The following is a 72089-nucleotide window of genomic DNA, read 5'->3' as shown; positions in this document are numbered from 1 at the left end:
GAATGTGGTATAATGTCTTTTTTAATTGGATAAAAACAAAGAATGTCTAATTTTAATAGCAAAGTAAATAAAATATTAAATACAAAATTCCAGTCATCTTAAGAATGACTTAGAAAAGAGTATTTTATTTTTTATTTTATATATTTATTTTATATAATGAGAAAAAGAAAATCAATTATAAATAACACTATATAATTCAAGAACACACAGTATATAAACAAAATTAACTTTTTAATATTCAAAATAATAACTCAGAATGCTTTTATTTTGTGTTATAGGCGCTAGGGTACCATATTGGTAAAAACTACATGTTAAAATAAATTAACTCTTAATATTGAAGCTGACTATCCTAATCTCAAAAATACAAGTAAATATAAGTATATTACTTATTCAACCTATATTTTCCATACCTACAAAGGCATAATTTTGCATGTGTATATATAGCTAGATACAACCACACAAACATGAGCATTAGATCACAATTTTTTTTTTTATGGTACTGAGGGGTGAAACCCAGGGGCTTTCTATCTCTGGGCTACACCCCCAGCCCTAGTTTTATTTTTTATAATATATTTGGAAACATGGTCTCACTAAATTGCTGAGAGCCTCACTAAGTAACTGAGGCTGGCTTTGAACCTGTGCAATCCTCCTGTCTCAGCCTCCCAAGCACTGGGATTACAAGCTTGTGCCACCATGCCCGGCTTAGATCATGAATATAAAGATAGACTTTAGTTCTAACTCAAGGATAATACTGGTTTAAGTTTCAGCTTTTGTCTAACTAGTAGAATGATATGTATATCAGGCAATTGAGGACTTGAGTTATATTTATTTATTTATTTATTTATTTATTTATTTATTTATTACAGTTACCAAAACTAAGAAAAGAGTCACAAGGGGTACTATTCCAACCATGACCACCAAGGCCAGCCCCCACCAACTATGAGGAACTGAATCCCACTGTTCCCAGAACCAGGCTCTACTCTCTTTCTTCTTCTACCTGATATAAAACTTTTTTTTTTTGTTTACCCCTAGTGCTGCTGCTCTCCTACAAGACACAGCCCAGCAGCTAACCTAACCTGCAATAAACTTTCCCTAAGTGGACCAGCCTCCAAGGTCTCTTGTCTCTTGGGTTGCATCTATCACCTTACACTAGAGCTTGAGCCAAGGGGCATTCTACCTCTAGGCTACACCCACAGCCCTTTTTATATTTCTCTTTTTAAACAGCGTTTTGCTAAGTCACTGAGGGTCTTCCTGTATAACTGTCTCAACCACCGTAGTACTGGTATTACAGGTGTGTGCCACTATACATGAGTTATGCTTTTGCCAAAAAGAATACATTGCACTTGCACTATATGGTATCTAATTTAAAGCCCCATGATGCAGGGTTTTTTTTGGGGGGGTGATGCTTAGATACTTGGTAGACTTAACTTTATGGTCATATTTTATATATTTTATTAGTAAATAATCCTGAGAAACTGCATTTTTCTCAGTTGCAAAATGGAGATTGTTTTTGGTACTAAGGATTAAACTAAGGAGCTACACCCCCAGACCTATTTTACTTTTTATTTTAAAAAGAGGGTCTCATTACAATACCACATGCTGGCCTCAAATCAACAATTCTGTCTCAGCCTTTCAAGTATAAAATCACAGGTGTGTGCATATGTTTGGTTAAGATGTGATCATTTTTAACCCATAAAATAATTGTGAAGATCATGTGAGATCAGAATAAATGAGAAATTTCATTCTTGTTTAGAAACTACTATGGAAACTACTCATTGGATAATACACTTGTCTGTATCCTCCAGCTTATCCTAAATTATACTGCAACAACAGAAACTCCCAAATCCCATGATTTAAAGGAACGAATGTTCCTTTCTTGCTCACATTACTTACCACTTTGGGTTGTTCTACAGCCCTCATAATATTCTCTTCCTTGTTAAACCCAAACCCATGCTGAAGGAAGAACTGCTAATAGACCTGTGGCCTCATGGTCTCCTGGCTAAGAGTGATGCGGGACATGATGCTTTTAAAGCTTCAGTTGGGAAGTGATGTTCACCATTTCCACCATCTAACATTGACCAGAGTGTCATGCTAAATCTGATGTCAATGAGGTGAAAAATATAATTCCCTGGCAAAGAGAAGCCAACAGAAAACAAGGCATCAAGTAAGTATTACAATTATACAATCTACCATAATATCTTTCAGCCTTGTTTGCATATCACCATCATCAGGCCATTATCCCTAAAAAAATACATGTAACGCATCTGTGTTTCTACTCATACATACAGAACACTATGCAATGGATAATTGTACATTTATGGGTATTAAATCATATCTTTCTTGTGTCCATAACCATAAAAAATTAAATAAGTTGTTATATTTAAGGGCCCGAAACAAGCAAGAATTTTAAAAATTGATTATTAAACATCCATCAGTGTTGTAGATATCTGATATTTATTTGCTTTGCAACTTTTTTGAATGGGGAAAAACAAAAGTATATACAATAAAATCTTGAAAAATAAAATCTGATTTTTACCCCTAATTAAATATTTACATATATACTTATTTGTATGCTACTACTCACTTATGTTTCCCTATAGTATCCTGTATAGCTTTGAATTTCAGAAAAAAGAAAAGAAAACCAACAACCAGAGCTGGGCGTGGTGGCGCATGCTTGTAAACCCCGCACTTGGGAGGCGGAGACAGGAGGATCACCCAGATTCGAAGCCAGTCGTGCTGGCTTAAGAGACCCTGTTTCCAAATAAAATATAAAATAGGTCTGGGAGTGTAGCCCGGAGGTAGAAGGGCTTCCAGCAACCCTAGTACCAAAAAAAAAAAAAAAAAAAAAAAACAGAGATGTTTCTTAAATTGTATTGCTGAATATCTTATCTTAATGCTCTTTTTAAGCCATTTAATGGACCTTCATTCTGCTGAACTACTGTTGAGGGAAAGTAGTTTAACTATTGGAAGAGTGAGAAAACTAATAGTATAAGACATTTTACAGTTCACCCCATATTTTTAATATCTGGGACTATCAGATGAATAGCATTATAGTTTGCATATTGAGTGTCTTCCAAAAATCCATGGGTTGAAGACTTGCTTCTCTAATGCAGCAATGTCAGAGGTGAGGATTCGGGGAAGTGACTGGATCATGAGTTCTGACCTCATCAGTGGACTGATCAATTGATACCTGAATGTATTATAGGAGGTGGTGTAAATTACAGGCAAGGAAGGATATATTTGAAGAAGCCCATGCCTTGGGATGAGCTCTGGAGAGATATCGCTTACCCCAGACTCTCTTTTTCCTTCTTCCCTCCCTCTCCAGCGACCATGGACTGACACCTCTGAAATTGTGAGTCAAATTTGAGCTTTTCCTCTTAAGTCATCTATGTCAAGTGTTCTGGTCATAGCAACAAAAAGCTGACTAACACAGGTAGGAACTAAAAATAATGAGTAAATAAGTAATGAAATATATAAGGAGAAAGAGTATAGGGACTTCTATGGGTTACTTATTATTATAAATCATTTCCTAAAAGAATCTTTAGTTATACTGCAGTACAAAGGAAATATCATTTAAAAATAAAAAATGCTTATTTCATAGAGTATGCTATAATTTGAATCTTAAATGTCCCCAAAAGGACCATTTTCTGAAGACTTGTTGTCATTTTGTGGTGTTATGGAGATGTGATTCAACTTTAAGAGGTTGGGCTGACTGGGAGGAAGTAGGTCACCAGGGGTGTGCATCTGAAGGGATCAGCCCTTTCTTCTCTTTTTCATTGTTTTCTGGCCACCATGAGGTAAACAGGCCTCTTCTGCCACCACTCCCGCATCATGTGCTGTGCCACCACAGGCTCAAAGCAATAGGACCAAGCAACTATGGACTAGCTCCTCTGAAACCATGAGCCAAAAAAATCCTTCCTCCTTACAATCTGATTATTTCAAATATTTTGTCACAATGATGGAAAGCCTGGTCAGACTCGAGTAAAAATCAAGTTTTGGGCTTCTCATAAAATGCAACATATAAAATGTATGTATTCATTTTTAAAAAAAGAATCATCAGAATTTTCTATTGTACTATCCAGTATAAAAGAGAAAGAGAACAGTATTCAAAAAGAATGTTAATTTTAGATGACTATTGGAAATGGTATGATCCAGCTATACCATTCCTATTTTTCCAAAGGGACAGAAATCAGAATATTATAGTAACATACGCATATCATTGTTTATAGCAGCACAGTTATTAGGAAACCAACCTAGGTGCCCGTCAACTGATGAATGGATTACAAAATCATGGGATAGAAACATAATGGAATTATACTCAGCAATCAAGAGAAACAAAATTAGGTCATTTGCAGAAAAATGGATAGACCTGGAGGACATTAGGTTAAATAAGCCACAGAAAGTAAAGGGTCATATGTTTTATTTTATATGCCGAAGCTAAGGAGTAATGGGGTTACTGAAAAGACTTCAGATTATGGAGGAGAAATTTCAGTGAAGCCAGGAAGGTCATATATTGGAGGGTGTTGGAGGGAGAGACAGAGAGCAATAAGTTATTTTCATTGACATTTTATATGTGTGTGTGTGTGTGTGTGTGTGTGTGTGTGTGTGTGTGAATACCATTGCCAACCTCAATACCTATATGGGGAAAGAAGAGACTAAAAAGGGAGCCAGAAAAAAGCTCACCAAGTGCTGTGTGTGTGTGTGTGTGTGTGTGTGTGTGTGTGTGTCACTACCAATATGAACTGAATTATAATGTGAGACTTTAATGCACATTATACAAATAAAATATTAAAAATAAGTAGATATTGTAATAGTTTCAAACAAGACTTGGGTACTCTTTTCCTCTGAATTCATAATTTTGATTTTCACAAGGTAAAGTTGCCTGAACAAATATTACTGTATTTCATTTATTTTTTAATTTAAAATCCAATCTTTTGCATGATAACACTGTCTTTTATTATATTATATGCCAATGATAAAATCTCTTTATCATAAAAATGTTAGTCCTCATGATCAAAAATCATTGTAACTCAGGCATGGTGGTACATGACTATAATTACAGTACTTGGAAAGTTGAGACAGAAAGATTCCAGGTTTAGGATCAGCTTTAGCAACTTAGCAAGACTCTCAACAACCTAGAGAGATCTTGTTTCAAAACAAAAATAAAAAAGTATGTGATAGTTCACAGGTAGAACACTTTAGAGTCCAAGCCTCAGTACCACACACACATACATTATCTCAGGCAATTCTTATAATCCTAAAGTTAAATGGCTTTATTTCCCACTTATAGGCAAAGAAACTAAGGCTCAGAGAGAATACATTTACCAAATAGGTAATAGCATAGCAAGTATTCAAACTCATTGTTTTAGGTACTGATATTAGAGAAGATTTTTATTAATTGGATATATCCCTGGTATGCCTTGGTAAACTCTAGTCCAAGACTATTGATGTTTAAGTTAAAATCTATATTTTTAGATATCAAGGATTCTACCTTAATATTAAATGATGGAGGAATCTATATTTGTTTTATTTGTCATTGCATAATAAACTACCACAAAGAGAGTGGTCTTAAAAATGATCCATCTACTATATCCCAATTTTGGTGGGTTTGAAGTCAGCAATGATTTAAACTTCTATTCAGAGTCTCAGGAGATATTGGCCATGCTGGGTCCTTATCTGGAAGTTGGACTGGCAAAGGATTCACTTCCGTGATCCTGTGGGTTTGGGCAGCAGTCCCTACGTGGTATGGGTCTGAGAGATTCTGGTTTTTACTTGCTGGAAACTGCCTTTAGTTATAAGGGGCTACCTTCAGCTCCTTGATAAGTGAATTTATCAACATGAGTACTAGTTTCCCCACAGCCAGCCAATAGCAGTCCCCAGAAGGTACCTTATATACATTACCATCTTTGTTTAGAACTGGTTGTCTTCACTGACGCAGTGCAATGTACCTTTTTCTTTAGATTACGGCAGATACCACCACTGAGCCTTCAAATGAAGGCTCCAGTGTGCTAGGAGATAATTGCTATGGGTAAAAAAAAAAGAGTTAAAAAATAAATAATTCTTATATAGTTTGTAGGAGTACCTCAAGCTTTTGTGGTGTAGTAAAAAAGGAGTTTGTCTGGAACATTAAATGTTGGTTCCCTTCCTCCACACAGAAGGAAAGTACTGAAAGGTCTATTATTCATGTAGAACCTACTGTGAATCAGACACCATTGAGCACTTTCATAAATGCCATCTCATTTATTTGTGTATGTATATAGTCCTCAAACAGAACAAAGTAAATATTATTAACTGGTAAAGAGAATTGGGAGCATAATTACAGAGGAACTCTCAATTGCAGCAGATATCTGCTGCTACAGAATCAGACATTGTGTTTTATACAATATGCGCCCCTAGATAACTACAGAGAATTTCTAAGAAGCTGTTGATGTCAACTAAAGATATAATACATATAAAATAATTATGATTAACATGTATTTAACATTTGTTGAGCATCAAACAGAAGTGAATTGCCTCGATTATTCTATACAACTACCAAGATATGAATTATTGTTATTGTGCCATTTTATAGATGGGGAAACTAAAGACAGATTAAGTACTTTGCCAAAGTCACATAGGAACTAAATCAAAATTTAAACTGAAGCAATCTGAGTCCTTAACCCTAGAAGTAAGGGTCAAGTAGCATTTTCTTCTCAGAAGAGACTGTCTTCTTTAAATACTATTGATTAAGGTTTTAAAAATGTAATTCACAAACAAATAATTTATACTGAAGACAAATACAAGAAGATCTGCATGATTTATGATAAAATATTTCACATATATCTAGGGTCATTCCAATTTCATTTTCTAATATATCTTTATAATTTAGTTGTAAAGGTTCTTTGAAAGGGTTTCCTTCTACATTTTCAAATCTTTCTTTCTTTACATAAAGCAACTGCTTGGCTTCTAGTAACCTCATAATTCAAGTTTTCTCAGGGCTAAATTCAGTACTCAGCTACAAATATGGAAACAAGTATTATTACTTTAATTAAGTTTCACCTATTATTTTTACTGCTGACTCTAAAGATGCATATAGTATCTTAGGAAATCTGTTTTTAAAGAAACCCTATATTTGTTTTTTTTTTTTCTAATCAATCTTGAGATTAGTTTCATGTTCATTTCTGCTGTCTGCTAGGTGCTCTGTACTCCAGCATCCTTAGATTAATCTGAAGCCATGTTTAAAAATCAAACTTTAGACACACATGGTTTGACAAACATTATACCTAGTTTGAAAAATGTCTCTGGTGCCCTAAATGGAAACTGTGGAAGGGTGCTGGCTGCATTCTCTGGCCCACTACTGTGGTTGAAATTCAACTCCATCTCTCCATTCGCTGTCCCAGAGAGACCACAGACAGGCTGCTGTTCTGCTGTGTCTCTGTAGCAGTTGGCAGCCAACAGCTCTCTATGGGGATCTCTAGAATGGAAGGGCAGCCAATCATGCATGGTGCAATTTACATCTGATTGATGAAGGTCTAAGAATCACAGAAACAATTAATTTGTATCAGGACTCCAGCGGGCCAAAAAGTAAAATATGGAGTCAGTGGTATCTAATTTTAATTTTTTCCTTTATCAATCACCCTCCTTTCTACGTGTACTTTGTTTTCAAAATTAACTTTTTCAGCCACAGATGTTAAAAGATGCAACAGAAAGAGCTTCCAGAAAATGAGAATACGGAGGAAAACACTCATTGATAAAACTTACTTGTAACTGTACTACATTATGCCTTTTTCAATTTGATAATGGCCAGGCATTCTTTCTCCTCCCAATGGCAAGGGAGGACTTTAAAAAAATCTTTTTAAAATAAGCCACTTTGTTTTTATTCATGTAAAAAAGATTACAATGGCCAGGAGAAAGGAAAAAGAATAGTGGCTACTTCCTAGGAGGAGAACAACAGCAGGAGCAATTTAAAATAAAAATAACTACAGATGCCTTAACTTCATAGTTAAAAATGAAATGAAAATTGCAAAAGCAATTTGTGGCAGGAAGCCTTTAAAATGTTCTAAGGATTGCTCATATTTTACATAAGCCATGGCCAATCTTTAAAATAGTTAGTCCATTAAGCCCAGGTATATCTGATTCAACACTTTATTGTGGGTAAAAGCCTCTCAATTATGAAAATGTAGAAGGAAGAGTCTGACAAAGTCTCATCAAATTGCAAGTTTATAAACTTCATAAAGCATTCTAATATCTTTCCTTATTAAGAAATCTCACTGTTCAAATGTGAAATGTATCTAGTATATTCACATTTGTCTACAATTCTTGGCATGCAATTGCCCTTTACTTGTCAGAATACACAAAACAATGGGAAATAGCATTTATCATTATTCATTGATCAAATGTTTAGTTTTATTCATGTTCACATACTTTTAAAGAATGATTTAACATAAATGTAATTATTCATATTTGCTTTTCAGCTATCCACTATTGCTTTTTAATCTTATAGATGTATAAGAATAAAATGGAAAAAAGTGTCTCCAGTTCAAGTATGCAGGAATCTGGAGCCTACATCAGAACCTGCACAGCCTCAGTGGTATTTCTTTGTTCTGGTACCTAAGTAAAACAGAGGAATTAACAACAATATGAAATATGAAATATTGGCTTCTTTACAACTCTGGTGGCTTGGGCACTAAACTCTCTTTAACAATGAAACTACTGCAGATGATTAATTCTGTGATATGTAACACTATTCTACTTTCCACCTAAGCAAAAACTTTACACTATGAAATGAGTGCAATGTATTATGCCAACCCTGTGAGATAGCCCTGAACTCTTATCACCTGGAAAAGATGGTTTATGCCAAGAAAAAAAACGCAAATCTTAATCAGTCATCTATAATACCTCCCAACCTCTGAGGAGAGGATTGCTATTTCCAAGCACAGACTTACTGACCTAAAGTCATCTTAAATTTAATTGGCTTCATAGTATTCTTGGTGTTTCAACACCCCCTGTGGCCCTTCCTCTAGATGCTCTTATACCATTTTGGCCATTCTCATTGTCCTATGGTACATTTCACAACATGCACATTAAAATTTTAAAACAGTAAAAACATTTTAAATTCATCTTAACTCAGTATCTTTGCTCATGAAGCTGAAGTTGGATAACATTTAAGTTACTATCTTATCATTTGTGTTATAAATAATAAGATATAGAATGCTAGCTTCTATTTCCTCCAAGAAATAACAAGGCAGATAGGTTACATACATGAGGGAAAGGGAAGATACAAAGAACGGACCACAAACACAAAGAACCTCTCTTGTTTCTTTGACTCAGGGAGACAGTTATCAACATCCTGTCAGTTTCTGATTAGGATCAACATTAGAAGTAAGAAATGCCAAACTCACCATTGCTGTATCTCCCCTGACACACAGTTCTGTGGTCAGGATGACATAAATTCCTACTAATAAAGATTTTTAACATCCTGCTCTGAGCCCCACCCAACCTCCCCTAAGCATAGAGCTTTGGCAATCTCCACCTTTGAAAGGCAGCAATTTCAAGTCTCACAAGTGCTCAGCTAGGCTTTCTCATTGGGATGCAATCAAACATGGGGGTGATGTTTACATGTAGACCTCTACCATTCTGTATTCCATTAAGATGTATGACTACAATGCATCATAAAAATTAAAAAAAAAAACATGATGGGGTGAGGAAGGCCTCCCCAGAGACCTGGACTACCATGTTAGGTGGTATACTCTGTTAACACTTTGACCTCAAGCGAAGAGTTTGCTGACTAAGATTTGGGAGAGAAAATCAGAAATAAAAGCTACAGGCCTAATTGCTCTATATTGAATAATCAAAACAAAACAACACACAATCCCTAAATGGTAAAAAGAATGCAAATAATGCAACATATATTTCCCGATATTAAAAAGCATTAGGTTCATTAAGTCAAGCTGCATACAAAGTCCACTATAACTAGCTTGCATCAACTTTAAATGACAGAGAAGTGTTCATGCACATTTTCCCAAATCCCACTCAGAGGTCATAACTTGTACCAGAACTAATTAATATGATATTTTGGTATCATATCTGCACTATAAAAGTGATATGTAAAATTGATAGTTTCTGCTTTAATATATAAAATATATATTTGTATACAATTTTCAATAATACTTAAAAAGATACTTAATACAAATAAACAATTTGATATCATACATAGCAATTAAACCTATACACAGTACTTCTATGGTTCAAATTTGTAGAGTATGCAGCAGGAAGCCTTTTTGAGATAATTGGCAGATTAGCTTTATTTTTTATAATCAATTAACAGACAGAACAAATCTAATCAGCGATCTCAGACTAGGCACCTAGCTATAAAATCACTGAATTATTCGATTCTATGAGCCCCCAAAATTCTCCTTGGAGTCTAGGGAAGTTCTCTGCCATAATAGACCGTCGGTTACTGGGTCATGCTAGAGGCCAGTGTCTTATAACATTGACTTTCAGCATCTAAGAACCATTTATTCATGTTTTCATTAATTTGACAAATATTTATTAAGTACCTACTGTGTACTGAGTATGGTAATGAACATATGGAACCAGTAACAGAAAAACCACTGCCTTAAAAAACTATTAATCTAATAAATTAGTTGTTATCAATTTTTACCTGGTCCAGTAATCTTAAGAGCTACGACATAACCACTTGGTAGAAGTATCTTCCTATGCAAGTAATAATTAAGCTAAGGAGGTAGGTAAAGACAGGAAGCCGAATAAGCTGCCTCTTTTTTTTTTATTTTAAACAAATTTTCCTTCTTGCTGTAGTGAATCACTGTAGTAGACATAAACATGTCTACTTTTACTCTCAAAGGAACCCCTGTATGATTAGATTATTAAATCCTCATTACTACATTACTAGACTTAGAATCATCTATTAGAAGACAAAGAGAATAAACAACTCATTGTGATTCCACTGCTTTGTTGGCTGAAATAGAAGCCATGCAAAATAAAAACTTAAGCAGCTATCACTTATTGAATGCTTCCCACATGACTAGTTGTTGATTCTTCACATGAATCCTATACAATAGATAACCGTTATTACTGTGTGACCCTACATTCTAGTTTACCTGCAGGGTTCTAATTTATACCTATTATCTTAATTATCAATAGTCCTTCCTTTCATTCTCAAAAGTTTGACAATTAAGTAATAATCTTGTCATTTAGCCTAGTAGTAGGGCCATGTGGTTTACATAGTTCAACTCAATAGATGATTTTATAATAACTTCATGGCACACTTACAAGGGCTTTCTAAAGCTCTGTCAAAATAACCCCAGTATCCTATTTGGATTTCTGCAGATGAGGCATTCAGCAAAGTACTGAACCCTATGACCTCTAATAACTTCCGCTTCTGTGCAAAGTGCTCACCATAAATATGAGAACTGAGGAGCTAAACGTGTTTCTTCCCTTATTATTCATATATTGTTGGTATTAAAAGCTGTAACCTTTGGGAGACAATGGTGTCATGGAAAATGTGTCCTAATGAATGGTATCAATGCTCTTACAGAAGAGAACCAAGAGAGATTCCCTCATCACTTGCACCATGAGAAGACACAGCTTAAGGGTGCTACCCATGAACCAGATAGTCCTCACCAGACATAAAATCTGCCAAAACCTTGATCTTGAATTTTCTATCTCTTAAACCTATGAGAAATAAAGTTCTACTGTGTATAATACCCAGTTTACTGTGTTTTGTTACAGCAGTGCAAATGAATTAAAACAATCATAAATGAGTGTGTGAGACACAAAAGTGTAGCCCCCCGCCCAGAAACATATGAAAATACTGGTGGTTGGTCAGGAAACCTTATGAGAAGTATTTCTAGATATATACTAATGATATTTATTCTATACCAAACTTAGAATTCACTATAAAGTATTTAAGTGAAAGAATAAGACTATGCCTTCTAAAAGTTTACCATAGCAAGATTTGAAGATTTTCCTTCTATTAAGCATTAGAATGTAGCAACAACTTTGAAAAATGTATATTGGCCAATCAATCTATTTTAGAATTTGGTAAAAGTAACAAAGTTGTGCATTTTATTAAAATTAACATGATAACAGTGAAAAGGCAAATGAGAGAACAAAAACAAAAGGAAACACTGAAGCAGCTTTAAATGGATGGTTTAGTACACAATGAAGGAAACAAGAATTCTTCCTGCTATCAAATTTTACATTTTCATGCAAAAATTGTTATTTTTTCACAATACTTTAAGCATCTATATTTGGTTATTTGGGCTCTACAGATCAATTGCATTCCAGCCTTGCCAGCTCAGCTTGTTTTGCATATGTGCACTTGACCAACAAAATTTCACTCACAGCAGCAATCTCAAAAGCAAGCTTCCCAGGGAATCAGTGAGTCTCCTCTCCCACTATCGAACCAGTAGTGAACTTCTTTACATATAATAATTGTTAGAATTACTTTTTAACTAATTCCTCACTAGATCCAACAGATACTGATTCATAGTCTGGTGAGTAGTTAGTAAGTCCATTTATGGGAACTTTATTTTTTAGGAAATTGTATGACTCATCCAGAATTATCAGAAAAAGCATCTTTAATTTTTTTTTAATTTGTGAATTTTATTTAAGGCCCTGGAAACATGAAGGTAGCTCTACCAGGACAGGGAATCCCCTTTTATAAGAAAAGAAATATAATTTAATTATTTGTACACTTTTAAAAAGAACAACTTTGAGAAAAGACTACTAATTCACTGAATACCTACAGACATCATGTAATAGAATTATAAGCACAGAGACTACAGACTGGCAAAAGCAAATTTTTCTTGAAGGAAATATTACAACTTATAAATTTTTGTTTCTGGCTGAGGATGAATTATTTCAATAAACTATTTAAAATTATGAGGTGAGTTAATGGCCACTATGTTTTGTCTCCACAAATAGTCTCACTCATTACAGGGACTCATTTAATACTTAGCTTAAGGTCCCTCTACTATAAACGACAAAGTCCTCATAAGAGCACCTTGTCTGCCTAAGCTGTACACTTGTGAACCATCCAAGGGCCCTTCAGAATGATGAGTTTTTGATTAGCCCTTTCAATTAGTGTTTATTTTCTTAAGTAGAATACTCACAACAGTTTCAAAGCTTTGAATCTCCTTTAATCACTGCCTTTAAATTAAGAGGAATAGATTTTTTTAAACTGGTCTCTTGCGGGCTTTGGCCAAAAGATCAAGTATGAATACGATTTAAATATGAAAGCTAACATCCAATAAGTGAGAACCTACTTTAAAGGCAAAAAATCACTCTAACTCTTTTAAGTAAAAGAGCCTTGGATGCTATTACCAGGCATCCAAGAGCTTTTGACATATCCTTGATTGATAGCTATACTTTCCTATCACCATAAAGATGAAAATAATTGCTTTCTTAAGAAAACTGCACAAACATGTCCATTCTCTACACTTTTCCAAAGGTATCTTAGAAATCTTACATTTCTACTTTTATTTCTAAATGCCCTATAAAGTTAGATATTTTAAAAGTCACTATAAATATCTATAAAAGACACTACCAAGGTAATTGAAAATTCTGAATATATACTACATATTAGGTAATTTTATTTCATCAATATAAAACTCGTTGGTCATGATAATGGTACCATACATAGAAAAGGTGTTTATAAATGTATAATAAAGAGGATAAAGGATTTAGAAGTGAACAAATCTACAAATAACTTTCAGATTTTTCAACAAACTACACACACTCACACACAGAGATAGTAGAAAATATGATGAAATGTTCATAATTAGTAAGTCTGACAGCTTCAACAAGTAGAGACTCTCAATAACCTAGCAAGATCCTGTTTCAAAAAATTAGAACCGAGAGTTTATCTTAGAGATAAAATATCTCTAGGTTCAATCCTCAGTACCACTAAAATAATAATAATAATAATAATAATAATAATAATAATAAATCTAAAATCAAATGCCATAGTCCCAGCTGAATAGAAGACTGAAGCAGGAAGATTGTTTGAGCATAGGAATTAAGACCAGCCTGAGCAACATAGTGAGAATTCTATCTCAAAATAAATGAAATATTTAAATAATATATTTAATTAAACTGGGGATGGTGGCACACACTTGTAAACCCAGCATTTGGGAGGCTGAGACAGGAGGATTATGGTTCACAGCCAGCCTTAGCTATTTAGTAAGGCTTTTTACTGAGACCCTGTTTCATAATTTAAAAAAAAATAGGGCTGGGGATGTAGTTCAGAGGTAAAATGCCCCTGGGTTCCATCGCCAGTATCACACACACAAAAAAAATCTAGACCAAGGTTGCAAAATTATTCATTGGTTATTCATCGATTGACTTAATTAAAGGCGAGATTATCCTTGGTGTACCTAGGTGTGTGTAGCCTAATAAGAGAAATCTTAAAAGAATGCGAGATATCAGAAAGAGGCATTCTGCAGGACTCAAAGAAAGCTGACAGCCATGTTATCATCCTATGGAAATCATGTGGCAAAGAACTGGAGAGAGATTTGGGAGCTGATAACAGTCCCTTATCAACAGCTATCAAGAAAAAGGGGACCTCAATGGCACATCCTCAAGGAATTTGATCAACATTCAGTGAGCCTACAAAAGGACTCAGTCTCAAATGAGAACAGCAGCCAGGCCAAATCTTTGACTGTAGCATCAGGGAGGAGAGTCAAGCAGAAAATCTGGCTAAGCTGGTACAGACTCCCAACTCGACGAAACCTTATGATCATTAACTTGTATTCTCTTTAGCATATAAATTTGTGGTAATTGGGCTTTTCAGAAATATAAAACTAATAAAAGCACAGACTATAGAACTGACCTAGTAAAGAAAGGCTTTCCTGGGAAAGGAATGTTTGAGCGAGATAGCAGACGACTAAACTGGATTTAACCAAAGAGAAAGAGTTGGAGTTGGAGATGAGCAATCCAGATACTGAAGCTTTAAGTTTAGAACATTTAAAAGGCTTGGGGCTAAAGGTAGTATGGCAAACACAAGCAATATAAAGACATGTACAGCAGTAAGGAAGGTAGGAGTGAAATAGAAAATGAAGCTGAAGAGAGGAGGACACAGACAAAGCAGAACTTAAGACCATGTACAGGAACTTGGATTCTATTCCAGATTTTCAAAATGTTGGTGTGATTTCCCCTTGATATCATGAGATGATATGTCTTTTTACTGGATGTTTCCATCTCAGGAGTCTCCAAGAACAGTTCCATAGTAGCTATCAAGCAGCTGTGACATAAACTCTGCTACTTGAGGAATTATTCCAAACCGTGCAGGTCCTTCACTGGACATACAGGATGAGCCGTCTTCTAGACTTATTTGGAAATCTTATGCGTCTTGGTCATTTCCCTGTATTCAGATTTGAAGTGAGTTAAGAATTACCAGTTGGGGAGAAGGTGACCGTTATGGATAACAAAGAAAAAGAGGAAATTCCCCACATATCAGCAGTGGATAGAATATGGGAGTGAATAGAATAAGTCCTATTCTCTGGCTTTTCCAAGTCTCCTGCTGCAGGAATAGATCTTATTTAAGAGGAACTTAGGATATGATAGAATTTTCCAAAAGTAGACAGGTTTCTATAACTTGGCCCATATGAAACCTTTTCAATTAAGAGTTGCAAAGAAGGTTTTCAGAGATCTTTTTTGACTACGCTTTCACTATATGTGGAAAGATTATGTTTCTCTGGCAACATAAAATATGTTCTTTATTCTCAGACTTTCCTATTCCAATATTTAAATGCCCAAATTCAGTCCATTTTTACATTCTAATTTTTTTTTAAAAAATCCATACCAAACTTAAACAATCTATAAAAGTTAGCATAAAGAAGAAAGGATTCTCAGGTTTCCATTGCCTCCCAAGGAAAGTTTCATTCTTAAACATTTTTAAAAGGTGAATGATAAAGTAAAATACAAATTATATAAGTTATGGTTCACTGGATTCAGCAATTCCATATTATATAGAATTTTAATCAATCTTTCAGGGATTGCAGACATCTCACAGTAGGAGGTACTTTTGACCTTTCATGGAGAGGTAAGCAAGATGAGGAACTGAACAGCATATTTCAGCAGGTCTGTTGGATTGTGTATAATTGTCTTTTTCAGAATTTCTGGCCAAATTTGAGCCTTCCTATTTGATAATTTATTCTGTTTTACAAATGAAAAGCAAACCCACAATTTATCTATTTGAATCAAAAGTTTGCCTTTATTTAAACCTAAATCCTTTCTCTCTCTACTTCCAAAAGACTAATTATCACTATGCAAAGCCATAAATAACACATTAAATCCATTTTCTTTGCAGCCCCTGTAAATTTCTCTCACAGTCCAGGTTAGCTGTGGTTGTTGTATTGATAATAATCCTTCATTTCACTCTTAAAAGTATGACCTTTGAATGATAAATTGTATGTATATCTTATTTCAAGTTTGGCACTATATCTCGGAAAATAACACCAATACATCTGTCTAGTTGTTGTTATCCTACAAGGGTGGAGATGGAGAGGATAACTACCTTCTACCTCAATATAGAAATCAATGTAGTTTCAAATAAGGCTCCAAAGAAAGAGAGCCTTCGGTCAAAGAGAAATTATAAGCTAGATACTTGACAATAAAGCTCAATTTTACCTATAAATAAAAAATCATAGATAATGAGCTTTTTAATTAACAAAAATTATTTTAAAATGTCATATCCTATCTAATGTTTATGAGTTTTAAATAGTTTTTTTGTTTTACCTTTTAAAGGTTTTAATACTTGAGATTTGTTTAAAAGTCAACAACAATAAAATAGCAAACCTTTACATTTCAACTACCCATAACTTCATTCAACAAGATGAGAAAGTCAAGTCCCAGAGATGACAACAAATTTCCCAAAACCACCCAGTTCATAAAACGAGAACATAAAATAAAATATATTGGCTCTTGGTCAGTCAGTTTTGTGTCCTCATAACAAAAATATCTGAGAAAATTAACTTAGAGGAGGAAAAATTCATTTCTTTTCATGGTCTCAGTCTGTGGCCACTGGGCTGCATTGATTCCAGGCCGATGGTGGCTGGGAGGCTACAGAGCAAGTCTGCTCACCTCACAGCAGCTGGGAAGTGGTAGTTGTAGGGGGAAACAGATGTACACCAAGGACCTACTTCCTACATTTGCCAACTACCTCCATCAGTTTTCATCACCTCCTAATAATGCCATAGAAAGACAAGTCCATTAATGGATGAATCCACTGCTGAGGTTAGACCCCTCATAATTCAGGCACCTTCCTGAAAGCCCCTCCACTGAGCACTGCACTGGGCCTTTGGAGAGTGTTCTAAATCCAAACTATCACTACTCCTGAGTAACAGCTTTCCTGTGTCATGCATTCTCTCTTGTTTTGGAACTTGAATCCTATCTGTAAAACTGGAAGTATGCTTACAAAAAATTGTTTTTTAATTTATCCATGTTCAAGTCTTAATGGTATCTGCCAGTTTCCTGGACTTTATTGTAGTTACAGGTACTATCTTTGTAACAGTAAGATATTATAGCACATAATCTAAATTATTCTTAATCTTAAACAACACTAGCTCATAAGTAAATTTATAACTTCTATGTAACTTTTAAAATTTCTGCTGCACATAGGCATTAACACTTGAAAAATATATCATATTAAAAAAGAAGTTATCTTAACAGAACATTGAAATAAATACTTAGGGAGTGTGTTAACTACCTAAAAGTACTCAAATATGAAAGCACTATTGCCTGTTTTCAGACTTTATTTTGACAGTGGTACAAACAATATAAATTAAACTAATTATTTCTCAGGAATAAGCTCACAGATACACTTGTCCGTCTGTAAATTGACACCAGCCTAGGTACCAATAAGATCTTCAATAATAAATGAGAACCAGTTTAGGCATGCATCCACAGACGAATGATAACAAAATTGTGACATAGCCACAAAATGGAATTTTATTCGGCTGTAAAAAATCAAATTATGTAATTTTCAGAAAATGGATGGAACTAGAGAACATTTTGCTAAGTGAGATTAGCCAGTCTCAGAGAGTGAAGAATCATATGTTTCTTCTCATATGTGAAAGCTAGAAAGATATTGGAATACAAGAGAGAGAGTTCAGATAAAGGACAGATAAAGGAGAAAAGACTCCAGTGGAACCATGAAAGGGGTTTAAGGGAGGATAGGAGGAGACCTGATGAAGGAAACAGTTCAAATAATGCTATATACATATGCAAAATTATCAATACCAATCTCAATAACATGTACAGGGAAAGGCAGGAAGTGGAGTGGGGTCCGAAAGGAAACCCAAGGGCTCTGTGCATGTGGGTGTCATTCAGAGTCTCACTATGATGTATAATTACAATGCACCAATAAAAGTACATGAAATATAAAATGAAATTAAAAGAGCAAATGTTACCCTGTTTGCAAGAGAGAAATTAACTTTTGAGGAAGGAGTGAAAAATGAAAACGGTACAGCGTGGTGCCTGCAGAATTCAGGTGAGAAGTCAGTGAGGGTGGTAGCTTAGTCTGGTTCTACATCAATGGGCCTAAAATCAATTCACATGCAGATCTGTGTGCCAATTCATGATATTTATCACACTTATAAATTAGCATCTGAGTGAATAAAGTAACTTTGTAAGAACTAGATGCAGACTCAGCGGCTGTAAAATCTGGACGCCCTGCACAGTGACTTAGAAAAAAACATCATTATTGACCAGCCACAAAAGCACCTCCTTGGAATCACAATTATTTGTCATTTAACCTGACACAAGGTGCCACTTTCAGAGCACAAACCTTAGTTTAGCCAAATCAGTTAATTCATCATGATGCCTTGGCCAGTTAGGAGCCAGCATAAGCCTTGAACTTCTACAATTGTCTCTCATGTGGTTTTTTTGTTGGCTACTCCAAGGACAATAGAGTATCTCATCTGCATGATTTAATGGAATTGGAGAGTTAGTGATCCTAACTGAAGTTCTAAGTGTGAGACTGTCAGGAACAGGGTAGAAAGACAGTCTTAGTCTGGACCTGAGGACTGAATATCAGTCAAGTCCTAGACAGTTTGCTCAGCCTTCTAATGAAAACTTCCCACATCTACAAAAAGAGAAAAACAAAGAAAGGGTTAGTTACAAGAGTCCAGCTCATAGGGGTACATAAGGCAATTCATTCATTACAGTTCTGTGGCCTGAGACAGATTTCTTCTGGGAGGAAGAGACAGCATTAGTATAAAAATAAATAGCAGAAATTGACAGCACAGAGCTGAATGCAGATTGATGGTTTTTTTAAAAAATAGCCTGTGGTAGTGATTTATGATGGTGAGAAATGAGAGGGGAAATTGTAGATTTTGGACAAATTTTGTAAATTTTCTCAACCTGGAAATCCAAACATTAACTATGAAAAACACTTATCTATATTAAAAGTAGACCATAAGAATAATTTCAACATATTTTTCTTCATTTTTCAGTGTGTATAAGAGATTTTTATGAAATATATTTATGCTGTACAATAACTAATCAAATTTAAAGTGGGAAAAGAAAACCGAATTAAAACACTGAGCCATTGGTTTTGTTTTCAAAGGAAGAAGAAAGATAACTGCTCACAGGTTTAGAAACAGTAATACACTTAAAAATTAATATTGGCAGTCCTTAATCTATTTACTTGACACTTTCATGATTACAATTAAAGAAGTTCAATAAATGCATAATAGACACGGGAAAGGATTAAAGGTGACATTCCACCCATGAGATCTCTTTTAGGTAGTAATGAAAAGGAAAAAGTGATAAAGGTATAATTTTGCTTTTACTAATAGCCATATTCTGAGCCCTTTGAGAACCAGAACATTAGCATTCATAATTGTTCAGGGTGCATCTTACCATTCAGCACTTCACATTCATTCTTCCCTATAGCTGAGGGAAAATGGTCAATACAAGTGCTTGTCTTCCCTCGCAGGTCATCATGGCCTTGCCCATTTCTACTTCTCTTAGTTCCCTAGAGCACTCTGAATGACATTAGTCATATGGCAGATGTTTAAGGAAAATGTGTTGTCCTGACTACTGAACCCCACAAGGTAGAGTTCTCACCTTCCATAATAGTGTCTCTTAATGACTAGACGTAATACTTGCTCCAGCCATATTAAGGCAAGTGAAGTTTTGCCCCTAGGTTTTAATGGCTCTAAAACCTAGAAAAAGCCAATCTTCTATGAAAAACATCTGGTAATAATCTTTACCCAGGGCTCTGAGTCCATTCACATAAAGTGCTCCCTACCTTGCCATCAAGATTTCAGCCAAGAATCTCTTAGCTTCACGGAAGGTTGTATAGACTACTATTTCAGTTCCAAGATCAAGTAGTAATTTTCAAATATGAAAAACACCATATTAGATGGGTATGGTGGCACATGCTTATAATCTCAATACTTAAAAAGTCTAAGACAGGAGGATCACAGTTTTGAGGCCAGCCTTAGCAACTTAGTGAGGCACTCAGCAACTTAGGCAAGTTAGTGAAACTCAGCAATTTAGAGGGACCTTGTTTCAAAATAAAAAGTTAAAAAAGATCTGGAGTTGTAGCTTAGAGATGGAGTGACTCAGGGTTCAATCCCTAGCAACAAAACAAAAACAAAACAAAAATGGCATAATAATAATTTAAAGAACAATGTACATTTTATCATGTAAGTTAATGACAGCAAGGAGGGGGAGTGACTTCATGAATTAAATTGAATGACTTTTACCTAATTATTACATAGTTGTATACAAGATTTGTGCTTACCATCTACATAAGTCACCCAATTCACTTAAAACTATTTAGCAATCAGAAAGGATTATCTATCCAGGAAATCTGGGCTAAATGCAAACTAAAATGTAAAAATATAAGGATGCCAGGCACAATAGTGAGTACCTATAATTCCAGCTACTTGAGAGGCTGATGCAGGAAGATCACAAATATGAGACCAACCTCAGGGACTTTGTGAGACACGGTCTCAAAATAAAATATAAAAAGGGCTGAGAGTATAGTACAGTGGTAGAGCAACCCCAGTCACCTCACCAAAATAAGAAATAAATTCAAAAATTACTAACAAAATATAGAATTAGAGACAAGTGCTCATATACCTGTTATCAAATATAAAATTGAATTGTTGCTGGAGATTAACATAACAGAGTAGTAGCAACTAAGCTTGCAGATGCAGATATAGCAAATATATTGTATTCCTTGTTACCAACCTAAATTCAGTGTGCCACCACCTGTAAACATAAGAAATAGATTTCATTTTTTTGTAACGACCTGGAAAGTATCTAACAGGCTCCCCTTGGAAAACTAACATATTTGAACTAATTAATCACTGGATGCCAACTTTGCTCCACTCCAATGAATATGAAAAAAAGGAGCTATTGGGCAAAAAAAGGAATAAAATAAATTAAAAGTATTGATACGCTGCCACAGTAGGGAAAAGTCTTCTGCAAACAACTTGTACAAGCCTTCTTCAAAACCTTCATTTGAAACAGCATCAAAATATTTCAATATTGAAACTAATTTGAACATTTTGGTTTCCTATGTACTCTTTAAAAAAAAAAACACAGGATAAAGAGCAGATAGGTAGTGAATAATAAGAATTTTTAAAGGGGAAGGTATTTGCAGAGACTAGAGTTTTAGACTGAACTGGACTTCAACAGGAATGATTTCCCATTTTAATCTGATTGTTAACCAACTGTATCACTCTGGATAATTCACTTTAACTGGGCCTCACAGTCTCTCTAGGTCTGAAATGAGGTCATATCTGAGATTCCTTCCAAACTTAACCTTCTATGCAAAGCCAATATTTTCAGAACTACTTTTTCTTTCACATCAGTATAGCTTTGTCAATATTTTGATCACCATTTAAGAGTTATGGTTCAAGTTTACCATTTACAATTAATATATGAGTTTTCATTATTAGATAAGTGTCTATGAATCTCAACACTGTTTATACCCTCACATTCTTTAATAATAAACCAGGCAATTTTTATGAAACTAAGAAGTACATAGGACTTTCCAGAAACAATACAAAAGTTAAGATCCTGTGAGGAATATTATTAAAGGACATCAAATAACAACACAATGCATTTCTTATTCACTATATACTTAGTATCTTTTAATTTTCTGCACAATGCTAAAATAGGTTTAACAAGTGGAAGAGGCATAAGAATTGTACAATTTATTTTAATAATTCATGACATAAGAACTCAAATATTAACTATAGGAAGTTACACGAAAATTACAGTAAGGTGAGTGGATTAGATGCAAAAATCTTTAGACACCTGCCAACAGGGCAATTGGAAATAAAATTCGTGTGCATAAAAATCATTCTCTGCTAGCAAGGACCATATATATAAAGAACCCAAGGCACAAGCTTATTCTGAACAGTAGAATGCACTCAAATGACCCATGATATGCTTTCTTTGTAAAAATAAAAATAACTAACACTGAGAGTTTACCATGAATTTACAACTGTGATATTTATATAAAGTTTTTTATTCCAGAGGCAGAAAGTCAAAACCATACTTTTACATTTCCTTCTATCTGGAATTCTAGATGTATTTTAGGTGTAATCTATTAGATGAACTGGCATAACATTTGAATCTGGTACTACTTCAAGTGGTAGAGAAGCTGTGATCATTCTCTCTGGGTCAGATCTAGTGGTGTGGAATAGCTCTGAGTCTCCAGTGTTGGTGGTAGATTCTTGATTCTCCAGCCTTTTGATGGTTCTGCAACATTATCCTGGGAGTCTCCCTGAAGGCCCAATCTTGTTCATACTCTCTCTAAACTTTCAACATTTTGTAAGCATATAGTTATTTCTATCTAATTTTCTTGTGCTTAAAGTAGCTGAAGTAGTTTCTATTATCAGCAAATGAAACCTTGGCTAATATAAAATTACTTATAAGGAACAATTATAGATAAAATAACTCCAAAAAATATGAGTTTTTTTAAAAATAAGTGAGGACCTTGCTACATTCATACTTTCACACATATTTGAATGTAGCTCCTCCATTAATTAACCTCAGCCTTCTTCCTCTCCTACCTTTCCATTCTAGCTTTGCTGAGGTTTCTCCTATATCACATAAAAAATTTTAAAATTTTTAAAGAAAGAAAGAAAGAAAGAAAGAAAGAAAGAAAGAAAGAAAGAAAGAAAGAAAGAGGACCTGTTTGCCAGAAGGGTTAAATATCAGTAGATTAAGGTCACCCACCAGTAGTAAAATAGCTAATTTAGTTACCACCCATTGTCATCTGGAATAAAGTGTGAGGGTACAACTTTTGTGAAATGAGTTGTGGTTTCCAAAATAAAGTGTAATAAGCAAAATAATGCAAGATGATCAGGTGGATTAGTAGTTTATAAATGCATTGAAAATGTACAAGAAAAAAATAGCATGTTCTTACATAAACCCAAAAGGAGCAAATAAGGAATTTCTCTGCCTGCCTTAAAAGAATATCTTTGGTAATTTCATTCCTAGTCTTTTGAGAGACCTCTATGCGGATCTCCATAGTGGGTTTACTCATTTGCAGTCCCACCGACAGTGTATGAGAGTCCCTATTTCCCCACATCATCAGCAGCAAATATTGTTGTTTGTATTCTTGATGATTGCCATTCTAACTGGAGTTAGATGAAATCTCAGTATTGTTTTAATTTATATTTCCCTGATTGCTAATCATTTTGAATATTTTTCATATACTTATTGGCAATTTGTAATTTTTCTTTTAAGAAGTATCTATTCAGTTTAATCACCCATTTTTTATTTTCCAGTGCTAAGTTTTTTATAGGTTCCTTATATTTTCTAGATATTAGTCTATCTGAGGAGTAGCTGGCAAAGATTTTTTTCCCATTCTGTATGTTCTTTCTTCAGACTATTGATTTTCTTTGCTGTGCAGAAGCTTTTGAATTTAATACCCCTTACAATGGAACAGCCTCCATAGAGGTCACTGTCAGGTCATTACCAGAGAGAAGGCCTTTGCTGACTAAAGAGTTTCAGTAGAATATGGGGGAGCTCATCGTGCCACACCCTATTTTCTTCCAGACTTTCATCAGATATCAACATGTAATCAAGTACTCACCTAAAACATAAACCAATTAGTATTCTAAAATAATTTTGTAAGGATGCTAGAAACATTTTGGAATTACATGAAAAAGGGAATACAAGGCTTAGGGAAATAGGACTGGTAGAGTAATTTATTATATGTAACCAATTTTATTTCTTGGTTTTTTTGGGGTTTTTTGCAGGTCTGGGGATGAAACCCAGGGGCATTAGACCTCTGAGCTACACCCTCTGCCTCATTTTTTATTCTTTATTTTGAAACAAGGTCTCACTAAGTTGCAGAGAGCCTCACTAAGTAGCTGAGGCTGCCCGTGAACCTCTATCCTCTAATCTCAGCCTCTGGAATGCTAGAATTACCAGCGTGGACTACCAGGCCCAGCCATATTTTATTTCTTACAGGCCAAAACATACTTCTTTCACACACAAAAAAAAAGAAAAATTAATTGCTCAAGAACTAGCAATCAGAAATCAAAGTCATTGCCATTCTCTTAAGGCAAGAAGACTAGTACATGTTTACACTAAAGTGGATCCCTTGGTCTCAATTGGGATGAGATTTTAAGGATACAGAGATTCAAATTTCAAAAGGAAAAAAAGAATATGGTTACTACAATAATAAGTATTACAGCTGAAGAAATCATCAGATTGAATTTTGACAATGACTGACCATAGGACTCTTAATACTAAAATAAATGGTGACCTATCTTGATTTATATATTGAAAACTTCTAGAATAAAACTTCTAGATATGGTGAAGCGAGGCCTGACTTGGCCCACCCTAGTAGAAAACCATAGTCTCTCCTTAGAAAGCCAATTGGAAGGACCTAGAATGATACCACTTCTCAGTCTTCCCCAAACCACTTGCAGCCACAGAATCACTTTAATGCCCAACCTCAGAGCCATGTCTGGGGTGACACAAGGAATTTCCTTGTATTTTCTCTTTCCCATTTTCATTCCCCCAAGCATTCTTATCTTGATGAAATTAGAGCAAAAATAAAGTTAAGATATGGTAGGTATGGTTTTAAAGGACAATGATCACACATGTTGAGTGAAAGGAGAGAATGGCAGTCTCTCTCTCACTAACAAAAATGTGCCTTGGCATGGGCCTCAGGTAAGAAGAAATGGCCTATGGAAAGAGGAAATGCTCTTTGTCATCACACAGAGTTTCCCAACCACAAGAAGGAAACAGCTAATACAAATTTACCATATCCTAGGGACAACTGCCCAATTTCAAATCCCCAAATACATTGCCAGTTTCCATACATAAAGTCAATTAAAAAAAAAAATTTGGTCCTTATTTAACAGATATTCTCCTGCAGACATGGATACAAGGAACTACCAACCCAATTTCAAAAGGAAACACCTAATCCCATCACCAGCTATTGTCAAATTGAGGAATAATTTCAATGGAATTAGATAAACTTTAATCATAGAAATGGGCAAGAGACATAGTAAATAAAATGCCTTCCTAATAACCAAATCTAAATAAGGAAGGACTAGAAATAACTCTAAGAAAGATAATGAGGCCTAGAAATTTAGATTTGGTTGTTTTGCTATGCCCCTTTCCCACAATATATTGTGCTTTCTGAGGTTTTTCTTATCCTCAAATTCAGCATCCCATTTTGGCATCCCTCAACTAGTTTGACAGAGTTCATGTCCTCTCTTCATTCCCATTCACCACCTTCACAAATGAACTTTTCTGCACGCGATTCCTTCAGCAATTTATGTTGAAATTGGCAAGTAAAAATGGCTTATTATGTTACCTTTTCACAAGATATTCTCAGTTGGTAAACAACCTTTAATCTCTTAAAATGAATGAATAGTTAATGGTAGAAATTTCTAGGACAAAGAGATATAGGATAATAATCTTTCTAATCATATCACATGAGGTAGAGACAGAACAGGTGTTTTTTTAATGTATATCCTGTCACCAACATGACTAGGACTCTGGTAACTTCTCTATCATGTCCCTCTTTGGAAGGATGAATGTTAAATGAAGTTTGACATATTCTCTTCCCTCAGGTATCCAGCCTTCACTTAAAAAATCTCCAGTAAGAGACCCTGGAAATTACCAAGGTGATTCATTTCATGAACAGCACTTAAAATTAATAAATTTCATGCTGATACCAAATAAAAATGCCAGAATATTTTACCAAATATTTACCATCAGTCCAAGTGTGAATAACAAAGATTATTTTTGTATCTGCTAAGATTTAAAATACTAAAAGACAATTACAATGCCTTGTTTTTTATATTAAATATATTCAACTCCTTCAACCCTTCTTGCTAAAATATAATTTTATATCCTCTTAGTATTATATTTGCTCTTGAATATTATTTGGTTCAGTGTTTCCCAAATGCTGCTCTGGATTTTTTTTTTTAGTTTTATTGGTGCATTATTGTCTTAAATGTGGGTCATGTTGACAAGAGCATATATAGTCATGCATTACATGGTGCCCTCCCCCTCTGTTTCCCCTCTTCCCTTCCTCCCAATACTGATTATCCAGGTTAACTATGTTATATCCACATGTATACACATATTTGAATGTAGCTTTTCCATTAATTAACCTCAGCCTTCTTCCTACCCTACCTTTCCTTTCTGGCTTTGCTGAGGTTTCCCCTCCAATATCTGCAGTCCCTCTGGTATCCCTAATACTCCCTCATTTGAGCATATTAGAGAAAACATATGTTCCTTCTCTTTCTGTTTCTGTGCTTGGCTGATCTCACTTAACATAATGTTCTCCAGGTCTTTCCATCTTCTTATGAATGGCATGATTTTGTTCTTTATGGCTGAGTAGAATTCCATTGTGTGTATTCCCCATAATTTTGCAATCCATTCATCTGTTGATAGAGACCTAGGTTGGTTCCATATTTTGGATATTGTGAATTGTGCTGCTATGAACATAAATATGTATATGTTACTTAGTTTTCTGATTTCAACCCTTTTGGAAAGATACCCAGGAGTGGTATGGATAATATGGTGAATCCATTCCCAGTTTTCTAAGAAATCTCCACACTGATATTCATAGGGGCTAAACTAGTTTTTACTCCCACTAACAGTGTAAAAGAGTTCCTATTTCCCCACATCCTTGACAGCATTTTGTTGTTATTTGAATTTTTTATGCTTGCCATTCTGACTGGGGTTAGATAAACCTCAGTATAGTTTTGATTTGCATCTCCCTGGTGGCTAATGATGAACATTTTTTTCATGTATCTACTGGTCATTAGTATCTCTTCTTCTGTGAAGTCTCTATTCAATTCAGTTGCCCATTTCTTAATTGAGTTGTTTTGCTAGTATAGAGTGTTTTCAGCTCTTTGTATATTCTGGATATTAGCCCTCTATCAGAGTGGTAGCTAGTAAAACCCTTCTCTCATTCTGTAGGCTTTCTCTTTAGATCCTTGATGGTTTGCTCTAATGAGCAGAAACTTTTTAGTTTGATGCCATCCCACTTGTTAATTCTTGTTTTAATTAACTGCACTTTGAAGGTCTTATTGAGAAAGCTACTACCTTTGCCTATATGTTGGAGTGCTGAACCTATGCCTTCCTCTAATAGCTTCACAGTCTCTGTTCTGATTTCTAGATCTTTAATCCATCTTGAGTTGATTCCTGTGCATGGTGAGAGGTAAGGGTTTAGTTCCATCTTTCTACAAATAGATATCCAGTTCTCCCAGCACCATTTGTTGAAAAGGCTGTCTTTTCTCCAGCATATGAGTTTGGCCATTTGGTCAAAGATCAATTAACTATAGGTGTGTGGGTTTGTTTGTGTATCTTCTATTTTGTTTCATTATGCTAAGCGAGATTAGTCAGTCACAAAAAGTAAGAAATCAGATGCTTTCCCTAATATGTGAAAGCTAAGGAGAAATGGGTCATAGGACTAACTCTAGATGAAAAAGGAAATCCTATAGAGGAGCAAAGAAGACAACCTAAATGAGGGGATGGGAGGGGGAAGAAGGAAATTCTCTAAAGCACACAATGTACCTAAACATATCAAAGTCAACCACTAAGCCAAGCATGGGAAGGAGGAATAGGGAGGGAATGGGGTGGGAATTGGGTAGGGGCTAAATGGATGATGTGTACATGTATGTCCACATAAGTTTTTACCCCAATTATGATGTATGAATACAATTCACCAATAAAAAAATTTTTTTAAATGGCCATTCTACTAAAAGTGATGTACAGGGTCAATGCAGTCTCTATCAAAATACTAATATAATTCTTCATAGAATTAGAAAAATTAGTCATAAATTTCATATGAAGAAAAAAAGACTCAGAATAACAATTATCAGCAATAAGAACCATGCACGAAGCATCACAATTTCTCACTTCAAATTATACTACCGAGTTATAGTAGTAAAAACAACATGGTATTGGCACTAAAACAAATACATAGACCAATGGAACAGAATAGAAAATACAGAAATAAATCCACACACTTATAGTCAATTTATTTTTGACAAAAGTGCTAGACATACACTAGAGAAAAGACAGCCTTTTCAACCAATGATTTTGGGAAAACTGGTTATCCATTTGTAGAAAAATGGAACCAAATCCTTACCTCTCACCCTGCATGGAAGTCAGCTCAAGATGGATCAAAGACCTGTAAGTTAGACCAAATACTGTGAAGCTACTAGAGGAGGTCATAGGTTTAAAATTTCAAGATATAGGCACAGATGGAAAGTACTTCAACAAGATCCCTAAACCTTAGGAAATTAAAACAAGAATAATAAGTAGGATGGCAATAGACTAGAAAGCTTTTACATATCAAGAGTCTGAAGAGAAAGCCAATCACATGGGTAAGATCTTTGTTAGCTATCCCTCTGACATAGGACTAATATCTAGAATATATAAAGAAGAGACTTTACATTAAAAAAAAAAATAACCAAATCAAAAATTGGGCAACTGAGTTGAATAGACACTTCACAAAAGAAAAATACAAATAGTCAATAGATACATGAAAAATGTTCAATGTCATTAGCAATCAAGGAAATGAACATCAAAACTACATTGAGATTCTATCTATCCCCAATCAGAATGGCAATAATCAAGAAGTCAAATAACAATAAATGTTGGTGAGGATGTGGAAAAATAGAAACTCTTCTACACTGTTGGTGGGATTGCAAATGAGTATGCAGTATGGAGATCAGTGTGGAGATTCCTTAGAAAACTGGGAATGGATCCACCATATGATCCAGCTATATCACTTCTGGGTGTCTTTCCAAAGGGGTTGAAGCCAGAGAACTACAGTAATATATGCCTACCCATGTTCATAGTAGCACAATTCACAATAGCCAAATTGTGGAACCAACCTGGTGTCCATCATCAGATGAATGGATTACAAAATTATGGAAAAATGCACACAATGGAATTCTACTCAGCAATAAAGAAGAACAAAATTATGTTATTTACAAGAAAATGAAAGGACCTGGAAAACATTGTTAAGTGAGATTATCCAATCACAGGAAGTGAAGGGTCATATGTTTTTTTCATGTATGAAAAGGCAAGGAGTAATTGGGATGCAAGAGGGACTCCAGATAATGGAGGAGAAACCTCAGTGAAGCCTGGGAGGAGATCTAAGGGAAGGGAAGGAGGAAGCTTGAAGTTCATTAATGGAAATACTACCATCAACTATGTATACATATGTGAACACACCAATGTCAGTCTCAGTACTCCCTATTTGGAAGTGGATAAGATGTGTATATATGTCATTGCCAACATGATTTACATTATAGATATGATACTATACTGCACCAATAAAAGCATATTATAAAACATATGATAGTCATTATAAAGGAGGAACAAATTACAATAGGGCCCAGTTTAGGTAAGGATTCAAGAATGACTTATTCAAGAAAGTAATTTTAGGAGAGATCTATACAATGTGTGGACTATAACCAGGCAAAGAGAAGAGACTCCAAGCAGAACGCATAGTGAAATAGAAGGACCAAAGTTATAGAGAGCTCAGCCCTTTGGGGGAAATAAAAAAAGAACATGCAGCTAAAGTGAAAAAGGAACGTGGATCCTTAGAGGCTTTTAGATTTGTCCTAAAGCTATTGTGAAGATATTGAAGAGCTACAGCAGGGAATGCTGCATTGTTTTAAATAAAAAATATGCAGAATATGTTGGTGGGAGGGAGATAAGAAGAAATGAAGAATAAATTTCAGAAATTTTATAGTAGGTAGCTCAAAAATAAAAAAGGATTTGCTTAGACTACAATGGTGAAAGTGGGTATTTGAAGAAGTGGACCTATTCAGCATACACTGTAATGCTATATTCAAGATAAATCAACAGGGAGCTGCAGAACTTGACTTGTTTACTTTCATACAGTACAGTTTTCACAAATGACATGCATTTTCTATAATAGCTAAAGTCCAAAAAGACATCCTTATACCTGATCGTGTCTTCACCTTTTATCTGTTCATTTCAGGTAGAAGCTATATCTGCTGAAGTTTTCACTACAACTAGTACAGCATGGTACACATATTATTGTCTCTTGAAACCACTTGATGAAGTTCTATCAAGGTTCTGTGGTTTTCTGAGTCAGTAATGTGGAGAGTGTAATAAGTAACCTTTTTTTTTTTTTTTTTTTTTTTTGGTGGTACTGGGGGTGGAACCCAGAGGCTTTCTACCTCTGGGCTATACTCCCAGACCTTTTCTATATTTTATTTGGAAACAGGGTCTCACTAAGTTGCTGAGAGACTCACTAAGTAGCTGAGGCTGGCTTCGAACCCATGCGATCCTCCTGTCTCAGCCTCCCAAGCGCGGGGATTACAAGCGTGTGCCACCACGCCCGGCTAAGTAACCATTTTTTTATTCAGTTCAAAAGAACAAAACTGACATTCACTTCACATGGCATCCTGTTCTTAGAAGTTAATATTAATTTTGAGTGTGGAACATGAATCTTACCAAATTAACCTCAAAAGTAAGCTTTCAGTAACCACCAATATTTCTAGTCTCAATGAAACACATCACTAAATATATGAGACTATAAATATACTCTAGTGTTTCAAAAAAATATCTCTACATGAAACATACAGGACTTTCAAATATACGTAAGACAAATAGAATGATGTTAGAAAATTAAAAAGTAATTTAATATTCATATTCTTACTGTGTTTAAATAGGAACATAAAACTCCTTTGTCCTAAGTGTCATGCTCAAAAAAAAAAAAAAAGACACACGGGGGGTGGGGGGATGATAGTGTTAAAGTCATGTACCATTCTTTAACTTTAAAAATCAAGTCTTCTAGAATGTCAGCTAAAAGGAAACGGTATGAATTGCATCACTGAGGATATTCTTTTCTGTGTGTTTCCTTTGCTAGAAAAGGGATAAATATTGAAAAAAGAAAAAAAGAGGTGGCTAGTCAAATGGAAAGAGATTCCAACAGGATTTATACAGAGAGTGACTGTATATTCTCCATCAACCCACATCCCTACTTCAACCTTGATCATTTTCTTCATGGCCAATAAGCACTAACCTAGTGTAAAATAGTGCAGGAAGAGTATGTGCATATATGACAGATAAAACACACGCTGCACCCATTTGGGGGGTTTTATCATTAACTGCTGTTGCATACACTGAACATACAATGGGCTGTGACACTGGATAAATCATTTGTTTCCACTTGTTATTGATGACATTTCATAACTCGTTTGGGGCTCTGCTTTGCCCCGTCACTCCTGAGTTATGAGGTCATCAATCATGACTGTGAATAAATGATTTATGTAAGTCGCCACATTGTATATTTTAGGTACAGTGTACAATAAAACACACACTATTGATTTCTAATATTGTTGCATTATGTTTATCATGTGTATTTGTAAAACTGTGATCTCACATCATCTGCTGCCACAACAGAATGTAGAATATTAGATAATTTATGAGAAAAAATGCACAAAATTCTTCTTATTCCTATTTTTAATTAATATCTTGATTAAAATCAATGTAAAGGTCTCCTTGAATTAAAAATAGCATCTCAAGGCAAGGGAATAATAGCTAAGGGCATGAAGTCAATATATAAGTAAGTTTGTAATTAGGAAAAAAAGTAAGATAGAGAGTCCCTTTGACTAGGACATATGTCACCCTGAGTTACCTTCTAGGATTCTGAGGAAACACTAGCAAATGGGAAACATTTTGTATCACATATAACACTTGAGAGGATCCACAGCTTAGTAACCAGCATACTATAGGAAAATGAAAAACTTCCAGCCATTTTTAAAGAGAAAAGAGATGGAGTAGAAAGAAAAACAAATTCCTTTCCTTATGAAACTTAGCTCTTAAACTATAATTCAGGTGTGGTTTGCAAGGAATCTAAAAGAAAGTGTTAATAACATTTCAATTTAAAATAAGCATCAAATGATCAAGAAAGTTTTCATATTTGAATGAACCTCTTTAAAAGGAATGTGGCATCTTCAGAGATGGGAGGATTTTTCTTTTACATACTTTCCATTCCAGCAGATTGACTTCCTTTTTTTAGTTTTCCTGATGAACTTAAAACTATAAACATGGTTTAAAAAATATATATGTAACTACAAAAATGCAAAGAAATTTGAGGGAGGCAATCAAAAACATATTGAAAATCAAACCTAAAATAAGAGCATCAAAAATCCAGGAACTTTCAGCTATCTGCAATTACGAGAGTAATTGCTATTTTAACATGTTTTGCTTGTTCCAAAGAAACTGGTTCATAAACTGAAAATCAAGGAGTTTAAATCACAGCAAAGTCTTTTAGAAGCTGATCAAGACTAAATATACAATCAAAACAACCTATTATCTACATATTTTAGTTGATTAAAGAAAAATGTACCTCTCCTAGCAGTATTACCCAGAAGATGTTGACCAGCTGTGTATCATCTCCAGAGATGATAAAAAAAAATTAGCTATTTTATCTAAGTATGAAAACTTTAGGTCACACAGAAAATGTCTGGAATAATTGTAGAATTTGGAAAATTATAATAGTAGTTTTACTTTTAAAAGTGTTATAGGTTTCCACTAATCTAGTAGCCACACGTTGCATTAGAATTTCAAATGACTTTTCACAGTTCCTTTCTCTGCTTAATTTCATGATGATACAAATTAAGTAAGAATAGTATTTTATAGAGGAGTGTTATAAAAAATAGAGATTTCAAAAGTGAGAATTCGAAGGTTTGGGGTTGAAAACACGATTTATTTCTTGAGAAAAAATACATCAGAGGTACATTCCTTAGTTACAAATCCTTAAATTGGGTTCGATATTATTTACAAATATTTTATTTCCAATTGTTTTATTCTAGGTTTTTTCTAGGTGTTTTCATTTAGTATGAGATTTCTTAATTTAGAGATTTTCAGTGGTATTTTAAGAAGTTCAGGTAGTGCCCGGAATTGTATTTAACAATTTGCATATGACAAATCTGTATGGAAAGATTTACAATATTGAGATTTTCAAACTTTATTCTGAGTTCAAGATCACACACACAGAGAAATATGATGAACTACTAATTTGAGAGAGGCTTTCCTTCACAATCCAGTCTATTATTCATCTTCCCAAATTGTGTGTGAAATATTCATTCTCATTCTCTCTCTCTCTCTCTCTCTCTCTCTCTCTCTCTCTCTCTCTCTCTCTCTCTCTCTCTCCCCACCACCCCCCCTCACTCTTTCTCATGCCTTTGATTCATTTTGGCAGTTGGTCAGGAGGAAGTGCTTGAGCTCTGAGGTTCAGTAAGTTCAGTTTTCTCTCTCAAGTGCTTCTGGATAAAAACTTGGTTGTAAATTCAGAAGTTTGAAGTTGTCAATTAAAGTCATTTTTTCTTGTGTGCAGATATCAATTAAATATGATTTCCTGTTTCCCCCGCATGTAATCAAAGTAGCCACTACTTAACTGTGGCAACTCATATATGGTGTCAGAGTAGTCACTTAAGGAAAAAAAGAAAACTCTTTGAAAACTCAGAGCAAAGCTGGTAACTTTTAACCTCAGATTTGATATTTTTAAGGATAAAATATGGTGAGACATGGAAAGCTCACTATTTGATATAAGGAGGTGATGCAGAAAAGCAGTAAGTATAATTAGGAAACATTTTTTTTTATTGTAAGTGGTATGTTATCAGGATTTTTTTAATTTTTTAGATGAAAGAAAAAGAAATTGGGTATAAATCTGGTGTAATCAACTTAGAGCTGTTTAATAAGCTTGTTCTGTATGTATTAGAAATGCTGATGGAGGCACAGCCAACATATCTGCTTGTATACCAGGATGGGTATAAGGAGGCCAACCGACCAGGGTCTTAACCCTCAGCTCTGTCCCTGACTCACTGAGTGACCCCAAGCCAGTTAACCCATCTGTTATTTTTCAGAAGGTGATGACTTGGAGATTGCCTAGCAATTGCTGTGCATTAATAGGGTGACAGTCAGAGGAAGATGCCTGGGGCAGAAGAGCTTTGGTGTGAGGAAATCAGCCTTTCCTGCTGGTCCCCCTCACATCAGCTCCACAGCTCTTCCACGAGGCTCTTGTAATGGCTCTTACAGGAGCCATTGTTGCTCTGCTCCCGCAAGCCCCATGCTGCCAAAGTCTCTGCAGGGGGTTACCTTTAACACACAACCTCATTTTCAAATTTCCAGACCACTAAACCAAGTGAGCCAGTGCAAGGGTAAATTTTTTTTTTAAGGTTGCCAAAAGATGCATAGAAGAGATGCCTGTCTTGTGAAGAGAGAATTATAGCAGGAGTCTAGCTTTGTGGTGATAGAGGAAAGAGTCGATCGGAAAGCAGCTTCTTGAGTTGCAGAATTATTTAAATCTTAAATTGTGTTTTGCACTACATCACACTGGATTAGATTTTTTGAATCTTCTAGGACTTTGATTCAGTCAATTTCACATTTACAAATTAGAAAGCAGCTTTGGTAGAAATCATATAAGGTACAACAATAAAGCTTTAAGAGGCAGCAGGCAGATTTAGCCCAAGGACCCATCCACTTGAGTAACTTGTTTGTACTCTGAGAAAATATACTCAATTCGCAACAAGCTAAACCTTCTTCAGTTGAGAAATATGCATCCATAAAATATTTGTATATCTATATTCCTTTATATCATATTATGTTTCTGAATTCAATAATTTAACCCCTTGGAGTTAATGTCCCTTAAGATCCAGGGTACCACATATGTAGTACAAATGTAGACCACTTCAAATATTCATCAAATTTTAACCAACGTTAAGATAAAGGGATTGGCCGGGCGTGGTGGCACACACTTGTAATCCCCGCGCTTGGGAGGCAGAGACAGGAGGATCGCGCAGGTTCGAAGCCAGCCGCGCACGCTGGCTTAGGAGACCCTGTTTCCAAATATAAAATGCAAAAATAGGTCTGGGAGTGTAGCCCGGAGGTAGAAGGGCTTCCAGGAACCCCAGTACCACCAAAAAAAAAAAAAAAAGATAAAGGGATTGTGTCATGTATTTGCTAACCTAACATGTCCATGCCCACTAAATTCACCCTAAGTAACAATGTAAAAGGAAGAGCAATGAGGCTGGAGCTGAGGAAGAGGACTGAGCATTCAATTCTAGCACTCTTAGACAATAGTAAATTTGGCTGTACAGAAATTTTAAAGAGAAAAAGTAACTGATCCTACCTTTGTACAAATAGGAAGCCTGCACCAAAATGCCACCTACCTAAACTATACAGACATCCCTTAAGAACTAAAAGGATCATCAGCTACACACAAAAGGAATCCTTTGGTACAGCACACTCCAGCAACTTCGCAAAGCTGCCAAGTGTGTGTGGAGCTCCATCAATAGGGTCTGAAAAGCACTACTATTCTCCAGATAGCACTCACTACGTGAACGCTAACATAAATCAAAAAAAACCTGGCGTGTGTTCCCTGTAGTCGCTACTGCTTAATCCGCTTACTCTAACCCTTCCCACCTTCACACGGGGTCATCTCTCCATGTAACCGACATATTCTCTTTTCAAAAATCTCTTCTTTCATGAAGGGTTATAAATGCTTTATTGATTTTTTCCACACAAGGCCAGTCAACTTCTGACTTCACAAGAAGAGTTGAATATAGTGGCTGAACCCACTGCTGTTTCCCTACCCACATAACTAAAGTACCACTATCCAGTTAATTTTAGTTCCACTAAGCACCCTGGCCATAGAATAACCATCCTCAGTCTCAGTGTCCCCCAAACAGAGAGACTTTGCCGTGCTTCTACCTGCAACAAGTCCATTAGCCGGATAACTTCTTTGCTGGTTGAGTATACTCCTAGTTTCAGTCCTATAAAATAATCCCAACCGAGCTCTGGAAATGTTCTTTTCCTGTCAAATTACCTTTTTGACACACTGGTTAATCCCATTGGGCCATCATTTACATTTTTAACAAATTAGAATTAATGGACATATGCATTACTTCACATACTTAACATTTTGGGAAAAGGATGAAAACACTTAAAATCTACCCTAAGCAAAAGTGTGCGATATCTTGCTATTAACTGCACTACTATGGTATTCAATATATCTCCAGCCTAAAGAGAATTTAATGTTCTTTGACCAACACCTCTTTATTTCCCCTACCCACCCAGCCTAGGGGAGCCACCAGTTTACTCTCCGATTCTGAATTTGACTTTTTTTTTTTTTTTTTTTTTTTTTTTTTTTTTTTTGGTGGTACCGGGGATGGAACCTTTCTACCTCTGGGCTACACTCCCAGACCTATTTTATATTTTATTTGGAAACAGGGTCTCTTAAGCCAGCAAGGCAGCTTCAAACCTGTGCGATCCTCCTGTCTCCGCCTCCCAAGCTCGGGGATTACAAGCGTGCACCACCACGCCCAGCGTGAGTCTGACTTTTCACCTTCCACATATAAATGAGACTTGTCTTTCTTTCCCTGGCTGACTACACTTAACATAATGGCCTTCAGTATTATGCATGTTGCAAATGACAGAATTCCTTTTTTGTAAGGCTAAGTAGTAATACAGAGAGTTTGTTGTTAGTACATGGAAATATGACTGCTAATGTATGTTGACTTTGTATCCTACAACTCTACAGAAATTGTTTATTAGTTCTAACAGGTTTGGGGTTTATTACTTCTAACAGGTTTGGAGTTAAGTGATCTCAGTTTGTAGAGCTCTACAAACTGAGATCACTTAACCTTTTCCTCTCCAGTTGGAGTGTCTTTTATTTCTTTCCAATTGCTCTGAATAGAACTTCCAGTACTGTGTTGAGTAGAAATGGTGTGTGGAGAATCCTTGTCCTGTTCCTGATATTGGAAGGAAGCTTTTCAACTTTTCACCATTGAGTCTGATGCTGGATATGGGGTGGTTGTGTGTTTGTGTTTAGGTACATTTCTTTTATACCTAATTGTTGAGACTTTTTTATCATGAAAGAATCTGGATTTGTCCATTTTTCTCTGCACCTATTAAACTTATCATATAATCTTGTACTTCATTTTGTTAACGTGGTGTATGCCATTTCTTGATTTGTATATATTAAATCATCCCCTGCATCCCTGAAATAAATCTCTTGATGATGATGATGAGTGATCCTTTTAATATGCCATTGCATATTAAAAATTGCATATCTGTGATATTTTGTGGATATTTACATCATCTTCCAAAGTAATACTGGACCATAATTTTGTTTATAGTAGTGTCTTTCGCTCTGTTATAAGGATAATGCTGGTCTTAAAAAATAGTTTTGGAGGCAGGCATGGTGACACACACTTGTAATCCCAGTACTTGGGAGGATGAGACAGGGAAGATCACAGGTTTGAAGCCAGCCTCCGCAACTGAAATTCTCAGCAATTTATAGAGATCCTGTTTCCAAATAAAAACTAAAATAGTGTCTCTCACAGGTAGAATCCCATAAGTTCAATCTGTAGCACTATTTTTAAAAAGTTTCCTTTTCTTTTAGTCTTTTGGAAGATATTGAGGAGGATTCGTATTATATCTTTAAATGTTTAGTAGAATTTAGTAGTAGAAGCTTGAGATCCTGGGCTTTTCTTTGATGGGCAACTATTACTATTCCAATTTCCTTACTTGTCATTGGCATGCTCAGATTTTTTATTTCTTCTTCTTGGTTTTGTTTCATTTTGTTTTATATTTCAGTACTGGAGATTGAACCCAGGGGCATTCCACCTCCAAGTTACATTCCTAGCCTTTTAAATTTTTTTCTTATTTTGAAATGGGGTTTTGCTAAGTTGCTAAGGCTAGCCTCAAGCCTATGATCCTCCGGCCTCGGTCTCCCAAGCACTGGGATTACAGATGTGTTCCATCACACCTGAATTTCTATTTATTCCTGATTAAGTCTTGATAGTTTATATGTATCTAGAAATTTATCCATTTCTTCTAGACTATCCAGCTTATTGTTATGTAACTGTTTACATATTTTTTATGTTCCTTTTGTGGTATTAGTAATGTCTCTCTTGCATTTCTGATTTCTTTGCCAATTTTCCCCTTTTTCTCAGTATAGCAAAAAATTTGTTGATTTTATCTTTCCAAAACACCAAATCTTACTTTGATTGATTTTGTGTACTAGTCTCTATTTAATTTCTATGGTGATCTTTTTTGTTATCTTCCTCTGCTGACATTTAGTCTGTCCTTTTTCTCATTCCTCAAAATGTTTGAGATCCTTCTTAATTTTTAATATAAGCATTTGTTACTATAAAATATCTCCTTAGAACAGCTTTTGCTATATTCCATAAGTTTTGGTATATTGTGTTCCCATTTTCATTTGTCCCAAGATACAAATGAAATATAATTTCCCTTCTAATTTAAATTCCCCTTCTAATTTATTCTTTGATGGAATAGCTGTTTAGGAGTCAGTTGTTTTTCACATATTTGTAAATTTTTTGAAATCCCTCCAATATTGATTTCTAGTTTCATACCATTGTGATAAAAAACACTTGATATGATTTCAATTTTCAACTCATTAAGTCCTGTTTTGTGGCCTAATATATGGTCTATCCTAAAAACTGTTCATCCAAATTGCAGTTCAAGTTCAGTGTTTCCTTCATGACTTTCTGTCACAGTCATCTAGCTATTATTGCAACTTAAGTATTGAAGTTCTCAGCTTTTACTGCATTTTAGATTTCAGTCTATATTTTTCTCCAGTTCTATTAATATTTGCTTTAAATAATTGGTGCATATATTTCATAATTGTTATATCTTCTTCAATAATCAATTATGTAATGATATTTTTGTATTATTTATAGTTTTTTTCAATTATCTGATATAAATAAAAGTACCTGTGCTCTCTTTTGGTTTCCATGTGCATGAAATAGTTTTCTATTCTTTCACTTTTAATCTATGGATATGCTTACATTGAAGTGAATCTTTTGTAGGCAGCAAATAGTTAGGTCTGGGTTTTTCCTTCATTTATCCACTCTGTTTTGTGATTGGAACATTTGATCCTTTTATATTGGATTACAAGATCTAAAGATAAGAACTTACTCTTGCCATTTTGTTCAATATTTTCTTACTGTTTCATAGATCCTTTTTTAAATTCAACTTCTCTTACTGGCTTATTTTGTGTTTAGATTATCTTCTCCTTGATTTCTTATTTTTAATCTTTTGTGTACCTACTGCAGGATTTTGCTTTGCATTTACCATGAGGCTTCCATAAAACACATTAAAGCTAAAACAGGTTACTTTAAGCTGATAAAACTTTGATCACTATTTAGTAAATAGTTTACATTTACAAAAAATATGATATTTACAAATATATATGTAGTGGAGAAGTATGAAGGCTGGCACCTCCTACTCTGCTATCTTGGTAAGATTACTCAGGAAATTATATTTTAAAATTTGAATTTTTAGAACTGGATTATATAGAATATAATGTAAAACACCACTAGATGTGTTTTCATGCAGAATGGATCTGTCCAAGGAAAGAATGACCTTGCAGATGGAACAATGTAAATTATCCAAATGAAAACAAGAGAAAAAAAGATGGAAAAGGAACTGAATAGTACCTCAGGGACATATGAGATATTATCAAAAGGTCTAATATGGCTTTGTGGAGTACCCAAAGCAAAGAGAACAGAAAAATAATCTACTTTTTAAAAAACAATGGTGTGAATTTTGTGAAAACTTCCTGAATTTTTTTAAAAACATAAATACTCATATTCAATTATTTTAGCTTGGAAAATAGGATAAGTATGAAGTAAATCATGTTTAGGCATGCATAGCCCAGCTCATGAGAATCAAGATAAAAGTCTTGAAAGGGATAAGATGATAGCTGAGTCAGACAGTTTAAAATTAGACTGATAGAAAAAAGAAATGCTACTGAAACAGTAAATACAGTAAAGTAAGAATTACTCTTGTAGAAGTTTTATTTATTATAGACAAAAATTAGGAAGCCTACACTCTATAAACAGGTTAAGTGGATAACCAAATCAAGATACATCCATACACTGGAACTCTACTTGGAAATCAAAAGCAGCTTACAATTAATGCATCCAGCGCATTGATTCTTGAACTACTGTGCAGAGTGAAAGAAGTTTTACTCAAAGGATTTACTGTTTGATTCCACTTATATTCAGCTATAAGTCAGCCAAAACACATTTGTGGTGAAAAATATCAGACCATGTTGTTTCTAGGTGGTTTGGGACAAGAATTGACTGTGAAGGAGCTTGAGAGATTTTCTGGAGTTGTAATAGTGTTCTACAGCATCATCACAATAATGGTATTTTAATAGTATTCATCATGATTGTAATAGTATTCTACAACATCATTATGGTAGTGGTTATAGAGTAGAAATTGTGAAAACTTTATGAAAGTATTCAAAAACTGTATACTTCCTTACATGTAAACTCAACATCAAAAGGACATGTAAACAAATATTGGATACTGCTTCATGATATGCATGTGAAGTGTTTAGGGGAAAGTGCATTTTCATTTGAAATGCATCAAAAAATATATATATTGAGGAATGTAGGATTAACCATATGAATATCCATTTGGCAAAGTAATTTAGGAAATATTAATAGAATCTAGGTGGTAGCTACATGACCATCATTGGAAGATTCTTTCAACTTTTCCATATGTTTAAATTTTTTAAAGTTCAAAAATATATATTAAAATAAAAGGAGAGGTAAAGAAGGGCAGGGGTACACAAAAACTGTCTTCTTTATTTTTTAAAATGAAGACATGAAATAGCCCGAAACATGATTTTAAATACACCAATGTAGAATATATGGTATTAATTGTATTGCTCTCTTTTTTCATGTTTATTTGGTATGGTTTAAAATTTTAAATATAATTTTAATCTTTATTTATTTATTTGGTAATGTAGATTGAACCCAGGGTCATTCTACCTCTAAGTTACATCCCAAGGCCTTTAGATTTTTTTTTTTTAAACAGTATTTCACTAAGTTACTGACAGTGTTGCTGAGAATGGCATTGAACCTGTGAACATCCTGTTTCAGCCTTCCAAGTACTGGGATTACAGGTATGCAAGCTCCATAAGAATTTAATTTTTTAAATAAACTATAAGCCAGGTGTGGTGATGCACACTTGTAATCCCAGTACTTGGGAGGCTGAGACAGGAAGATTGCAGGTTCAAGGCTAGTCTTAGCTACTTAGTGAGGTCCTCTGCAACTTAGTGAGACTCTGTTTTAAAATATTCTTGAGACTCTGTTTCAAGAATTAAAAATGGGGATAAGGGTATAGCTTGGAGGTAGAATGCCTCTGGGTTCAATCCCCAGTTCTACAAAAAGATATAATAAACAAACTGTAAATTGATAAAATGCAATCCAAAAGACTGTAAAGGACAATGGACTGGCCCTTTTATCTTTACTCATTCATTAACTGGCTATCAAACTGCCAAAAAGCACTCTGGACCTTAATTTCCTCATTTGTAAAATAAAAGGATGGACTGGGTAGTATGTTATATATGCATTTTCATCTGTATAATTTTATAAATCTAAAATCAGCAAATATAAATGAAAAGCAATTTTAGGAATTGTCTCCTGTGAAAATATTATAGTTGGGACAAAATATCTAAAAATAATAATTATAAGAGAGACCAAAGAATAATTTTGGATATAAGAGAATCATAACATTTATGATTTTTTAATTCAACTTAAATTTGGTTAAGTAATATAAAAGTAGGTAAAAAAAAATCATATCACTGAAAATTCCAACTCTTATTTCAGAAAAGGCAACAACTCTAGTTTTTAAGATGGTTTCTAATATTTATTATTTTAGTCTTTTAATAACTCCATTTTGAGATGTATTTTTTAATACTTTCAATATAAGGTGGGAATCAATGCCTTTTAAGAACATTGCCAGTTAAAGATTCTATTATTAGAATTAGGAATCACATCACTGCTACCTAAATATCACACTTAAAGATAAAGAGCCAGGTGTGATGGCACACTTTTGCAATCCCAGCATTTGGGAGGCTGAGATAGGAGGATCCCTGTAGCTGACAGCCTCTGCTACTTAGTGAGACCCTTTGCAACTCAGTGAGAAACTGTTTCAATAACAAATAGGGCTGGGGATTTATCACAGAGATAGAATGCCTCTGTGTTCTATCCTCAGTACTACAAAAAATAAAAATAAAAAATAAAAAAAGAAAGATAAAAAGTTTACTCTAAAATCTTTGCTGAATAGTGTGACTGTGGGAATGGGACAAGTTCTACTTCTGAAATACAACCCCAGCCCCTTTGTTTGTTTGTTTGTTTTTTAAAGAAGATCTTAATAGGTAGTTGAAAGTCTTGCTGCATTACTGAGGTTGTCCTTGAACCTGCAATTTTCCTGTCTCGGGCTCCCAACTACTAGGATAACAGGTGTGTGACACACTCTTGGGGTGACTTTTTGACAACCACAGCAGAGTACTATCATTATCAATCCCTGTCAGACAGCCAACATTATCATCCCCCAACAAAGACCACTAGATTTGGGGTAGCTAATGAATTGCATGCTATGAACAAACTAATCTTGAAAAGCTATTGGGATCAAAACTCTCAGTGTACCATATAAGGATGTAAAAGAAAGTACTCCAGAAGATCCAATCACATGTGGCCACCCTACCTGTTACAACACTACCCCTTGAGTGCTGATACCATTTCCCAATAGTACACAAGACACATAGCATTATTATATCAAAGCAAAGATGGTGTGAAAAAGAAGCAGATATATTTAATGTCAGTGCATAGCTGCTCTTTGGGAATTCTTTATTCCTCTGTCAAAGTTACCATACTGACCTTGAAGCATTGTTTTTGGCTCTTGATTGAGTTGGACATTTAAGAATTGTACCTCTGACCACAAAATAAAATTTATATTCTTTTTAAAGGAGGAAACATGGATTTTATCCTTGAAGTTTCTGTACTCTTATCTCTGTAACTTGGATACTACACCTTTATTACAGTTATGAATTTTAGGGAAGGATGCTTAAAAACATAACTATTTCTACTTATTAAAACAAAACAAATGCCAGGTGTGGTGGCACATGTTTGTAATCCCAGCATTTGGGAGGCTGAGACAAGAAGATTGTGGTTCATGGACAGCCTCAGCTACTTAGTGAGGCCCATTGCAACTCAGTGAGTTGCCCTGATTCAAAATAAAGAATAAAAAATAGGGCTGGAGTGAAACTTGGAGGTAGAATGCTTCTGGGTTCCATCTCCAGTAACACACACACATACACACACACACACAAAAAAAAAAAAAAAAAAAAAAAAAATGGCAGCTTTTCCCTGATGGTGCAATGCTGTTTCCAATAGACTTTATTTTTTTAATATCCTATTTTAAGTAAAACGTTAGTACTATGGTTCCAATGCATTTTTTTCCCCTCCAAAACTCTTGGTGAAATTTGGTCTCCAGTGTAACAGTGTTGAGAGCTGATGGTTTTTACAAGGTAATTAGTCATTAAGGGATTAGCTCATTTCTCCCAGAAGTGGGTTAGTTCTCAGGAAAGTGGATTATAATATAACAAGGCCCCCTGGTGCTTTTTCCCTTTCACATGTGTTCACTTGTCCTTCCATTGTCTCACCATCTTATGATGCAGTAGGGCAAGGCCCTCGCCAGACGCAGCCACCCAAACTTGGGCTTCCATCTTCAGAATATGAAGCAAAACAAATCTCTGTCTTTTATTATTAATGACATAGTTTCAGGTATTCTGTTATAGCAACAGAAAACAGGCTATGGTACTTAGTAAATACCTTTTTTGTAGGGCAACATTTCTTATCTTACAAACAACTTTTAGAGTTTTTAACATCATCCTCTTTCTAAAAGATTAAAAAGCATATTCATCTAGAAATTTATCTGCCTTGAAAAACAATGCTATATTGAAGCTTTATTATTATTATTATTACTATTATTATTATTATTATTACAGTACTGGGGATGTACCCTAGGGGCATTCTACCTCTGAGCTATACCTTAAGCCCTATTGTTTATTTTTATTTTGAAACAGGGTCTCACTGAGTTTCAAAGGGCCTCACTAAGTAGTAGCTGAGGCTGTCGGTGAACTATAATCAGCCTGTCTCAGTCTCTCAAATGCTGGGATTACAAGTATGCGCCACCACGCCCGACTCCCTTTTATTTAGAATTAGAGCAATTTCCTTTTTTCCTTCTCTGTCTCCTTAGCATTTTCTTTATTCCCATACTTTCTTATTTCTTACTGATTTTTTTTTTTTTTTTTTTTTTTTTTGGTGGTACTGGGGTTCCTGGAAGCCCTTCTACATCCGGGCTACACTCCCAGACCTACTTTTATATTTTTATTTGGAAACAGGGTCTCTTAAACCAGGGAGGCTGGCTCCCAACCAGCGCTATCCTCCTGTCTCCGCCTCCCAAGTGCGGGGATTACAAGTGTGCGCTACCATGCCCGGCTTCTTACTGAATTTTTTTTGAGGGGGGTACTGGAGATGGTACCCAGGGGCCTGCTACCTCTGGGCTACACCCCTAGAATTATTTTTATATTTTATTTGGAAACTGGATCGCACTCAGTTGCTGAGAGCTTCACTAAGTTACCAGGGCTGACTTCAAACCTGCGATCCTGTCTCAGCCTCCCAAGTACTGGGATTACTAGTGTGCACCACCAAGCCCAGCTTGAATTTTTTACCTTTTTTATACTTATGTGAATTGTCTCTCTCTGTCCCACTATCGGTAATATTTAGGTTTTTTTTCCAATGGACTCTAATAGGAAATGTGCCCTGGTGAATGTTGCCATGAAAAAAAGCTTTTCTCTGAAAAACCAAAATAGCAAATAAAGGAATCTGGAGGAGTACATCTTTTTTTCATATTATTTTGTGCCTGAAAGGAAGTCATCACCTAGAAGAAAACCTATTTGGTTTATGTGATAATTATTGCCTAAGTTTTAAACGGAATTTCTAATGTTGAAACAAATTAATATGGCTCCAAGTAGAATCATGTTTTGTTTTTAGGATTTAATCTAGGTTCTAGATCATTGTATTCTTATCCATTGTATATAAAAGTTTCATATAAGCTAAGAAACCAAAGACCCATGAAGAATTAAATAGATAATGGTAGACAACACTAGGGGGAGCTTTAGTTTTTTGCTTAATTTTCTGCATGTCCATCTCTAAATGCATTTCTAAAGGGAAAAAAATTACCTCTGTATTATTGTCTTTAAACCCTAAGAAGCCATAGCAATGGTTTAATAGTATAATAATGAACCTTAATTAAAATGGCTCGAGAAGAAATAACTTATTTTGTTGTTGATGCTATCTCAAAGTGCAGGCAGAGAAAAATGAGTTGACTCTCTCAGAATCAGCCTGTAAAAGTGCAAAAAATAATAATGTTAGCATTTCTGTGGCTTTTATATCTCCGAGAGAGAGGAAGAGGGAACACATTGCCTGTGATTGTGCCGTACAGTTTAAAGCTGGGGACGGTGGTGGAAGTGAACGGGAAATGGAGAACAGCATGAAGACTCTGTTCTCAGAATATTCTAAAGGTCAGAAGATTTCTGCATTACCAAGAGAAGAGATGAAACTATTGTCTATCTCCTATCCCCATTTCTCACAGACATGACCACTTTAAGGAAAGAAATTATGATTCTTCGAATATGTCAGCATGCAGGAGATGAGTTCCATTATCCCACACAGAGCTTTTCTGAAAAAAGAAAAAAAAATGGAGTGGGGATTTTATATAACCAGAGGGTCTGTGTGCCCAGGTAAAGCAGTAAAGGAAGGCTGTTAATCAGAATAATTGGACTTGAGAATTACTTTTAGAGAAGTTTCCAGATCTCTTCTATGTTAGTAAAAACAGCTCATACTAAACATCAATTGTCTTCCTTAAGTGTTACACAGCCTGATTATCCAAAAATAATTACCAGTGACTAAATGGATGTTATTCTAGTTCATCATGAAGCCAGAATATGCTTGGAAGTTTATCTTTTTATCATAACAGTAGACTTGTAAATTTTTTTTTGTATTGGGATTTTAATCCAGGAGGATTCTACCTTCAAGCTACATATCCAGCCTTTTTTTTTCATATTAGTTTCTGTTTTGAAATATGGTCTCATAAGGTTACTGAGAGTGTTGCTAAGTTGCTGAGGCTACCCTCAAACCTGCAATCCTCCCATCTCAGCCTCGCAGGTACCAAAATTAGAGGTATGAGCCACCACACCTGGTTTCATAATTCTTTTCATACAGCTTTTACTAAACATCTTTCTCCTCCTTCCCCACTGTTTTTGCAAACATTTCCAAATGAGGAAAAACACATATCAAGAGATCTAATTAAAGATCTGGAAAAGTAACTCTAAAAATAAACAAATAAGGCAGTTCTTGGAGACGTACAGACCAAAAAGACAGATTGCTTAAAATAGCGTATCGTCATATTCTAAAGTAAAACTATACTCAATGCCACTAATAGCAAATTAAATAGCAACACAACAGGAGCAAATATAGTCTAATTATATTATTAATAAAAAAATAAATACCTCAATGGCATAAAGTGTTATTTTCCAGAGAAGATTTATACATTTTCCTGGTTTAAAAAAAAAAAAAAACTTCTAAATAATTCCTTTTCTGAAACATGCCTTTAACAGTCACTGTTGATAGGAAATATGTTTTAAAATTCTAAAGACACAGGTTAGTATGTGAGTTATACTCTAAAAAAACAAAGCTTAAAGAAAATACTAAACATATTGCAAAAGATAACAGACCTATGATTAAAGAATGATATGGACAAACAGAATCAGCCAAAGATGAAATCCTCTCAATTTTTCTTTTCTTTCTATCCTGGTTCAGCTGATTCATGAGGCTTGTGCTTCACTCTCAACTGGCAACACTGAAGAAGCAGCATGTTTCAGACTCTTGACAGGAAGCGCGATCTGAAAGCCACTACCATTCAGCACAAATGAAAAACTAAATTCCTAGAAATGGCATTTGTATAGTGCTATCTGAGTTTTATGCAGATCCACCATTTCTTTAGGCTTTGCGATATCTACCCTTGGATTAGGTCAGACCACCAGACCTAACCTTAGTCCTCTCCTCCTGACCACCTGCAGGACCCTTCACCATATACCTAAGTAACTTGTCAATGTCAGTTTTCAGGGAAAAGTTATGAGTTATGAGGGATGGACTGTGGCTCTTGATGCTACTGTTTCCTACTTGCTGCAGCATTAGACACACATGACACACTCAACAGATGACTGCTGAATGCATGAGAACCTTGCACTTGGTTTCACTGGCATTTTTGCTGTTCAGCATGCTACACAATCCACTAGTTTTCGTTATACTAATGTGTGTGCTTACCATAAGCTAGTTAAGGACTACATCTCCTGAGTTATGCAGTATCCTCTCTATGAAGTCTCAGAAGAAACATTTCCTAGGAGCCTCTATGTCCTGAACTAGCTGCTCATTGCCTGAGAAAGCTGTTTATTCTCTTGATGCTGAGCCTGTATTTTGGAATTAATTGTTTCCATAACTGTGTTGTCTGCTAGGAAGCTGAGGACTAAACCTGCAGCCCACCTCTAACTAGTGCCCAAGGTGTCACAGAGGGCGCCTGGTTCCCTAGTTACACTCCATGCTCGGCTGTTCCCTCCTCTGACTTCCCCTTGGCTTCATTTCCCTCACTTAGTTTTAAATTTGTTTTATGTACCTTTGTAAGTCACCTTAATTTCTTTTTGAAACAAGGCAAGACATAAATAAATTGATTTTCCCCTTTCGTGATAGAAGTTATTAACTTTGCTGAAGAAGAGAAGGGGCAAAGGAAGACAAAATACAGAGTTTGGCACTGTATGGCTGATTTAAAGAGACCTTAGGGATACCTTGTAAAGAGAAGATACTATTTCTAACCCACACTGAATAGTTTTCATTTTATGTACATACAAAACAACTGCACAAAGTCAATACTTTTTATTGTTATAGTCATTATGTTAATGCTACAAAATATTTAAAAATAAAAAATACAAAGGAACATAACTGGATGAGAGGATGTTTCAGTTTACTTATGGTCAGAACATTAGGAATAAAGAAAACTCATGATAGTGTATAAACATAAGAAATCACTTGTACCAAGTGGACAGAATGGCCCCTCATTCTTTGGAGTTTGGAGATACAGTTTTCCTCCCTACTCCATCCTTTTCTCCTTCACAGAGAAAATTATCAATTTTTCATGAGAGGTAAATTCTCAGGAGACAGAAATAGACCAATGCCAGATAAGAACAAATAGTCACATTTTTTCTAGGAACTAATATTTGAGTTGAGTAGTTTATTTAAAAATCCAACTGCAGTATCCTAATCTGACAAAAATGATTAAAATAGTCAATCTGAATATAGAATATTTCTACATTTGCTATACACTGACAGCTGCAAATTGGGTACATCTGACTGAAAGTAAAAATCTATGACAAAGAAACATACACACACATACACAAATACACACACACACACACACACACACACACACACACACACAAATACACACATCTTCTGTCCCCAAATTTAAAAGAGCAACTCTTCCACAAGCGCCATGCCTGTCTTTGCTCCAGGTCCAGGTAGAAAAGCTATCAGTCTATTTCCACAAGCCCGGTTAAACTCCACACGTATTTATAAATGCGGTTATCATTACCATTGTTGCCTTATCACTCTCCGTGATTGCTCTCTTTCAGTCAAGTACAAAAGGAGCCTGACTATAAATGTTTTGTCATAAAACTGCTATTCAAACAATAAAAAGGGTTATAATGGTACTAAAAATAATTTACCCCCAAGGCTGCCACACAGGCTGGTAGTGTGCAAATCCAGGGCCGCAAAACACCTCCAGCCACGTGCTCACTACTCTCTGGGCTTTTCTATCGCCGCTGTACCCAAACATGCACAGTTTCAAAAACTATCCAGATAGCACCACATGTCTGGGATATCCAGAACCTTTTTAGCATCAGACTTTAAAAGGCACCAATAATTTTTAGACTATTATCACTTTTGTACTTAAGAAATATGGGATAAATTAGAGTTTGTGTCTTTCAAAAAGAAAGTTACTTTTAAGTTCTTTAATGTGGAGGTGATTGTATAAACATGTAGTGCACATATACACATATATAGAGCATATATACATATGTCATGCAAGATGAATATAACATATTATAGTTTATATATATGTATACCATATAAACACACATATACTACACATCAGTAGATTTTTACATATACAATATATTCACAGACATCGACATACATATGTCATATATACATAAAACACATGCATATATATCATATACAAACATATGCACACATGTATGTCTCTTTACACTGAAAGTGTTTCTGTTGGCATCAGGACTTGCCACGCACTGCCACCCAGGGGCTATCTACAATATTTTAACACTGTTTTCTTGTCAAGAAGCACTCAAAGTCATTACCAAATTGTATCCAGGGCAGTCCTTCATGGTACTTGTTAGCATTCTTTCATAGTTTTGGTATCATTTCTTAGAGCACAAATGTGTATGTCAAAGAAAAGCAGAAAAAAAGCAAAGAGAAAAATGCCAAACGAGCAAAGAATCACCTGGAAGAAAACAAATTACACTGACAAGACTGGCCAAAAGGAATACAAAAGGGGGGAAAAGAAGAAAGAGGTTTATCGGGTTTTATGGCCAGTGCTCTGGGTAAATATTCCTTCTTATAACAATAAAGACAAATAAAGTACAAAGAAAGTAGAAAGCGGAAGATTACAGAGCTGGCCGGTGTTTGATAAATGGCACTCTACTTTACTTTGCTTATTGTGTACTTCATACCTCACTCCTGAATATGGAAGAGAATTTTATTAAAGATTTAGCCACGGTGGTGGTGGTGACTGGCTCACAGTAATTTTCCTACAAAGTAGTTTAATCTATCACAGGGCAGACAGTGCACCTTCTTACCATGTATCATATCTGTCTATTGAGTAAGTGCTATCCAAATCCAATTTCTTTTCATTTTTGGAACCTGTGATGCATATTCAAGATACACTTTCGTTTTGTCTTTGCCCTAAATTGGGTGCTGTAAGAGAGAGAAGGGAAAAAAAAAAGTACTAATAAAAAGGAAATCTGCACTCTATGGTTTCTATGACATTCTGGTCATTTTTTTTATATTTCACAAAAGTAAATTGCATAATTTGAATGGCATATAACAGTGGTTACATGTGGAGTGCCCACAACCTTTCACATTTATGGATATGAATATGAAGCATTGCATCACTGATTATGAAATGATCTTAGAAAACCATTACAGTCCAGCTCCAGTTTTGAGCTCTGCAGAGTACATAGGGGTGTTCCTTTCAATAACAAGATGACTGGCGCAGTAACAGGAAGGCTGTTTTGACCAAAATCATTCAGCAGTTCGTTGTGTGATCAAATGTAAGCCCAGAAGTGTCAGGAGCGCAGTAGCTTCTGCTATGAAGCCAAAGGAATTAGAAAAGCCCAGTGAGGTCATTCCCTTAATCTGTACTGATATCAAGGTGGTTGCTGCAAAATATTTTCAAATACAGAGTCCATGCATCCTTCATGAGATTCTATTTTTTTCTCCTTCTATTGTGTTATTTTCCCTCCCATGATGAATTGTTTTCTAACCTGACAACTATTTCATTTAAATGTTATTGGTCTTTTTGTAACAAGTAAGTGATTCTGCCTTTACCTAACGATAACAAATCCTTCACAGAACTGTTATATTCTTTTCACAGATCTTCTGTAAAATTGATTTTACACATATTTTTAATTATAAAACTGATTAATGTATATTTTTGTCCAACAAAAATTACATTTTAGGATCATAAACTATTATTATCTATTGGAGGCATATCAAATCTCAGAGAGAGTCCATTTCTATGTAAGAGAAATTTAAAAGGTATGTTTATCTGGTCAGTTTACAAACTCTTTCTGCCTTCAGCAACTTAAATTATGTCTAAATCAAATACAAACATAAAAGTTTGGAAAACTTAAGGTTAGCTTTTCATAAGGAAAATCTGAATACCCCCTTATTGTCATTCAAAGTCCTTCAATTTACATATGAGGAAATAATTAAATCCCATAGAGAAACTTGGTTTTTGACAACTAATTGATTTACCATTAGAGCCAGGCATGATAGTGCACACCTACGATCTCAGTAACTAGAAGACTGAAATAGAAGGATCCCAGGTTCATAGCCTCAGCAAGTCAGGCCCTCTGCAATTTAATAAGACTATTAAAAAATATATAGGGCTGGGGATAAGCTCTGAGGAAGAATGTCCCCTGGGTTCAATACCCAGTACCACACACACACACACACACACACAAGCACGCGTGCACGCGCACACACACACACACACACACACACACACAATGCACACGCACACACACAAAAGTTGCAATTAGAAGTATATAGATTTTCAGTGGAAATGTCCTAGTTTTCAAACCTCCCTCTATAGTTAACTAATCCTGTAACTTTCACAAACCATTAGTTCTCTGAGCCTCAGTGGTCTACAAAATGGAAAGAACAACTCTTAGTACATGCGTTTGTTGCTAGAATTAGTGAGACAAAGTACTTAAAATGCTATGAGTGCAGGACCTGGCACACACTAACTCCTCAATACATGATACCAATTACTTGTAACACTACGCCCGGAGACCAGGACTTATTAAGATTTCCTTAGGACTGGCAGTGATGGCACACACCAGTAATCCCCCATATTTGGGAGACTGAGTCAGGAGGATAGTAGGCTAGAGGTCAACTGGCAATGAGTTAGCAAGACGCTATTTGAAAATAAAAACTAAAATAGGACTGGGGTGTAGCTCAGAGGGTGAATGCTCCTAGGTTCAGTCCTCAGCCGCCTGCCCCCCTCCCCAGATTTCCTTAGTACATTTATTCGTGTCACCCATCATATCTCCTTCTCTATGTATATATTATGAATCAGTACTTAGGGTAAAGGCAAATTCAATTTTCACCTAAAACTAAATGTAAGATAGTCAATTATCAAAACAAAAGGTTTTTAAAAGCTGTGATTATACAGGATAGTATCAGTTAGATATTACTGTAAAACATTTATCCCAAGACGAGCGTGGTGGCGCACACTTGTAATCCCCGTGCTTGGGAGGCTGAGACAGGAGGATCACACGGGTTCGAAGCCAGCCTCAGCTACTTAGTGAGGCTCTCAGCAACTTAGTGAGACCCTGTTTCCAAATAAAATATTAAAAAGGTTTGGGAGTATAGCCCGGAGATAGAAAGCCTCTGGGTTCCACCCCCAGTACCACCAAAATAAATAAATAAATAAAATAAAATAAAATAAAATAAAACATTTATCCTAATTTGGGGGTAAAAGAGACAAAAGTGGGCAACATTACAAAGAATCTGACTTTTTTCATCAGTTTCCTAAAATATATTGACAATACATTATCTAAATGCTTTAATATAAATTAAAACTACTATTATATGGTCTTGATATATGTATCTGTTTTTTAAAAAATGTATTTGTCATACTATAAAAATAATACATGCCATAAAAATTTTCAGAGTAAAAAATAGTCATAATCCAGAAGTAATTGCTTTTAACATTATGATAAAAAATATTAAAATCTTTATACTACATAATTAAAATTAAAATTTTAAGTTAGATTATAAAGTTATTAAAATCTTTATACTATATAATTAGTTAATGTGACATTGAGTTCATTATATATGAGATAGATTATATATGCCATTTTACATTCTAGCTTTTTTATAATAATTATAATTTAAAAATTATAAATTATCAATACTTTTATATATTCTTAAAAATCTGATTGCTAAATAGCATATCACAGTGATAACACTATTTTAATTCTCATTCTATTATAAATTATTTATGCCATTCCCAGTAATTCTTTTATAAGCATCTATAAATTATTTTAAACTAGAATTTTCTATGATCCACTAAACTAAAAACTCCTTGAAGCCACAGCTTTGTCCAACCTTTATCTAATTTCATTTGCTGCCAGCATGATCTAAATATTAAATAAGAACCAGTATAAGGAATATCTCTATCAATTAACATTCAATAAAGACATTTCCCTTTACAAACACTACAAAACTAATTCACAATCTGTGGTTTATACTATAATTTTCTTATTTTCCACAATAAATTTTGCATAGAAAAATTATTAATTTCTGCTAAATATGGCCTTCTTTCCCTGTAAGTTTCCTCTATAAGCCATGGATATTCTTAAATAGCAAGACATATGAGATACATCCATAAATAAATCCATCTGCTTTGTTAGTGACTATGGTACCTAGATGAAGAGATAGGTTAGCAACCAGAAAAGAAATAGTCCCGTTGCATGTAGACTTCAAAAATGTTCCTATCTTTTAAGTGTCATGTTAAAAAAAAAATCTAAAGCAATAACACTGACTCATATTTCTGAGAGGTATTTCATATTCAAAGAACACATTTGCCTTACATGTTTACATACTTAGAGGATTTAAATTTGCAATGGCAATAGAAGAAATCAAATAATTAGAATATTTTGGGATATGCTGCATGCCACCTGCCCTGGGCTTGGAAACTTCCTGTGTGAAGTCAGGTCATTAAAATAACAAAAAGGAAGGCATCAAATTACATTATGTCAAAAGGAAAAGGAAAGTTGAACATTTCAAGAATGAGTTTAAGTGTCCTTGGGGGAAAATAGGCAAAAACAAACTGTTTGAAAAAATATTTTTTCTTAGAAAAACAATTTAAGTGAATACTTATACCTATTAAACTAATAAATTATTTTTTCTATTCATTGCCTTTAAATTCTTACTGGTCAGACTTTCAAAGTAAAAAATGTTTTATTGGCAACAAAAGAGTTTTATTTTTAATACTTCTTTATTTGTATCCTAAGCGCAGAATTTATAAAGCAGAAGCACTAGTTACCATGAACGACACTAGAGCATTCTAGAAACCAGTTTTTATCCACTTTTTTAAGATGCATTCATTAGTGCAGAAGTCTCTCACCAAAAGTGAAGTTTAAGATCTACTTAGTTATGTGGAATGATCTGGAAATTTGTAAAAAAAAAAAAATTACTATATTTTTATACTTTCAGTAGAATCAGTTGACAGAGTCAGGAACACAATTAAATCATCAGGACCAGACATGTCATGCCTTGCAGAAGATTGAACCTACTACCACACAGCGCCACCTGGCAGCAGGATGAAGAACTGCGTCAGGGTGGCCTCCTGAGATTAGTCATTCATTGGTATTGTACACTATTCTCCTGAAAGACCTCAACTGATGCTGACCTCATTTTCCTCATTAAAAATGGACACATTCACATACCAACTTTGAAAAGCTAGGGCTTGTGCTCTTTTTTGTTTTTGACATTTGTACGTTTTAAGCATCTTGATTTAGAGCAATGCATTTTCAAACATCTTCACTGCAGCTGATCACAACTGATAATGATGAATGTACCTATATTTTTCAAAAATAATTTGTCGTCAGTTTTCATGGAGATCATCACAAGCCAATTTACAACAGTGACACATGCAAAATCTATGTTTCAATGGGATGTAACTGTTTGCTTGTTTGGAAAAGAAATAACTCCTCAAATTTGCATGTATGAATCATTTGTATTTTTATTTATAAGCTTACCCATATGTACCACAAATACCTAGAGTATATGTGCCCTAGATATGTATCTAAACACACATATGTATATGTTAGCATGAAAAATAATTCTTATTAATCCTTGACCTTTTTCTTTATAATGATTTACATTAGCATGGACACATATATCAACTAGAAACACTCACAAAACAGAAACTTAATTTCAACAATCTTACCAAAAGCAGTTTTCTTCCTTTGACTAAAAGAAAATTTTTGGCGCCCATTATCCCTTAGTTCTAAACAATTGTCATTTGGCATCCCATTTTCTCACAGCTTCACAATAAAGAGGGAATAGTAAGAAAAGAAACTGATAATTATTGTCTGTAGATTTTCAGTCCAACTGAAATTCAAAAAAATAATACCATCCACTCAATGAACAAAATACCAAGCTGAGCTCATACTCATATTTAGCTTACTAGATGGTTTTGATTGAAGAAATTAGTATCCCTCTCTGTTTCGCATGACAGTTTTCCTAATTATCAACAAATAATATTTGACATTTTTCCAACTTGTGGGCAATTAAAAATAAAAGAAATGTATTTTCTTTGTCCTTTCTAGACTTTTCTTCTAATGTTTTTCAAAAATAAAAATTTACACTAGAATCTATCAAAATATAGCTTCTGGATATTTAAAATGTATCAAAAATTTCCAGTAAAAATATTATAGAGAATACAGCACATAGCAGATTATATGCTCAAAGAAAGACCTCTTTTTACATTTTCTTTTAAATCCTAAAAAGTGGTACATGAGAGGTAGCAAAACGAAACTTCATAGAAAGGGACATACTTATTGGAAATGGCTTAAGTCAGTTATTATTGACACACTTCCCTTCTTTCCTCAAAGCTCAGTGTTGGAACAGTAGTCACTGTTACTACATTGACAAATAAAAAACAAATAGAGGTGGTATTTTCCCAGCCTACCTATCTGTGCTTCCCCAGCTGATGGTGATGAGTTCTTCAATTCAAAATTGGACTGAGGGGTGCAGGGTTGTAGGGAATCTGGAAGGTGGATTATTAAGAGACCTTCGTGACCTCATTCTTATTTTTAACCTGAATGGCCAGCACACCAAACGTGAAACATGGCCTACAAGATTACACTCAAGAACAGAAGAAATGCCCCAGGGTCACATGCCCAGAATATATTTGGAGGAAAAATATTTGCACTTTTCTGCACAGAACATCTGTCAGTTATTGCTGGAGCATCACTGCATAATGCATTCAGGGGTAGAAAGAGACATAAAGACATCAGTACCATACATGGTACTTATAATGGATACCTCTTAAGCCCCATTTCACACCTCTTTTTACTGTAATTTTTACTGCAGCTTGCCTGTTGCTATCAGATATGACCTAGAGACACTTCACTTTAAGGACACTTCAAGAACACCAAGACCTACATAATTTGTGGGGTCAAATAAAAAAGAAAAGCAAAAGATATCCTGTTTGTAAATAATTATTAATCTCAAAACAGTGAGAGCAAAGAGTTAAACCATTAGAATCTAAAAAACCTCTGTCTCTGTGAGTAAACATCATGAAGCCAGTCCTGTGTTTTTGATTTCTGCAATTACACTTCTCTAGCCCAACCCATGGTAGTATCTATTAAAGAAACCCGGAAACGTGTGAGTTAACACCCTCTGAGAAACTCTTGAGCATTGGGGGTTGGAAGCTAGTGGGTAAATGCTCCCTCTTTCCATTCCTTAGATATACAATTTGGTAATCTATTCTTCTGGGCTCCTCAGGAGAACACAGCTTGATAACACACCTCTCCCTCCTTGCTTGTTCTGCTCTTCCCAGTTGCTCCTTCCTAGTTCTTAGAATCACCTCCCAAAATAAATGATTTAAAAAAAAAAAAAAAAAGCTCTGCTCTCAGGATCTGTTTTGGGCAAGACCTAGGCTAATACAGAAGAGAAGACAGGTTAGATGGCTGAGGGCGGGAACGACATTAGAATATACAACAGTTTGATGGTTATAGCAATAGTAACATAGAGATGGAAAAGAAGATGATTTCAGAAATTAGAAAGCTAGATCAAAAGGACTTGGTAGCTGATTGGATGTGGAAGATGAAAAAGAGATCAAAATATAACTGAAAAATTTCTTTTTCACATTAGTAATGGATGGAGACAGTATTAACCAACTTAAGGGACTCAGAGGAAGAAAAATTGGAGTATGAGAATAACAAGTTTGGTTTGGGATCTGTTGAGCTTAGAGTACCTCTAGGGTGATTTCTAAGTGAAAATGTGTCAGCAGCCAATTACACTTGATTCTTATATCAACAAACAAATCTAAGTAAAGGCGGTGATGAATATAAAAATGTATGCACGATTAAACAGTTATTGAATATAGAAATAGAGTTAGAGAAAATTTTCCCAAAAATTATTTTAATGGCATTCCATTTTTTATTTTTACTACTAAGGCTCCTGCTGGCAACATATTATGCTTTAGAATATTTCTATAAGAATTATAAATACAATAGAAAGGAAAAGCAGATCAACCAATTATTATATTGAATGATTTTAGTGTGAAGTGTTTCCAAAATCAATATTTGAAAAGCTCAAGGTTATTATATCCCTTTTTTGCTATCATCCTGTCTTTTCAAATGACATAATCTACTTGAGAATTAAAATAAATTCAAACTTTTATTATGAAACTAAAACATTAATACTACTAAACTCTGGGTAGCTGCCAAAGTTGTAAGCTTCCAAAGATTTTTCCATCTGACCCCAGATATTTAGCCAAGAACTATAGGACGAATTGTTCTTCAAGTAACATTTACTGTAAAAGCCACGCAATCTTTTGTTTATGCAGGAAAGAGATAGCAAGTTGGTTTAAGGTGAAAGCTTAAAATCAGATATACCTACAATCACCAAATTTGGCTTTATTAATCTTTCTTCATTTGGGGGGCAGAATTAAAATCTATCTTTAATATTTTGAGTAAATCTTCATCTAGAATTTATTATTCACATACTATACTTTTTAAAATTATGTATTTGGGATGACATGTGCCTTTAGTTACCAGGCTTCTTTGAAGGTAGAGCTGTCCACATGAATCTTAAAATTACACTGTTATTAAATATGAGGCTCTGATTTTCCTAACAACCAATATTTGTGACCTTTTAGAAGTGGTCAAATGCAAGACAAGACACCTCAGCTGTAAAGATCAGAAATATACCCAAGCTGAGAGTAGGCCGGAACCAGAAAATATACATGGGAAAGCCTGCCTTGAAGCCTGTAAAATTCAAAATACTCTGAAACTACATGAAAATGGAAGATTTAAAAATGAGATTAAGGAAGACCTTCTTTAAAAAGACATGCAACAAAAAATATAGAGTGATAGACTGAACATCAAATTTAAAATATCAAAATAACCAATGGGAGGTCAAATACCTCTGGGTTCCATTCCCAGATCTGCAAAAAAAAAATATATATATATATATATGATATATATATATATGATATATATCATATATATCATATATATCATATATATGATAAAATTCATTTTCAATTTCCAAAGCACTAACTCATCTTTAATTATACATAAATATACCTCTATATAATTGTTCTGTCCATTTGACTAGTTTGAGAGAGGAGGGAGCCCCTAATACCAAGGGCAAAGACAATATTTTTAAATATTTAACTTACAATTTAGAACTTAGGAACAGTCAAAAGAAAGATTTTACAATATCCTCTGAGAGTACGTTCCCTGCAATGTCTGTGGCAAGGTTTTCCAAGGGATGCATGCTAATACACACAGGTTCGACTCTAGCTATAATTAGCATAATCACAAATCTTTTACAAGGCTATATAAAGACAATCAACTAGACCATTTATACCATCGTGAATTAAATTCAGCACATAAATTCTTACATAGAAACCTGCAAAAACCAGTACAGATTCTAAGCAATAGTCTCAGTGCCCTCTGAAGTAGCTTAATCTTCAGATGCATATCACTAAATATTGCATAGGATGTTTCTTTATGATTCTTTAAGTCTCTTATTCAGAATGTAGTGAGAGATGAGAGGCAGTGGCAAAATCTGGGATCTTAATAGAGTGTGCATATTCAGGCCCATCACAAAACTACGAATTCAGAACCCGCAGTTTAACAATACTCGCAGGTGACTTATCTGCACATTCAGGTCTGAGAATCATCACTCCCAAACTAGCTAAAACTTGATTAAATAAAGTTTGGGTAAGCCCTTAAGAATTGTTATGTACCATTAAGATATATGACTACAATGCACCAATAAAAAAAAATTTAAAAAAACAATTGTTATGCGGTATTCCAAAACTCATCTATGGACCATTTAGCAATTTGCTTCGATAGTGCAAAAAAAAACTTGAAGATTTAATGTCACACTATTTTCTTTGTAAAGATAAAATCCTTTAGGAAATCTTTTTTAATGCTTAAAAATTCTTTTGTCAAGGTTCTATTGCAAATAATAAATCATAGAGACATGTGGCAATTAGAAATGTGGCTGCTTAGCAAGTGCAATAGTATGTAGCTCCGAGGACACAGGACAGACTTCAAATTGCTGTGAATCTTTAAAGGAGAAAACGCTGCTCAGATCAATCTTCGGAGCCAATTGTCTCATTCAAAAGCAGCAGCACTTTTAAAACTTTAGCTTTAAAATTCAGGGTGAATTTGAATCTCTTTCTGCATAATAAAATTATTCCCATCATCTGCACATAGGTGTAAACCCTAGATCCACCAGTGTGACTTTTGGTAAATTTCATAACTTTTTAAGTTCTAGTCCCTTTACCTGCAAAAATTAAAATTATACTGCCCATCTAGAAGAGTTGGGAATTAAATAAAAGGTAAATAAAATTGCTGTGCCAAGCTCATGATTAATAAACATTTCCTTTCTTGAGTTCTATCGAAATTCATTAGATTTGTATTAAATACATCTGTCAGAAGCCGGGCGTGGTGGCGCACGCTTGCAATCCCAGCATTCAGAAGGCTGAGACCTGGAGGATCGCGGTTCGCGGCCAGCCTCAGCTACTTAGTGAGGCCTTCTGCAACTCAGTGAGACCTGGTTTCAAAATAAAGAATAAAAAATAGGGCAGGGGGTGTAGCTCAGAGGTCAAATGCCCTTGGTTTCTATCCCCAGACCCGATAAATAAATAAATAAATAAATATGTCAGTTATAAAGTTGTAATTAATAGGAAAGCATATCTCACCTAATATAGTTAACTGTGTTAGTTAACAAATAATTATTTTGAGTAAAACAGATTGATATATAAGAGAACAAATCACAATGAGATGGTGTTATGACTAAGTTTTACCATTGGACAGAAAACTATTAATAATAATAATGCTAGCAAATTATTATATAAACACTACTTTGCACCAGACATTTTCTAGGTGTTTGTCAAATCAATATTTTCCATAATCTTTATTTTATATATGAGGCTATCAGTATACAGAGAAGCTAAACAACCTTCCTAGAAATTACACATCAAGTAAAGAAAAAAATTAGGAAGGATTTGTTCTGAATAATACCTTATAAAGATTAAAAAGCTATTTAAATTTCCTATTTTAAAGGAGGGAAGGGGAAGGATTAGGGCGGCAATTGGGAAAGGCTTAAATGAGTGACGTGTGCATGTATGCCTCTACCATCTTGTACCCCATTAAAATGTATGACTACAATGCACCAATGAAAACAAAATATAAAAAAAGAAATTTCCCACTTTAAAATTCGAGTTACACACAAAAAATACAGAATTAAATGTAACATGTCACACACTAACATGTCTTACAGTTAAAGCAAATAAGCCACTGGCCTGCTTCATTAATTAATAAAGTAAATCAGCTCTCATAGACATTATATTTTCACAAAGTATGTAGTGTTCGGCTTCAGTTCAAACACGTAGCACCAATTAGGAATATTTATGATGTGGTTAAAAGAAAAATAATAAATGAAATGGAAATGTGCACCAATCTTAAAAACAGATATAAGAAAAAATCTACATTAAATATATGGGGTAAGCCTTCTGTTGCTGGAAGTTTAGAAACATCTTAGAAGATAAGAAATTTTTCTTTGAATTCTTTCTCTAGACAAATTCAACACAGATTTTTTTCCCAAAATGATACAATACATTAAAAAGCAGTTACACTATACTTCAAGGTTTTTAAAATCTTTTCTTTAAGATCTTTACCAGCCACCATTCTGATAGGGGTCTAATATCCAGAATATACAAAGAGCTCAAAAGACTCTACACTAGCAAAACAAACAACCCAATCAAGAAATGGGCTAATGAACTAAATAGACACTTCACAAAAGAAGAGATACAAAGGGCCAATAGATACATGAAAAGATGTTCTTCATCACTGGCCATCAGGGAGATGCAAATCAAAACTACACTGAGATTCCATCTAACCCCAGTCAGAGTGGCAAGCATAAAGAAATCAAACAACAACAAATGCTGGCGAGGATGTGGGGAAAGAGGAACTCTTTTACACTGTTGGTGGGAATGCAAACTAGTTCAGCCACTATGGAGATCTGTGTGGAGATTCCTAAGAAAGGTGGGAATAGATCCACCATATGATCCAGCTATACCACTCCTGGGTATCTTTCCAAAGGGGTTGAATTCAGAGAAATACAGTAACATATGCATACCTATGTTCATAGCAGCACAATTTGTAATAGCCAAAATATGGAACCAACCCAGATCTCCATCAACAGATGAATGGATGGCAAAACTTTGGGAAATACACACAATGGAATTCTATTCAGCCATAAAGAAGAACAAAATTGTATCATTTGCAAGAAGATGGAAAGCCCTGGAGAACATTATGTTAAGTGAGTTCAGCCAAGCACAGAAGGAGAAGGTACATATGTTTCCTCTAATATGCCCAAACTAGGAAACACAGAGGATACCAGTGGGACTCCAGATAATGGAGGGGAAATATCAGCAAAGTTTGAATGGAAAGATAGGAGAGGAGGAAGGCTTATCTTGATTAATGAGGGTCTATATCTGAACATGTGTAAAATTATGAATAAGACATGGTTAACCTAGACAACCATTGGTGGGAGGGGGGAAGGGAAAACGGGGGCAGGGGGAGAGGGCACCAAATATAGTTTAAATGTATACTATTTATGTTCAATAAAAAATTGTTAAAAAAACACATTTTCAATAAAGTCTCAATAAAGTTCAATAAAAAAGAAATAAAAAATAAAAAAATAAAATAAAATATTTTCTTTAAAGGGCATTGTTAATATTTATTTTAAGGAACCTAGTCTGGGGAAGGTAAATCTGTACTCACTTTAGAAACTTGATATGTCAACTAATAGAACTGATTTAAAAATGAAAACAGGTAAAAAAAGACAAAAAGCAAGTACAGATTCAATAACTATACCTGCATAAGATGTCACCATTTCAAAAAAATATAGGACCAAAGAAACAATCTTTTAAAGATAATGTTACAAAAACAAAATGGTACTTATATATTCATTGTATTAACAATAAAAAAGTTTATAGTGTTATTCAAATAGTTACCTATAGCTTGGAATAAAAGTTTTAGAGACAGTCAAAAGTACTGATTGTAAAACTGTTGTATCATCTTTCAAGATAAGATGATATATTTTGGAAATCTGTTAGGTGGAAAATGGTATTAGATTACAAAAAAATTAACAAATAAATCAATATAATTGCATGTGAGAAAAAATGCAACAATAATGGTGCTTTATATGATAAAAATTTTAAAAGGAATACAAAATTAAATCTCTAAAATATGTGGAGATCACATAATTTAACTTACATTTCTGGGAGTTTACAAACCTAAGAAAGCCAGGCGTGGTGGCGCACGTTTGCAATCCCTGCACTTAGGCTGAGACAGGAGGATTGCACAGGTTCGAAGCTAGCCTCATCTGGCTTAAGAGACCCTGTTTCCAAATAAAATATAAAATAGGTCTGGGAGTGTAGCCTGGAGGTAGAAGGCCCCTGGGTTCCATCCTCAGTGCAAAAAAAAAAAAAAAAAAAAAAAAAAAACCTAAGAAAGGCAACAAATTTGGGCAGATTTTTTTTTTTTTTTTTTTTTTTTTGGTAGTACTAGGGGTGGAATCCAGGGGCGTTCTACCTCTGAGCTACATCCCCAGCCTTATTTTTATTCTTTATTTTGAAACAGGGTCTCAATGAGTTGCAAAGGGCCTCACTAAGAAGCTGAGGCTGTCCACGAACCACAATCCTCCTGTATCAGCCTCCCAAATGATGGGATTACAAGTGTGTACCACCATGCAAATCGTCAGATTTTTTTTTTATTTTCTTTTTTCTTATGTTTTTTCAATTTTTATTGGTGTATTATATTCATACATCATATTGGGATAAAAAACTTGTGTGGACATACATGTACATGTCACCTACTTAACCCCTACCCAATTCCCACCCCCATTCCCTCCCCATTCCTCCTTCCCATGCTTGGCTTAGTGGTTGACTTTGATATATTTAAGTACATTGTGTGTTTTAGAGAATTTCCTCTTCCCCCCTCCTTTCTCCTCCTTTAGGTTGCCTTGTTTGCTCCTCTATAGGATTTCCGTTTTCATCTAGAGTTCCTCCTATGACCCATTTCTCCTTAGCTTTCACATATTGGGGAAAGCATGTGATTTCTTAAATTTTTTTGTGACTGACTAATCTCACTTAGCATAATGTCCTCCAGTTCCATCCATTTCCCTGAAAATGATGTAATTGAGTTTTTTTTTAATGGCTGAGTAAAATTCCATTGTGTACATATCCCAGTTTTGTAATCCATTCATCTGTTGATGGACATCTTAGCTGGTTCCATTGTTTGGCTGTGGTAAATTGTGCAGCTATGAACATAGATACACATGCATTAGTTTGGTGGTTTGGTTTCCTATCTTTTGGGTAGATACCCAGAAGTGGTATTGCTGGATCAAATGGTAGATTTGTTCTCATTCTTCTGAGGATTCTCCATACTGTTTTCCAAAGTAGTTGCACTAATTTGCAAACCCACCAACAATGTTTTAGAGTTCCCACTTCTCCACATCCCACATCCTCATTGTTGTGTTTTTTCTATTTTCTTTCTTTCTTTCTATTACTATTATTATTATTATTATATTATTATTATTATTATTATTATTATTGTGGTACTGGGGGTTCCTGGAAGCCCTTCTACCTCCGTACTACACTCCCAGAACTATTTTATACATTTTTATATTTGGAAACAGGGTCTCTTAAACCAGTGTGGCTGGCTTCGAACTGCGTGATCCTCCTGCTGTCTCTGCCTCCCAAGCACAGGGATTACAAGCGTGTGCCACCACACCCGGCTTTTTTTTTTTTTTTTTTTTTTTTGGTGGTGATACTAACTAGGGATGGATGCCTGGGGTAATATACCTCTGAGCTACACCTCTGGTCCTATTTTTTATTCTTTATTTTGAAATAGAGTCTCACTAAGTTTTGGAGAGCCTCACAAGTTGCTGAGGTTGGCCTTGAGTCTGACATCCACCTAACTCAGTCTCTCCAGTATGGGGATTATAAGCATGTGCTTGGTAGGCAGATCTTTTTATCAAGAAGATGTACATTGCCTTGTATATTCCATTAGAGGCTGACTTTTAATTTAAATGGGTGAAGAAAATGTGGGAGAAAACCTAGGTTCAAAATATTTAAGGTTATTATAGGCGATCCAGTGTGTTATGAAATATTTGTTGAGATATGTAAAAATGAACACAGAAAATTATATATATATACATACATATATACATATACACACACACACACACACACACACACACACACACACACATATATATGTGGGAGGAAGAAATTGAGTCTGAAAATCCCAACTATTTCTGTGATTTCTTATTCCCCATATAACCAATGCAGTGTTGGCAACACCAATAAACTTTTGCAAGTGCTATTTACCAACAAAAATGATCTCTAAAACAGCCGAGCTCAAAGAAGTAGAGAACAGAATAGTGGTTTCTAGAAACTGGGAAGAGTAAGCAGAGAGTGGGTGGGAAAATGATTGTTTAAAGGATACAAATTTACAACTAGATAGAAGGAATGAGTTCTCTCATGTTCTGTTACACAAAAGTGTGCTTATAGTTAACATCAAATTGTGTAATTCAAAAGAGCTAGAAGATAGGGTTTTGAAAGTTCATATTATAAAAACCTGATAAATATTTGAGATTATGGAGAACCTAAATATCCCGAGTTCATCAATATACAATCAATGCATAAATAAACTAAAATATCATACTGTATTCCATAATGGTATTATTATCTCTCCATAAATACTGGAATACTAAAAAAATTAATGATAACTTTCTATCTAGTTACTTAACCTTTTCTTTAAGGTTTTTATTAAAATGATCACAAACAATGACGTTATCTAAATATTTTTTAAAACTCAAGAAAGACACTGAGATAATGTCTTTCATTCTGTTTTTGATTATTTATTTATTTATTTATTTATTTATTTATTTATTTATGCAGCACTGGGGATGAAACTCAGAAGCATTCTACCTCTAAGCTACACTCCCAGACCCACATTTTATTCTTTATTTTGAAACACGGTCTAATTGAGTTGCAAAGGGCCTCACTAAGTAGCTGAGGCTGGCTGAGAACCAGGATCCTCCAGTCTCAGCCTCCCAAATGCTGGTATTACAAACCTGTGCCACCATGCCTGGTTTTTCATTCACTTTTTGTACAAAGGTTGGTTGAGGCTTTGCCAAGTTCCAGGCACTATTTTAGGTGCAGGGGATGTAGCAACAAATGAGGAAAGCCAAAGTTCTATCTTTATTACATTTATGTTTACAGTAGAATAGATAGAAAACAAATGCCAAGCCAGGTGTGGTGGTGCAGGCTTGTAATCCCAGTACTTGGAAGGCTGAGACAGGAGAATCACAGGTTCTTAGCCTGCCTCAGCTACTTCGTGAGGCCCTTCACAACTTAGGGAGACCCTGTTTCAAAATAAAGAATAAATGTAGGGTTGTGGGTATAGCTCAAAGGTAGAATGCCCTGTTTGCAAAAGCAAAAAGCTAAATATACAAGAAAGTAGCAATTTCAAATCCTAAATTGTACTGGGAAAAATAAAATAGAATAAGGGGCAGCAGTTATAGCAAACAGACTGGAAACAATTCTATGAGGTAATTATGGTTGAGCTAAGATATATTTGATGAGAAAGAACCAACAACAAAAAGAATGTCAAGTGAAAAAGCCCTAAGACTAGAGTATTCAAGTATATAAAAAGGCCCATGTGTTTAGACCCTAGTGTACAAGTAAGAAAGTGGTAGAAGAGGTCAGATTGAAACAGGTTATTTATACACAGTTTTATAAACCTTGGTAAGGATTTGGATTTTGTTCTGAATTTAATATGAAGTCATAACAAATATAAATATTATGTATTATCTGATTATTTAAAATAAGAATGTGGCCCACTGATTAATTCTAACATATTTAATGATGAAATAACACCAATTCTTCACAAACTTTCAAAAAGTGAACATTTCTCAGTCTATTCTATTACCCTAGCATCAAAATTAAAGACATCAAAAGAAAAAATATTACAAACCACTACCCACTACTCCTTAACAAAATACTAGCAAAGTGAACTCAGAAATATATAAGTATTATAATTTTGATTATTATATATTACACTTATTACCGAATGGGATTTATCCTAGGAATACAATGTTTACTTAACATATGAAAATCACTTAGTGTAATATACCACATTCATAGATTAAAGAATGAAAGAACTATTAAAAACTACAATGGTTGATTGATGGAGAAAAGTATTTGGTAAATTCCAACAACCATTTCTAACTTTAAAAACTAGACAAATTATAAATAGAAGAGAAAAGCACTCTCCACTTTCATTGTCTCAGCCTTAAGATGCTGGCCTTCTGCGTAACTGGCAGCCTGAGCTGCTGCACTGTTCCCAGGTTCCTCTGCTCCAAAGGTTATATTTGCGACAATTTTGCAGGGTCTTCTGCTTTGCTCACCAGAGCCATATGAACAACTGAGCCAAGGAGAAGATCATAGTTATTCAAATTAACTCACCCATTCAAAGGTAAATACCCTGAATAAAGAACTAGAACTACAGTTCATGGATGTTATAAATGAAATAAGGACTACTGCCTTATCTCATCAAAGCCCCCCTGCTTTGTTATGTTCGCATGTTTTAAGACCCTTCAAGAAGCGACATAAACGTTACCGGGAAGAGAGAAAATGTTTGAGAAATTTGCAAAGTCCACAAAGCTTATTGTGGAAGCCACTGGTGGACTGTGCTCTGGAGGAAGACTAAAGGTGCTATTGTATGCCAAGACAAAATAATAACAAAAAAATAGAAAACAACATTAGGTAACCAGAAGTCTTGTTTGATATCTTACCAGAAGCAGGGTCACACAAAGACTGCCCAAACTGGTGGTTATGTCCACCACTTGTTACATGATGAAAAATTGTAGAAACATTAAAACCAACAGAATAAAATTAAACTGGTTGACCAATTTTTGAACCTCCAGGACTAAGATTAAAACCTCTAGAAGAACAGACAGTTTTATACTTAGAAGGTAAAGTTATTTTTGCCAAAGCCTAGCTATCTGATAAGATGCTAAAGGTAATTTGTTATCCAGGCAAACACAGTTTAACAATAAATACCAACTCTCTCTTAAAGGAAGAAAGAGAGAAAGGAATAAAATTTTTCTTAAACTGAGAAAATACATCTATACAACTGCCTACAGTTAACATATTTCCTCATACAAGAGTGAAAACTTTCTTACTAAAGTTAAAAAGAAAGCAAAGATAGTCAAACTCAACACTGCTATTAAACATTTTCCTTGAACTTCTAGCCAGTACATTAAACAAAGGGGCTGGAAGAAAGATAAATAAAAGTAACATAAGTTGAAAAGGAAGAAGTAAACTATTCTATATTGAATGATGATGGGATCCTGTATGTTATTTAAAAAACCTAATAATTAAAAGCAAAAACCTAATATATAACTTCAAGCATGATCAAAGAGACATAAGATTTATATTCAAAAAATCAATTGTGTTTATATACAGCCTTAATGAAAATTCAAAAATAAAATAAAGAAGCCGGGCGTGGTGGCAGAGACAGGAGAATCGCGCAGGTTCGAAGCCAGCCGCGCTGGCTTAAGAGACCCTGTTTCCAAATAAAAATATAAAAAAAAAAAATAGGTCTGGGAGTGTAACCCAGAAGTAGAAGGGTTTCCAGGAACCCCAGTACCACCAAAAAAATAAAAAATAAATAAAATCAAGAAAATAATTCTATTCACAAAGGTATCATTTAAAAATATATTAGCAATAAAATTATGAAAGGAAATGGGAAACTTGTACCCTGAAAACTACAAAGCATAGAGAAAACCCCAAAGGACTGGCAAAAAAACCTCCTGGATTCAAGGTTACAAGATGCAGTGTTCATATACAAAATCAACTATTTCTCTACCTACCAGCAATAAATAAGTGGAATTTAAAATTTAAAGCTTAATGATATTTACATTAGTACCCTCTCAAAAGTGGAATACTTTGGTATAAACCCAATAAAATATACAAAATTTGTATGTATAAAAACCTCAGATTAAAGAAATCAGTGAAGAACTAAATAAATGAAGATATTTCATGCTAATAGGTTAGAAAAGTCAAATTTGTTAAGGTATCAGTTCTTCCCAGGCTGATCCATACATAGATTCTACCTAATCCCAGTCAAAATCTCAGCAAATTATTTTGTAAAAATTGACCATTGATCCTAAAGTTTATAGAAGGAAGAGACCCATCTTAGGCAATATAATATTGAAATAGAAGAATAAATGTGAGAATAGCTATTCCCTCACTTGAAGACTTGTTATAATGCCACCATAATCAAGAGAGTGTGTTTTGATTTTTTTAAATAGACAAATAGATCAATAAAATATAACAGAGCTTAGTAAAAAGGCCCATATAAATAGTTAATTTATTTTTAACAAATGACAAAAAGTAATATAATGAGGCAAAATAGTCATTTAAAAAATGGTGTATGATCAGCCTGGTGTGGTGGCACATGCTTGTAATTCCAGTACTTAGTAAGCTGAGACAGGAGAATCCCATGTTCATGGACAGCCTCAGCTACCATTATGAGGCCCTGTTTCAAAATAAAGAATAAAAAAAAAAAATAGGGCTGAGATGTAGCTCGGAGGTAGAATGTCCCTGGGTTAAATCCCCAGTACCAACCACACACATATACACCACACACACGCGCGCGCGCGCACACACACACACACACACACACACACACGATATATGATCAAGTGGACATGATATTTTTTTAAAAAAAAATTAGACACAGACCTGATACCTTTCAAAAAGTTAACTAGAAATGGATCATAGCTTTAAATATAAAATACAAAACTCCATAAATTCTAGAGTCTGACATAGGAAAAAATAAAGATTACCTTGGGGGGGTTGGTAACATTTTAGGTACAATACCTAATGCATAATCCAAGAAAAAAAGAATAAAATTAAATGCTTTCTGATTTGTAGAAGACACTGGAAAGAGACTTAAAAAAAATCCACAACTTGAGATAAAATAATTTTAGAAGAAATTTTCATTTTTGGCCAGGCAAGGTGGCACACACCTGTACACCCAGTACTTGGAAGGCTGAGGCAGGAGGATCACAGGTTCAAAGCCAATCAGAATAAATATAAAGTATTAATAAAAAAATAGGATCAAAAGAAATGAACAGATATATTTTATATACTGAAAACCTTAATAGTGTTAGAATGACAATTTTCTTTAAACTAATCCATATATTCAACCTAATGCCCACTGAAATTCAAGCAGTATATTTTATATATTTTTTAAGTTGATCCCTAAATTTATACAAAAATACAAAAGACTTGGAATAGCCAAAACAGCTTAATAAAAGTAGAGCAAAGTTATAAGACTTAGATTAAATGATTCTAAAAACTTACCAAGGGCCTACAATAATTAAGATGATATAATATCAGCACAAGAATAGACATTTACGTTCATGGAATAAAACTGAGAGTAAAAAAATATCATCACTTTGTTTGTACCAGAATTTTTTTCCAGGGGCATTCTACCACTCAGATATATCCTTAGCACTTTTATTATTTTTTTATACTGAAATAGGGACTTGCTAAATTACTGAGGCTAGCCTCAAACCTTCAATCCTTCTATCTCAACCTCCCAAAAATTGGGATTACAGGCATGTACCACCATGCCCAGTTATCACTTATATTTATGATCAACTAATTTTCAATAATACTACAAAAACATTTCTTTAGAAAGAGAAAAATCTTTGAGCATATGGTGCTGGGGTAATTAAATATTCCTTGTTCAAAAATCAACCTAGACCCTTACCTCATATCAGAGTTAAAATGTACTCAAAATAGATCACCACCTGAAGCATAAGGTCCAATGTTATTAAATCTATAGAAGAAAAAAAGGACAAAATTTTTATGCTTTTGGTTAGGCGGAGGATTTTAAAAATGACAAGAAAAACATAATTCATAAAAGAAAAATTGATAAACTGACTTGCTTAAAATTAAAATTTCATGGGTCTATAAAATGGCACTGATATACTGCAAACAGTGTGACAGTTTCTTTGACATTAAACAAAATTGTCATACTACACAGTGGTTCTACTCCTAAGAAATGGACCAAGAAAATAAAAACATGTATGCACAAATATTTCTAGGCAAATATTCATACAAATATTATTTGCAGAAGATCAAGACTGAAAAAAGTCAAATGCCCAACAACCACTGAGTAGATAAAGTATAGAGTATCCATAAGTAGGATAGGATTAAGCCAAAAAAAACCCATAAATTTAAAGGAGACTGGATTCAAATACACATGAGTAAATGTCAAAATGTTATGCTAAATAAAATAATTCATACATAAAAACACTTTATAAGACTCCATTATTAAGAAATATCCAGAAATGGCATATTTCTGGTGAAAAACTGAGAAAAAACTTATTTCAAATGGACCTTAAAAAAAAAAAAAGTAGAAAGTGAATGCCGGGCGTGGTGGCGCACGCTTGTAATCCCCGTGCTTGGGAGGCAGAGACAGGAGGACCGTGCAGGTTCGAAGCCAGCCACACCGGCTTAAGAGACCCTGTTTCCAAATAAAAATATAAAAAATAGGTGGCTGGGACTATAACCCAGAGGTAGAAGGGTTTCCAGGAATCCCAGTACCACAAAAAAAAGTATATATATAAAGTGATAAAATATTCTAAAAGTAGTTTATCATAATTGTTTCACACTTTAACTAAATGCTAAAATCATTGGATTATATATTTACAAAGGGTGAATTTACGGCATGTCAATTATGAAGATGTTATATAAAGAAATGGCATTGTCATGATAGAATACAAAAGTTCTAGCCCTGAAGCTCAATAATCTTAAATTTAATACAGTCTGCTGCCTATAAAAATTTCCCCAATATTCTTATTTCTTTTGTAAAAGCAATCGACATCGTACTATACTATTATAGGTATTACTTTTAATTCATAGACACAAGAGAATGAGGCCAAAAATAGTTAAGGAAGCTGTCGCAGTATCTCCTAATGTCATAATAGATCATCCTGTACATTAGAGGACCTTTTTTATAACCTGATAATCTATTCCATGTGTCTAGAATGCAGCTAGAATACATAGATTTATAAATAAAATGATTATTAAAATACCTGAAGAAAATAGCAAATTATTCCTTACCAGGATTATGATTATAAATCAGAATATCTCTATTTCCTTGGTCCTTCAAAAATTAAACTCATAATTTACTTAAGAGTCACAGGTAACATTGATGGCATTAATGTGATAATTTTTATTCTAAATTCTATTCTAAAACATATAATATATAATTTTGTTGTACATACAGAAAGTCATTTTGTTCTGTTTTTCTCTTTAGAATTTATTCTAAGTATCACATTCTATTCTCTGCTCTGTAGATCTTTTAATGACCTTAGACAAAAGCAATAAAATGTTGCTCTTATAACTGCCATATGTGTATAACAGGGCATAATTTTTAAGGTAAATTTAGTGGTCAAACTGTTCTGTCAGTTTTTCAGGTACTGAAGAAA

The sequence above is a fragment of the Muscardinus avellanarius genome, assembly GCF_963383645.1.
Source record: "Muscardinus avellanarius genome assembly, chromosome: 8".
In the NCBI taxonomy this organism is placed as follows: domain Eukaryota; kingdom Metazoa; phylum Chordata; class Mammalia; order Rodentia; family Gliridae; genus Muscardinus; species Muscardinus avellanarius.
The sequence above is the reverse complement of the archived record's forward strand: the minus strand, read 5'-3'. Positions refer to the sequence as shown.